A 61,352-nucleotide genomic window follows, 5' to 3' on the forward strand; every position below is an offset into this window, starting at 1 on the left:
TTTTAGAGAGAAAGAGAGATTCTACCTTTGAAGTGAGGATTTGCTTGGGTATTTATAGAAACACAACCAAGCAGGTGCCACCTATACAGATAGGTGGCACACCGACCTTGTAAATAGCAGGTGCCTACGCGGCACCAAGCAACTCTCCACGTGTCAGAGGGACATGCCACGTTCCGAGAAGCAACTCTCCACGTGGCAGAGACTGATGCCGGCAAGGACATGAACTATTAAATGATTAACGAGGGCTTTACACTGCACGACTCTCTTTTACCGGCATATTATAGATGCTACCGGTATATCCCGTACAACTGATTTGCACGCATTCCAGACCAGATGTAACACTCTGGTTCTGGAATGCGTCTGCCTGCATGTTCATTGCTCGAGGAACCAACTTAATTTCGAAATATTCAAGACCAGATGTAACACCCTTGAGTTTTGCCAAATATGTCGTCATGCTCGGCTCTCGAGTTTCGTAAGTGCCATTAAACTGATTTGCTACTAGTTGCGAGTCAGTTGTCATCTCAATACGCTTTGCTTCCGCAGATATGCATAGATGTATCCCTGCCAACGCTGGTTAAGGGTGTACAGAGTTCAGCCTCACTGGCTTTACCCGTATTTGCACGCATTCCAGAACCAGACATTCACAAATAATGAAATAAACGCAAAATCTACTTAACCACAATCCAATGAGAAATCGAAAAGAAAGTTAGGGTTTTTTTACCTCTTTTGAACTCAACTCTTGAAAGCGTAACTCAAGAATTAAGTGTCCTCCGTTTACAAACACCGGTCACAACACAACTGAACAAACCTCTGACAAATCGACTCCTGAATCGCAGAAATATGTGCGTACTACGAACGAAATGAAGTAGAAATTTTTCGAAATTTTTTCGCAAAGGAAATGAAGGGTCAAAAGTACGACATTCACTATTTTATACTGTCCAAATGAAGCGGTTGATGTGACATTTACTGCATGCAATCCAACGGCTGTAATAAAACGCCTTTTCAAAAACACCCTACTTTGATGACTGACACGTGCCCCATTATTTTATTAAGTTTCCCGCTAAATCCTGCGGAAAAAATTCAAATAAAGTGAAACCATATTCACTGCTATTTTCGATTTTAGTTTAAATTGAGCAAAGTCCTATCGGCAATTTGCTTACTTGGGGGGCAATTCGTAGATCTTTTCGTCTTACATTGAGCAAAGTCCTATAGGCAATTTGCTCACTTGGGGGGCAAATCGTAGAATTTTTCGTCTTAAATTGAGCAAAGTCCTATCGGCAATTTGCTCACTTGGGGGGCAAATCGTAGATTTTTTCGTCTTAAATTGAGCAAAGTACTGTCGTCAATTTGCTCACTTAGGGGCCAAAATAGTAGATCTTTTCGTTTTCTCGTCATTCTCGTACAGTATATTGTGTACCAACACAGTGTTCGATCGCAAGTGAGCACGTCAGTCTTACTAACGTCCTCACTTGGGGGGCTAGTTGTACGGGATATACCGGTAGCATCTATAATATGCCGGTAAAAGAGAGTCGTGCAGTGTAAAGCCCTCGTTAATCATTTAATAGTTCATGTCCTTGCCGGCATCAGTCTCTGCCACGTGGAGAGTTGCTTCTCGGAACGTGGCATGTCCCTCTGACACGTGGAGAGTTGCTTGGTGCCGCGTAGGCACCTGCTATTTACAAGGTCGGTATGCCACCTATCTGTATAGGTGGCACCTGCTTGGTTGTGTTTCTATAAATACCCAAGCAAATCCTCACTTCAAAGGTAGAATCTCTCTTTCTCTCTAAAACAATTTCTCTCTCGTCTTTCACTTTCTTCTCACAAAGGTACTGACTTTAGCATCGGAGTGGTTATTCCCGGAGAACCCCCGGGTTAGCTAATCTGTATTGGCTGTGTAGGTGAGCAATTGGACGGTAAACCATTACCAGCCCTCGGACATCAACGGAAGCAGAAATCAGCAGGAACAGTAACTCCTTATTTATTTCCTTTTTTTTATAATTATTATGTCGTATTATTGCTATGGAGTATTATCTTCTAGTACCGAGTATAAAAATCTTATATGTTTGATAAGTCTCTTAAGAATCAAATGATAAATCCATGGTATCTTGTATTATAAGGTAATACTTTTTTTAGATATATTAAAATTCTTCTAAGTATGATAAGTCTCTCAACAATCAAGTAGATTCCCATATCTTGCATTTTGTGGTCCTAATTTATATATTTACTCTGTATTTTTTATGGCATATTTATTTTTGTTAAAGGAAGAATTTTTTATTAAAGAAAGAATGACAATCTTAACATTTGACATCACGATGCGACTGAGTTCCTTTTAGTATTGAGAATTTGAGATAGTACAAAATATATATGCACATATATATTGTTTGCTTTAAATTTATAAAAATATGTTCACTAACCATTTTAAAAGCAGAAGTATATATAATTTATATAGATAGATATTTTGTATGGACACTAATACCTTGTTTATATAAGATTATATCAAATATTTTCAAAAGAATATAATTACATGTTCTATGTATTTATAATTTTGCACTTATAATAATCAAAATTGATTTTTGTTGATTCAGTTCTATTTAGGTTGAATGTAATTACTTAATCTCATTATTCTAATTGGAGTTATATATACATCCACAAATCAACTAATTCTTAGATTTACCTTTTATTCTACTAGAATTCTTGTAGTATTAGACCATCAAAAGATGATACGAAGAACGCTCCTGCCATTGCTCTGAAAGCTTATGGAGATAAGAATGCATTTTATTCTTGTGGGTTTGTGGGATATCAAGATACACTATGGGATGATAATGGTCGCCATTATTTCAATTCTTGATACATTGAAGGAGCCATTGATTTTACATGGGGTTATGGTCAATCTGTATATGAGGTAAATCATAGATATACGCAATACTTACATATGTAATAGCATATTTGACATCGTAATATATATATATATATATATATATATATATATATATATATATATATATATATATATATATATATATATATATATATATATTTTAAAGTAGACTGTATATATTATACGATGTCAAATATGCTATTTCTTATACTTCCTTCGTTTTCTTTTACTTGCAACACTTCCTTATATAGGAAATATCACAATACTTTCAACACATTATAAAAGTAAAGTTACTTTAGGGAAAAACTATAATATATCTCTTATTTAAAGCACATGGCCCACTAAATTACACTCCTAACAACCACTCATCCTATTTTAAAGTTTATTATATCATGTAAACCCCACCTTTCTTAATTACCGCGCTAAAGGGTGTGTTGCATCTAAAAGAAACCGGAGGAAGTATGTAATTTAGCCATACATACATGGTGCAGATAGTGGGGAAATCATCTTATGATGACTTGAAGTCACAAGTTCAAGCCTTACTTTTACATTTGCTTGGGAGTAACTCTTAATATTTGTTGCAGCAATGTACCATAAATGTCACGGGAGGAGGATTTATTACTGCACAAGGTCGACGATCAGCCAATGACACCGGTGGTTATGTATTTAGAAATTGTGATGTTTTGGGAACAGGGCATGCAGACTTAGGACGAGCATGTGATGCTTTTGCAAGGGTTATTTTCATTGAATCAAAATTTAGTGAGGTTGTTAATCCCGAGGGTTGGTTTATTTGGAAACAAAGTAAGCATGAGTAAGTTTTTCTAATCAATTTCTTTCAATAAATATTTTATTTTAATTAAATGCAATAATTCATATGCTTAAAAAAAATAGGCTATGCCATGCCACATGCAAGCACAAGTTTAAGACCTAAATAGTAAAAAATGATAGATATTCAAGTAGAGCAACTCGAACCTAGGTTTAATAACGTCAACTCTTAATTACATAAACAGTTTTATGTTAATATTTGGTCTTTTTGAGTTAATGCAATTATAGAGTACTTATATTGGGTTTATGATGACCTAAACACTGATATAGTGTTGTGTTAAATGCAGAAACGATGTGACATTTGCAGAAGTTAATTGCACGGGTCCCGGCGCTAATACGTCAAAACGTGTTTCATGGGAAAAGAAGTTTTATTATTCTACAATTAAGGAATATGATACGCAGAGTTTTATCAACCAAGATGGGTGGATTGCTAAACAACTTTTATGAACATTGATCAACATAATTATAAATGTTACAATAAAAGATAAGCATAGTTGCATATATTTAAAGATTATGATTCATTAAGTATGAATCCTCATTTCGATTTGTAATGCAATGTTCAAACAATTGAATATTAAAGATAATCCAATATTAGTTTTTTATTTTTATTTTTAAATATGTTTTGGCCTCTGTCATTGTACAAGGGCTTCGATGTATTCTCCTAACCAATTGACTCTTCCATCAGCGACTGTTATCCATCAATCGCTATGTCGGTACATTTTTATTCGTCATACAAAGTAGATAAACAATGAATAATATATATTAAAAAGTTAACTAAGCATGCATAAATTGGGAGAGCTACACATATTATAGTACTAGATTAGTCCCGTGCGATGCACGGAAATATAGAGTATATATATTTTATGTATTATTACGTATCAGAAAAATTATTGAGATATAACCATTAGTTGTAAATGCCAATTTTATAAAATTAATTTTGAAGAAGAACAAACCAAATATGAAAATTTAAGCACGTACATAAAAGTTAGATTTTTAATATACGAATTTAATTAAACAAATAAATAATGATTTTAAACTTGTAATATATATAGGAAAATAGAAAAAATGTATACATCAAAGTATTTGTTCGATGAAGCATAAGGGAAAGATGTATTAGATACCAATAGTTGGTGATAGAAGAAAAATAAATAAATTAAAGAGTATAGATAAATTGAGAGGAGGAGAAAAAATTTGAAATTTGAAACCAAAGAAAATATAATGACGTCAAATTTTTATTTAGGCGGGAAAATTTTTCTTATAAAGCTGCCACGTGGACAATATGATGTCAGCGGTTGTTTCTTAAGTTTATTTATAGATAGATAGATTGTTATATCCATAAATACTTAAATAATGTATGTGGGCTAAACATGGCACAACCTATCACAAGCCCATTACAGGTCCGTCAAAATGTTAAACCATTTAATGCTAACAAAAATAATAGTAATAGGAAATCAAAGAGTTACAAGAGCTAATATAACGTGGTATGAGATTTTAACATTTTAAAATTTGTAAGATAGTATATAACTCCAATAGAGTGATCTTCATTTATTAATATTTATTAGGTTACAATAAGAGTAACTAATATAATACTTAAAGATATCTAAGATATTGTAAAAAAAATATTCTTTTAACAAATATATTCTAAATATAGAAAGCTAACAGAATATTCAACATATATTCATTATTATATCAAAATTTACGAGTAAAAATAGAAATTGGGATCATGTGACCCCTAATCACCCAATGACCAGATACTTCCTCTCATACCTCAACATTTTCTCATGTAAATACACAATTATTATATATATATATATATATACACTTATACATACATATATATACATACATATATATATTCGAACATCTTCTCAACATCGTCCTCATATACCTCATATACAAGAGATGATACTAGCCCTATTCTAGCATGCATGTATGTTCTCATATAAATACAGTTTAATACTTGTAAACTAGAACATATAATAATCAAAACCACAACTAAAATGATTTAAGCACAAATGCATTTTATTAAATTTTATTCATTAGCTTTGTATCAATGCATTTTTTACTTTTGTTTTTTTTCAATTAGTTTTGTTTAAATGTATTTCATTATATTATAAATAAAAGAGAGAGAAGAGAGGGCTATGCAAGGTGGTGATCGGTAGGGGTGGCAACAACGGTCAGCAAATGTTGGTGGGCCGGCAAAAAGTGGGTCCATGGAACCTAATGTGCCTATTTTATTTTTACCCTTGCCCCAAGGTCATATTTGTGTTAAGTTTTGCTCTTCGGAGCTATTTTATTACTAATATGTGTTTTCTAGTATTATCGTAGAATTGACTTCATTTTGTTGGAATTTGCGGTTTTGCGGAAATTTCTAAGCGTTTTGGACCATTACGAAGCAATAGAGTTGGTATCCATTGTATGATTGAGATATTCAAAGTCCAAGGTTGGGCATGAAGATTCAAGCTTGGTGATTTAGGGATCGATTTAGTGGATGAGGCCTGAGGGGCTTAACATCAAAGCCCAAGTGAAAGAGCCACAGATAAAGACAAAGACAAAATTAAATTTGAATTGATGGGCTCTAGAATGCAAAGAGTTGAATGAAGAAGATCCTAAATCTTCAAAGAAGGCGCTAACCTAATCAACTAGCATTTGCCCGATCAAGCGACCATAACTCTGTGAAGACCGAAAAATGCACTTAGGCCCGATCAGGCGCGATGGTTTTTTTAGCTTAACTTGTAGATTAGAGTTAGCTGACATTGTTTGTTTTCGGGATAGTAAAAATACCTAATTAGGTTATTTTCTAAGCACGTTTTTAGCTTATCTCAAATTACATTTTTAAGTTTTTGGAGCACTTTCATACTCTTGTTTACATTCAAGCTTTCGTTGAGTTCACAAGTCCATATTTCGTTAGTTTCAGTTAATTCTTTACTTTCAATTGTTTTAGTTTCTTGTTATTGATTTCATGATGTTTAACCTAATTGCTTTAATTTGATTAATTAGTCTAGTTTCAGATCAATTATGTGTAGTTTGATTCTAGGGTTCATGGGGATCCATGCATGAATAATATGAAGGGATGTTTTATGAATTGTTAATTGTTGACTATGCATGTTAATTCCCTATTATTGATTGATTTAATTCTATTAAGTTAGAATTGGAGAAGTTTCATTGAATTATTATTGCAATATTAGATAATTTCACTATATAAACTTAATATTACTAATGCTAATTTCACTATATAAATATAATAGAGCCTATAAGTTTGGTTAATAGCATCGTTGATTGTTAATTATTGTGTTTTATCCCGTAATATTGGTGAACATGCATATAACCTAGGCCTTGTAATATTGATTTTCGCCATAGTTTAATTATTGTTATATTATAATCATATAATATTACTTGATTAATTATTAGAAAGAAAAAATATATTGTTTCCCATGAATTTGACCTTGCTTCCATGCTTTTATTGAATTCGTTTAATTACTTTAGATTAAATTTAATCTAACTAGCTTTTTTTGAATCCATTTCACTAAATAAAATATGATTCAATTTGGTTTACTTGAAAGCTTTTCAATTTAGTTTAATTCAATTAGGAAATTTTAGATTTTAACACCACAAAAAAACACAAAAATAGTTTTTTACACTACAAAATAAAAAACTTTTATTTTAACACCACAAAAAAAAAAATCACAAAATTGGATATTACCACCATTTAACAGATCTTTTGGATGAAATCCGCTAAGTGGGCCCCATAAAGTACACGTGTCACAACTTTGTTGACTGAAAAAAAAGTTTTTTTTTTTTAAAAACACCCCTAAGACTAATACAGCCACCCAACCACCACCACCAATACCTGACCACCACCGATACCCTCAACCACCGGGAATCTCTTCTCACGCCACCTGCGCAGCCCCCGCCCCAACCTTATTACTTACGCGCATCGGGAACCACCTCCCGCAGCTAGATCAACACCCAATGTAACCCTAAAATGGTCGCCCTACCTAAAAACGGTCATGAAATAGGCCACCAACGGTCGAAAACGACCGGTTTTGGGGCTGAGTGGTCGATTTCGACCCTAAAACGGCCGATTTCAACCATTCGTGGCCGCTTTTAGGGAAAAGGTGGTCGTTTTGGGTGGGTTGTAGGTGTGTCGGTCAGGCTAGGGTTGTGGAATAGGGTCAGGGGGAGGTTTTCGGTGTCGGCTTGGGGAAGGGTTTCGCCGGAGATAGGACCGGGGGCTGGGGCTATGCTGGTCAGGTGGGGGAAACGGTGTCTGTGGTGGTGTTTGGGTGGCTAGGGTTTTAATAATTATTTTTTCTGTTTTTTTTTTCTTTTATTTTTTTAGCCAACTGTATGAAGGCACGTGGCATTGTAGCCCCACTTAACAGATTTCATCCTTAAACTAGTTTGGGGCCCGGGCGATGCCCCGGGTTATGTTTAAGTACAAAATGAAAATATTACCTTGAGTTTAAATAATATTTTGGAACCAATACCTTAAATTTAAATAATAAAATAAAAAATGTTAGAGAATTGCAGTAGTATTTGTTTTATAATTAAGTAGGGAATTATATATAATGCTTAATAAAAAGTTACAACTCATGTATGAATGTTAATTAAGTAATAAAGTGACATTAATTGCGGAATAGTGGTAATAAAAAATTGGGAATTTCAAGGGTTGTAATAGTTCAAATTTAATCCAAATACTAATGTGTTATCATGTCATCATCTATGTGGCTCTATGTCATAAATGTTATGATGACAAAGCATGACACATGTCATCAACATGTTAATCCCTTGAGTTTTAATAATATTATAGATTAGAGATGTGGTGGTAAAAGCAAAATTTTGAGGTTTTTTGTAGTGTTAAAATATTTTTTATTTATTTATTAATTTTTTTTTGTAGTGTTAAAAATCATTTTTGTGGTATTAAAATTTAAAATAGAGATTCAATTATTTTTGTTCAAATTGGTTTCACTTTTCATTTGATTCATTTAGCATTGTTCGAATGTGTTTCATTTTCATTTGATTTTGGTGATGACAAAGAGGTTAGTTTCTCTGTTAACTTCACAACACAATTCCTTCAAACTCTAACATTTTCTCTATTATTTCCTTTTCCTCCATTGTTAAAGTTCTGAAGATAAACCATCCTCCATTGTTGATTTTCAGAAGCTATTTTGTTATTGACATTTATCAATATTCCCACAAAAAATGCCTACCTTATTAGGGATAACTAGTGGTGTCAAATTTCAAACCGAAACCGTTTAACTGCCCGAAACCGACCGACCTAAATGAGAACCGAACCGATTAAAAACCGATTTTTTTGAAACCGAAAACCGACCCGAACCGTATTTTAGTAAACCCGAAACCGAATCAACCCAAATAATGTTAAACCGTATAAGAACCGAACCCGTTAACAAACCGAACCGAAAAAGAACCGAACTGAAAGAAAATCGAACCGAAAAAGAACCGAACCGTATCTAACCCGAAACCGGTTCCAACCCGAAACCGTTTATACTGGCAAAAAAACCGCTTACACCGAACCGTTAGCAAACTGCTATCCGTTTTCACCGAACCATTTAAAAACCGAACTGATTATAAACCGAACTGGTTATAAACCAAACCGTTTATGAACCAAACCGCTTCTAAATCGAACCGTTTACAAACTTTTTTATATAATTAAATGGATTTTTTTTTTGACGGGGATATAATTAAATGGATTAAATATTAGCAATCTTAGAATATTTTATTTAAAATAGCAAGGCAAATCATTCATTAAGGTCTTAAGGATAATCAGTGTTCACAAACAAGAGCAAAACAAGCAGGCTCAGGCCCTGCCTCAAACTATTAGCAACATTACTGCCTCTAGTCATGTATACATTTGAGGTGATGAAACCAAATGAAAAAAAAAGCTTGTAATATTAAGTACCAAGGCTTGGCTGAAGGCGTAATAAATAAAATTAATTCACAGAGACTATTAAGCATATGATTACATTAATTCTGTGAGTAATAATGAAATAAAGATGGGAGTGTGCTAGTGACATGAATATACTATTAGGCTATGTTTTAATTCAGATTCAACTATAATTTAGTAAACTTGAAATGGAACCGATATGAATAACGTTAAAGTGGTTAAACAATCGAAGAACCGAACCAGTTATAAACTGAACTGAAAAAGAACCGAACCAGTTAAAAACTGAACCGAAAAAGAACCGAACCAGTTATAAATTGAACCAAAAAAGAACCGAACTGTTTCTTACCCAAAACCGTTTCCAACCCGAAACTGTTTGAACCGGGATAAAAACCGTTTACACCGCACCGTTAACAAACCGCAACCCGTCTGCACCAAACCGTTTACTACCCGAACTGTTTACAACCCAAACCGAATTAAAACCGCTTAAGAATAAACCGACACCGAATCGAACCGATAACTATTTAAACCGAACCAAAACCGACCCGTGAGACAATTAAACCGATTCCAAACCGACCCGATTAAATACCGAACCGATTTCAAACCGAACCGAAACCGAACTGTCAAACCGTTTTGACAGTGCTAGGGATAACCATCCATTAATTTTTCTATGTTTCTTAAGGTTTTCTATGGATCCGATAACAAAGCAAGAGGAGAAGGTGAAGAAATGGTACCCAAATTTATAAAGAAAATTGAGAGTGAGCATGGATCAACCAAATTAAAATAGGAGCAAATACAACTTTTTTTTGTAGAAATTCGAAGAAATTTTGGTAGAAAGAGTCAATAATTCTTGCAGCGGAGGTGATGGTGGTGTAGTAGGAGGTGGCAACAATATGGATTTCATCTTATCCAATGGGTTTCTAATGGTCGAACATATATTTAAAATTGAATTTGTATAGGAGGAAACAACTAAAAAAACGAAGGAAGTATTAAAATTGAATTTGTAAGCATTGAATTCATTGTTATGTGAGAATAATTGATTCCGGAACGGACCATTTTGGATGAAAATTTGGAAGAAGATAGTTAAGTCCCCTTTAACAACGTCTATTTCCTTCACTCACAGGGTATATTTTTATCCATTTAATCTAACTGTCTAAAAAGACAAGAAATAGTACCAAGACATATTCACAAGAATGTTATTAGAATTTTAATTAATTGCCCTTTATTAAGTGTGGTCAACACTTATTTAGGACTTGTTCTCTTCATCTGGAACAAGTAGATTCAGTCTGATTTTCATAAGGTCTGATCTGAATTTTTATTATCTGATCTGGTCTGCTTTAATAATTTGACTAAATTTTGACCGCATTTAAATATTAATCTATAAAGAAAAACATCTCAAAATGGATCTTGTTAGATTCGTCTTATTGTGAACTTTTCAAATATGTAATTTTCATAATTTTTTGCAATACGTAATTAACGATATTTAGCAATAAGTAAATGATAATTAAAAGTTCTGATCTGGTCTAATTTGAATGTTTCAGGTCTAATCTGATCTGAATTTATTAAGAAATAAGTAATGAATACCTAAAATAACTTAAAGAGAACATGTCCTTAATCTGGGTGTTGGGTGTTTCAAAAATTTCATACACTCTTTTACTGTTTTACATACATCAAGTACGTGACAAATTTGACAAACGCAAACACAAACACAAACACAAACACAAACGCAAACATAAATACAACCATGAACAAAAATCCCAAAAAAAAAAACACCCAAAAGGCCAAAAATCTTATCCTCGAATCGAACACGTGTTAAGTCTTTTAGCCTGTTAGCCCTTCTTGATTTGTAGCAAAACAAACAAGACAAATTCACACACCATCCAAATCCCATACGACGTCGTATTACTCTTATCAATAACGCCACTCTCACCTCACTCTCACACTCACTACTTGCAGTTGCAGCATAACCAGAGGAGAGAAAAAAATGGTGAAAATCGGCGGGAAAAAAGTAGGGGAAATGGTCGGAAAAATCGGCGGAAATGGCGTCGGCCAAATCCTGATTGCCGTCGCCGCCGCTCTCTTCGTTCGTTTGTTTTCCGGCCCTGATCCTGCGTTGTTGCCGGAGAATGAATTTGACGGCGACGAGAATGAATTTGATGATTCTAATGAGTCTTCGTTTGATGGAAAAGTTTTTCCGGTTACTATTCGTTGGAATAATATCACTTGTTCACTCTCTGATAACAAGTCTAAATCGGTTAGTTTCACTGAATTTTGCCATCTTTTATGAGTTTTTGTTTAAGATTTGGTTTGAATGATTGTTTTTGTGATTTGTTGATTGTTTGTTTTTATTGAATTTTGCTGATGCTGTAGTATGATACAGTACATTACTACCCTTGAAAGTTTTGTAATCCTTTTGTTTTAGTTTATTTCTTTACACTAATTTTGTCAAACCCCGTCTATGGATGACTATACGGAATAATCATTTTTGGTTCATGTAGCCGACCCCACTTATGGGATTAAGGCTTTGATTGATTGATTATGTAAGCTTTTGGCATAAACTTTTCCCTATACCATTTTGGCAAAAGCGGCAAAAATTAAAATAGTGAAGCAAGGATTTGAACTTGGAAAGGTAAAAGCAAATAATAGTTGCAGTAATAAACAATGATAATGGTATTGATGAAGTTACAGTATTAAGACTATTAACAATGATAATGGTATTGATGAAGTTAAGTGTTAGAGCCCGCAGCAGAAACTTAGCTCCTCATTTCTGCTGCAAGCTCTAACATTGAGAACTTGAAACACTTGCATAACTTATGAGTTGGAATACTCCCTCCATTTGTTTTTATTGATGCAACGTGTAGAAGATGCACATTTTGTAAGGAGCTCATGTGTAGAGAAGAGAGTTAGAGAGCTAAAAAGAGGGGCACATGTGACAAGCAGAGAGATATAGAGAACTGTTGAGCCCATGAACAACTCTCATGTGAGCACTCTCTTGTCCCACGCTAAAAAGACAATAGGGGGAGTGTAGCGATAATGGAATCCCACATTGAAAGAATTCAAGAGTTACCATCACTATATAAGGCTAAGGGACTACTCCCCTCATTACCATATGGTTTTGAGGTGGAACCTCCTTAGTCATGTAAAGTGGTGGACTTGCACTCTCTCCCGTGACGGGTGCGGCTCTAACCCGTATTTAACAAGAACTCATAGCATATATTGTGATTAGACTAGTCAGCAGACTCTTGAATATGAAGCCTAAGCCTCAGTTAGCTGTATTCTCATAGTAGTTTTACTGTTATACAGGGTAAGGGAAGTAAATGTGAATAATTGTTGTGCCATCTAGTCTAGATGACTAAAAATGGACTAAATTTAGTAAAAGGCTTATGTTGTGTTAGAGCTAAGGGATTACTTCAACTTGGTTTTTCTTCTTTAAATGATTGAATATGCAATTGCTGGTGGTGGGTGCCTTTTCTCTTGTTGAACTTCCTAGGGAAGAAGTGCTTTGTTACACCCTGATTATTGGGGAAGGTTTTTTTTAAAAAAAAATTATTTTTATATCATGATATATTATGAAGAACTCAATGTATTCTTTCGTGGGTGCTGAATATTTTGGCAATTTTTGTTAAATTTGCTTCTTTTGCATGAAGTTTTTGTTTTCTTGGATATCAAAAGGCCATGGGCATCACGGGGCAATTAGATCTTATGGACTCATAATAAAATTTTCTAGCTTGATAGCCTGATTTATTGTGTAGGTAAGATTCCTGCTGAAAGATGTTAGTGGGGAAGCTAAACCTGGAAGGTTGCTAGCAATAATGGGGCCATCAGGTTCAGGGAAGACAACATTACTTAATGTTTTAGCTGGTCAACTTGCAGCTTCACCAAGATTAAGTTTATCAGGTTTATTGGAGGTCAATGGACAGCAAAAGTCAAAGAAATCTTACAAGTATGACCGCCTTTTATGGGGCTAGTCCTTTTAAAATTTGATCATGGGGTTTTTGTTTCCTGCTTAACTTCATTTAATGGTGTTTTTGCTGTTCTAGGTTTGCTTATGTTAGGCAGGAGGACCTCTTTTTCTCGCAAATGACTGTCCGTGAAATACTCTCTCTTGCTGCAGAATTACAGCTTCCACAGATGTCTTCAGCAGAAGCAAGGGATGCTTATGTGAATGATCTCTTGTCTAAATTGGGCTTGGTAAGACTGATGCTATTGATAATTTGTTGAATCCTCCAACTGAAATTTGTATAAGAATTTTGGAAGAAAATTATGTGTTCACCTTTTATTTCTTGTTACTTGATATGAAGAGCCCTTGCTGAAAATTTGTTTTCTGTATTGAACTATTCCCAAAGGTCAGTTGTGCAGATTCAATTGTTGGTGATGCAAAGGTGCGTGGAATTAGTGGTGGTGAAAAGAAACGTTTGTCTTTGGCATGTGAACTAATTGCAAGTCCTTCAGTCATATTTGCAGATGAACCAACGACTGGTATGCATGCTTCTCCTTTATGCAATCTTGAAGGTCTTCCCTTTTCAGTATGATATAGTCTTTGCATTATATTTCATTGACCTGAATCTTAATACAGGTCTGTCAGTGTAATATACATTTCATTTTACCTGATATGCTGTTTCTAATCAATTATGCATATATTTTGTTCCATGGACACTGCTACATAGTATCACTCTAAACATTTTCAAAAGCCAGTGGTAAAGATTATCAGATTATGTTAACATAAGCCTTGGGGTTTATTTAATCTTCAGATCATTAAAACAAAGCTGGTTTATTCCAATTCCCATAAAATTCCAACTTCCAAATCCCCATGTAATTTATATAATCATGCCGTTCTGTATGAAATTTGTACTGCACAGTTGCGTGATTAAAAACCATGCGACAAATTTGTATTGCAAAACCTAGTTTAATTTGGTAACTGGATTATCTGAATATTATTGTGGTGATTTACTGTACCAAGCTCTGTGTAGTACCGTATGATCAAAGTAGGTCTGTCAATGATTATTTTTTAGATAGTGAGAAGATAAACAGAGATATTGTTTCATAACATGGCGTCCTGAACTCATAGCTATTTTGAACTCTTGTCAGTGTCAAGTCTCTGGGTTCATATTTTTGGATTGATGGCCAAATTCCTAGATGGTCTATATTATTTTTGCCCTGTCCAGAATTAAAATTTTCTTTTTCATAAGGGGTTTTGATCCAAAGGTCCATCTGTGTTTATTAAATTACCCTATTTCACTGAAGGCACTCTCTTCCCTGTTCAGTGTTGGAATATTTATGTATTATATGTTCTTATGAGGATTTCACAAAGATTTACATCATTTGAAGTTGTGTAGTTTAATGATGTAGATTTAAGTTAGAGCTTAGAGAATCAAATAAGGATAAAGAATTATGCATTGAAGATTGTATTGCGTCCGTGTTCGCTTGTGCTTAAAAGTGTAAAACTGTAGAAGTGCTTGAAATTTGGTGGAAAAGAATAAAACTCTAGAAGTTCTTGAAATTTGGTGGGAGATTTTTTTTGAAAAGATAATTTTTTTCTACAAACTAGCCAAAAAAAAAAAACCTATTGTATTAGCTAGGTGTGACCTAGCGTAGATCTTTTGAACTGATGTTATCATGACAACTTACGGAAAAACATGTTTTTTCAAGTATGTTTTTGTTCTCTAATATAGAGCACTTCATTTGTGAAAGAACATAAAAATATGCTAATTAAAGTTTCATTTAACATAGTAGGGATTACATATACACAAACCATTGTTAGAGCAACCTTGTAAGAAAGACCAAGTTTAGTTGATCTTCATTGTATCTCAGAAGTGTTACCGTGAGTGGGGTCAATAAATAACTATTAGGAAAGCTGCATTTGGTTGCTTGTCTAAAATTACCTACCCTCCCATTACTAATAATGTTTTTGTAAGATACAAGGGCTTACACCTACCCTCCCAGACCTTTTCATCAGTCTCTTCAATAGTCCCTATGCATTTGAGATTGTAGCAGAGGTTTAGTTAACATGCTCACATAGTCACATATGTATAATTGTATATCTCTATTATAATCCTTTTAACTCCAAATTAAATTTGCTTTAGATTTGTTAGATCTGTTTGATTGCCTCGTTAATCTAGCTGGCTTTTGTTACTTTTTCAGGGCTTGATGCCTTCCAGGCAGAAAAGGTAATGGAAACGCTCAGTCAACTTGCACAAGATGGTCATACTGTGATCTGCTCAATACACCAGCCCAGAGGATCGATTTATTACAAATTCGACGACATTATCTTGCTGACAGATGGTTCTCTTATTTATGCTGGTCTTGCTAGGGATGAACCATTGTCATACTTTGCAAATCTTGGGTTGGTTGCTAAACCTCACACTATCTGTTGTTCTAACGCCACTTAATATTTGGTTTTTAATGGTGTAAGCTTTGGTATGTTGCCTAATCTGTGGGTGCACCGAACAGGTACCCTTGCCCAGATCATGTCAATCCTGCTGAATTTTTGGCTGATCTCATATCTATTGATTATAGTTCATCTGAAAGTATTAACAGCTCTCAAAAAAGGATCGATGGTCTTGTTGAGGCATTTTTACAACAAACTTCCTCTGTTATTTATGCAACTCCACTTACCAGTGAAGAGAAATTCATAAAAAGAATGAGGTTTGGTATAAATGCTTCTGCTAAGAAAGGGAATTGGTGGAGGGAATTCTTCTTGCTTTTTAGACGTGCATGGATGCAGGTATCTGATCGCATAATTTCCATCTTTGTATGAATATTTTTTATGAAGTGCTCAGAAATGAGTTAATTCTTCTATATTTTAGTATTACAGCAATGTGAATACATGATCTGTGGCTCGAATGTTTTGATTGAAGAGGTGATGTATTGTTCTTTACTGAATGGGTCCAGGGAATGGTACATTATGTCTTTAAGTTGAAGTTCTAATCTTTTGTTGTCCCACTTATCTCTTGTAAACAAAGTCACAGAATTATTTCTGCTAGAAACTAATCTTCTTGTTTAATTCGTGTCTCTGGTTTCTGGATGCTGCTATTATATATCTTTAATTGCTGCTATTGACGTGGCTTGTGTGATACACATTTGTCTCCTGAGAGATTCCATCAGTTTAATTTGCTGTTGTAAGTTTTGTATCTTGATCTGTGTTTTTTGTCAGTTCTCCTGATCTTTTAAGTTTTGCTTGATCAGGCATCTCGAGATGGGCCAACAAATAAGGTACGGGCCAGAATGTCAATTGCATCAGCAATAATATTTGGTTCAGTCTTTTGGAGGATGGGAAGATCTCAGACATCTATTCAGGACAGAATGGGGCTGCTGCAGGTAAAATTTGTACTTCACGAGTTATTTGGCTTGGATTAGCATGTAGTGGCTGGGAAGGAGTTTCCATGGACCTAGGGAAAAAGGAGGGGATTGTTGGTAGAATAATGTAAGATTGTAAGGTATGTTAATGAGGCCATGAGGGATGTTGAAACAATAGTGAAGTGTCACAGTCTGTATTTTTGGGGGTTTGGCATGCACAGTGCACTCTTGCCTTTTGGCGGTAAGAATTGAGATGATTGTATAATCCTGAATCCTCATTGAGTCAAGTGCTAACTAATCTGGTATGAAGGCTTTTAGTTATGTTGACACCCCATTGTTGTACACATGTGAGCTGTCCCTTAAAAAAAGAGAGAAAAAAGACCACCTTATAAGCTAAGAGGAGTTACTGGCTTACTCTTACTATCACCAATTGTTAAGAGGATACCAAACTTAATAGTTTGTGATTTAGAGTGCACCTGATTAAGGTTGTGCTATTCTCTGCACCCAACCTATAGTTGCTGCTATTGAGGCCAATTTTACCTTGAAATAATGCATTAACAAGTGTAAAATGAGAATTGTAAAAAAAATAAAAATAAACTATAAAAATTACAGAGGGATTATTAAATGTACTTTGGAGTTTCGAACACATTTGTTATTTATTTTGTGAGTTTAAGATCTGTCCTATACATATTTAGTGATTATTGTGTGAGTCTAAAGTGAGTTTTGGACTTTGGTAGTTGCCATACAAGAAATGCTTATTATAATGGCTGATGCATTTATACACTGACCTTAAATTATGTTGTGATGTGAATTTAAACGCGTGTTATGAAACTAAGTCAGAAATCTTTTCATAACAAAACGTCCTACATTTGCTTCAACAGTATTGATTAGCCAGATACTAGCAAACCTGCCACACAAGCTCAGTAGTATTATGCTATTAATTATCTGTCGATTTCCAAACCAGCTTCTGTTGTGCCTACCTTTTCTTGTTGTAAGTTTGGTGATTAATTTTTGGTTCCTTGTGCTAGTAAGAAAAAGTCTAGAACATGTAGAAAATGTAATCATGTGACAAATTTTCAATTTTATGTTTTCTTTTGTTTTTGCAAAAGCTGAGATAATTGATTGTGGATTTAAAGAGTGTGGGCAAATTATTTATTGCTCTCTTACATCAATCATAAGTTATATTGTCACTTGATTTTTGAAGCAGGCTTAATGTACATTTTTTTTTTTTTTTTTTTTTTTTTTTTTTTTGGAATGAACATTATGTGTTCTGTGAATGTTTGTGGATATAGCTTGGTATTTTCCATTTGAACTCAAATGTATGAAATTTCGGGAGAAGGCTTTTGTACCACAGGGTTTCTTTTTGTGGCTGTATCCTGGGCCCCTCTGCTAGGTACTAACATGTGTATCCTTTTAGGAAATTTTTCCATCGTTGTTGAGAAAGTTATTAATGTTTTAAATGGGTGAATTTTCAATTTTAAATTACCGATCAAATGCCTCACTTGTGGCTATTTTGTGTGTGCTAGTAGCTGCCTTTTGGATCTAGGGTCTAATAATACCCTCTTTACAATGTGGGGGTAAAGCTGTAGGAGCCTCTTTGCAATTGTACATGCAAGGCTTCTTATGCTTGACCTTGCTTATCTTGCCTAGGCATGAGCCTCATTAGAGGCTTTGGGGTAATGTTGTAGCTGTGTATGCATATTTAATCTCCAAAATGTACCTGTGAAAGCATGGATGTTTATCTGTCAGTTTGTGTAAATGGGTTGTATTTGTCTGTTTTTTCCCTGATCTTGTATATATTTTGCTGCTGCTAGGTTGCTGCTATAAATACTGCAATGGCTGCTTTGACGAAGACTGTGGGTGTTTTCCCGAAGGAGCGTGCCATTGTAGATAGGGAACGAGCAAAAGGATCTTATTCATTGGGTCCATACTTACTGTCTAAGCTGCTGGCTGAAATACCTGTTGGAGCCACATTCCCGTTGTTGTTTGGTTCCATTCTATATCCTATGGCACGCCTGCATCCCACTTTGTCCAGGTAAAGTTTTTTGAAGATCATGTAAACAAATTTGGGGGTGAGAAAGAATTCACTAGCTCTACTCCGTGATGAGCAATATTTAAAGGGGAAATGGGTTAAGGGGTTTCTTACTACCACTGGTTTTCAAAATTTTGTACTAGGCAATCTAGAATTGTTTTGATGCTAAGGACTCAGGGAACCAGGCACCCTCTGTCTTTTATGTTTGCTTTGGCAGTGGACATCCTGAGTGCTTGTGTGTGTGTGTGTGTGTGTGTTTTTATTTATTTATTTTTTTTATGTATATTAGTGAATTACTTGGATCATTCTTTTCCTTTCTGTACCCATGTTATACTCTTATTATATGATGCCTACCCGTGTGCAACATGGGTTTGGTGCTTCAAAAATAGCAGAAACCTTAGAAACCTTGGAAAGGTAGATGTATATTTGGAATAAACCATATTCATGTTCAGCATTTTTGGCAAGCTTGAATAACATAAATGCTCAGGACTGGGTGATTGACTGAACAAGAGGCTTTAGAGTAGTGGGAGAGGAGGTGTTTATTGCTCTTCTGCTATTTGTGGCTTCCTATATCCTTTTTCTTTCTCCCCTTATCAACCCGAGAGGTTACTTTCTGTGATTTTCCAAATTGTCTTTGGCAACTCAAGTGTCGTAGACTCGTAAGATTAATTTTCAGGTGCTTGTCTCACTTTGGATGTCTGTGTATGCACTTTATTTGGTTTTTCTAATGGTATAGAGATTTATGATTTAGAACTTTCACTTTGTATTGGGCATTATTTTACAATTTCAATTACATTACACTCCATGTAAGTGTACTTTATTGTTGTCTCACACAGAGTACTGTTTTTAGTCCCCTCAGTATTATTTCAGAAAAATGTTGAGTGATATTTGCTTTAGTACACTTCTTACCCTACATGCTTACTCTGTATTTGTGACCTGCAGGTTTGGTAAGTTCTGTGGAATTGTAACCGTAGAGTCTTTCGCTGCATCTGCTATGGGTCTAACTGTGGGAGCCATGGTTCCTTCCACTGAAGCTGCTATGGCTGTTGGGCCATCTCTTATGACTGTCTTCATAGTCTTCGGGGGATACTATGTTAATGCAGATAACACGCCTATTATATTCCGCTGGATTCCTCGCGTGTCTCTGATACGATGGTAATTGCACCACCCCTCCTGTCTCTAATAAATCTTTAGGTTTAGCCTTTAGGCAGGGAAATCTGAAACAGTTTCTTGAAAAATCATAATTTTTGCATTGCTTTTGTCCACTTCCGAATATGTTTTTTTATTTGTAGGGCTTTTCAAGGACTGTGTATCAATGAATTTAAAGGCCTGCAATTCGAGCATCAGCATCCATTTGATCTACAAACTGGAGAACAGGTATTGACTATACAGAGTACAGACCCCACCCCCACCCCTCTTTGAGATTTTCTGAAAATCAAGGCTATTTGTTGGTGGTGAAAAACAGAAAAAATGAAATTCCTTGCTAGTAAAGGAAGATCTGCTGTTAAACTTCATACTAATATGAGATGAAAAGTTATGGTTTTGCGGTTGACATTTCCTTGTTTCTACTAGTATCTCAAAGTTTGTGATTTCAAGTTTCTTGTCCTTCCACATCTCTGTTTGCATTAGCATCCCACAACATAAGAGTTAAGTGACATATCAACTTCAGACTTCTCATCGTCTGGATACATATACACATTGCAGCACACCTGTTCCTACATATATTATCATCAGTCAAAGCTGTGAACTCAATTCACATTTTGGTTGCAAATCATAAATTCTAATTCGTATGAGTAGAATTAACCTCCTCCAACTGATTCAATAGGGTCAGGAAAAGATTGCTGTATGGTCATTATGTTGTTTTCATCTATTTTTGTGACACTTAGTGAACAATCAACTAAATCAGTGAAATTAAACTGCAATCTGAGCAAAATGGTTCAGATGTTATGCTAGTTCATGGATGTCTTGGAGGTTTGGTGTTAATGAAACTTAAATGCTAGAGCTTCTTAACTCTTAAGTAAACTCTTCATGTTTTTCTTTCATCAAAAATAAATAAACAATTCATTTTTTTTGGAGGGGGAGTTGGGGGGGGGGGGGGGCGCGGGGTTCTACCCACTAATTACACTTTTGCAAACCAGGAAAGTAAGGAAAAGGTGGTGTAGCTGTAAAGAAATGGTGGATAAATTGTGGAGCAAGGGGATAAGATGGTATTTTTTTTGTAAAGAAATGGTGGTTAGAACAAAAACACCCTATTTTTTAAAATTTTTTTTTTTTATATATTTTTTAAATGTGGAAGTATGTAGGATGGAGAATGGTTAACTAGAATAGTACTTTCTACTTTGTCTCTCTGTTGTGGACTAGTTGGTGTTCATGCTTGTGCCGTGTCAAGAATAGTAAACGTCAGCTACCCTTGGGGTTTTAACCAAGGAAACCTCCTCCAATACCTAAGTCATTTTTCAAGTATGAGAGTTTGTATATATAGAGAGAGCATGTGTTTAGAGAGAAGTGAGTAAAGTACAATGTGTCAGGAATCTCTCCATGGGAGTAAGTAGGGGGTATTTATAGATGTACTCTGTTGCAGGTGCGCGATCATCTGATGCCCTACACGTGTATGGGTGAGATGATTCTTTCTAGCTGAGCTGCTTGACAGACTAGTGATCAGCTAGGTTGCCATGCTTAGAGAAAATTCATTATACGTGTCAGGTCTTTTGTTCAGGGTTGTATTCCATACAGTTGAGACTTGGGAGTATGTGTTCCAACTGGGGGGAGGGAGTATCAAGTAGTTGACTACGACACATGATCTAAAATGACGTTTTTAAGCACCATGGTTGTTGTGAGTGTGATTGTATGTTAAGTTAATGGCAAATTCTATCATGAGTGTTAACATTTAATAGGGGAACATTGCATAGAATTTTCACTGTTAACTTCAAGTATACAGAAGAATATAACATCATACCTTGTAAAAATGCAAAGCGGCTAAAACATAATAATGAAGCATGCAGTGCGTAATTTTTGATGTGTTTGCATGCTCCACACCAATAGGTTCAGGCTACAGCGACCTGAAATCCAAGTTGCAGATTATTTTGATAATGACTTAATGAGACAGTTGATTGTACTCCTTTGTTGTCTCTCAAGCAAATCACTGTCCAAAAATGTGAGGAAAATATTGCCAAAAAAGTAAAGCAAAGAAATAAACATAGCCATTATGTAATTGTACACTCTACACTGTACTACATTTCGGAAGAAAAACCTTCATATATGATTTTATGATCCTAACCATTTAATTGTATTAACCATTAGTTTATTCTCTAAACTATTCCAAGTAATTTAGCGGCTTGGATGTTTTGGTATTTAAGATGTTAGAATTGTACTATCTCTAAGAGATGTTTTGTCTGCAAAATAAGTGGAAGATTTGTCCTGCATCTTATGTTATCAGTTATATTTTGACATGGAAAATAATGAGAAAGATTAGTTTTGCAAGTTCTTGTTGGGACAGGAGCCATCCTTGGTCTGGCTCTCATGTTATCAGTTTATATGTGTGCAGAGGGGAAATTATTGCTGTCAGTTATTTAGATTATTAATATGTTATGGCTCTCTTGTCGTGATTTGTTGTCGAAAATTTGTTTGTACAAAATGATATATGTTCTGGTAGCTTTGGAGTTTTGGCTTCAGTTGTACCTTTCTTATTTTGAGATCAATCTGCAGGCACTGGAACGACTTTCATTTGCTGGCAGTCAAATTAGAGAGACTGTGGCAGCGCAAGGCAGGATATTGTTATTTTGGTATTGCACAACTTACCTTTTGCTGGAGAAGAATAAACCCAAGTACCAGCAGCTTGAGGTTCCTTCTCCAGATCAAGTGCATCAAGTGCTACCATCTGAGACTGCCGTAGATAAAGAAGATCAGCATTTTTCTGATCAAGTTGAGGGAAAAGAGCAGCTTGAACCTCAGGCAGATCAAATCCAACCATTTATCCTGGAAGGTTTGTAGAGTCTTGGGTAGTTGGGTACATTATAGTTGGCATACGATACGAAGGCATTTATTATTTTATCTCATACAGGTTCTAAGTAAAGAAGATATACTTTGGCACCAAAGGAGGCTGTCTTGCCTGCTCTAACAGAAGATAACTCAGTAAACAAGCTGTTGTGCTCGACTTCACAATGTAGCTAGAATAAGGACATGTAAGAAACTGATCAATTTGGTCCATATGGAATGTTTGATCAGCTTGAGTCTGATCATAGAGCTTGTTTTGTTGTACAGAATCACTACCAGATTTAGTCCGAATTCCCTATTTTCAGGTGTTTAATATATTTTCCTCAAATGGTGGTCAAATTAGAGTTTCCTGATGATATTTGATGTCACATGTTTTTCATTGACAGTCATATTCTGGAATAACCCGGTGTCTGTGATTTTGTGGCTAAGCGCTCGTGGAAAATCAAATCTGTTGAAAGTGTGTTGTAGCCTGTAGGGGAGATATATTATTCTATGGTATGGGTTGCAGTAAGAATCCCTGTGGTATGGTGTTCCATGCTAACAATAAAATCACTCAACCAAACACTAGAATGGATTTCAAACTGTATTCCAAGAAACACGTGTTGATTCGATGTGTTCTGCCTCCATCAATTGCACCGTGTAGCGCAACACTTTGTGAAGTGTTTATGCCATATTTGCTCCCTTATATGCACGTTTACTGACTATTGCAGGTCAATATATTATTCATTTTGGCACAAGTTCCGCTCCTGTTATGAATTAAGATACTTGATAGTCAAAGTTGAGAAAAAAAAATACATGTAATTTATTATGGAATGGAGAGTATCACTTTGCATTAATTTATATTAAAGTTAGATATTGAATATGGAGTTTTGTCAAAAAAAAGATATTGAATTTGGAGTTATCAAGCATCAATCAATTACAAATTTGAGACATTCCACGAAGACCACAAACAGCAAGCCAACAAAATAAAATGAAGTCTATAAAATGAAGTCATTGCTTCTTTATTGCAACATCAAAGGCTTCACCTTATATCTTAAGAACTTCCATCTAACTCTCTAAGAGCTTTGCTTTAAAACAGAGGGTCTCTCACCATTATATTTGTAAATTGTAATGCTCCCTCCATCTCCTTTTATTTTGCCTTCTTGAATTAAGCCATTTTTAAAATTTTGATTGAGAGAATGTTATGTGCATTAATCAAGTATTATTAATTATTATGAGCATTAATTAAGTATTATTAATTATTATGAGCATTAATTGTTTTTTTTTATTGAGAGAATAAAATAAGTGTATAAAATAGCCGACAATCAGTCAATCACTAAACAATAAAAACAATATTTGATTGAGAGGATATAACAAGTGTATAAAACAACCGACAACCAATAGCCAATCACTAGACAAGTCCATAATATGAATCATAAAAACAATTTCATAATTTGTTTCTTGGGAAAAGCCTATGTCTTTAAATAATAGCGAGTACTTTGTATAAGAAATAACACACATCTAATTCATTTGTTCCTTTTTGTTACCATATGGTTAATTGGTTATTAATTGTACTAGAAGGTTACAATGTGTGACTTTCCAAACGGTGTAACAAAGTCAATACAAAGGATTATTACGTAGAAAAACCCAAACAAGAAGAACGTAAAGCGATAAAGGTAATTTAATCAACGGTTTTATTTAATTAAATTTTTTAATGGTAAATTTTAAGTGGGCCATACCCCTATAGCCATCTTGGTCCATAATGTAGCCGCTTGAACTCCATCTTCAATTCCTTAAAGAATCTGACTTCAACTATGGAATATACACCATACTATAAGAAGATTAATAACTCTAAAACTCAACTAATTGGCCTTACTTCTGGGAATCTTTCGTCACTATTCTGGAAAATGCACAACAAATCTCGTCTTTTCTAAGCACTCATCAACAAAACGTGTAATCCCATGTAAATCTTTCTTTCTCTGTTCTACTACTCCTGTCATTTTCAACTATGTGAATTATTGTAATTTTAAATTAAAGATTAGTTAGTAGTTAATTGTCTCAATACATACCCTTTTCATAATTGCTTTCAATTATTTGATCAGATTCACTTTCTGGGTTTTTCTTTTGCATGACAAAATTGCTATTCATTGAATTATTTAATTTGTTTGATTTCATTTTTTTAATTAATTTTTTTTTTCTGGGTGGTTGAATTTGCATGATATACTTTGTCATAGTGTATTCTGAGTTGATATAATATATGCTTAGATTTGTTTTTTTTTATTTTTTTATTTTTTTATTTTTTTATTTTTTTTTATTGATGGTGCAGAAACATATTTTGATCTGAGAAATAATGGCACAAATTGGTAGATTGTTGTTTGAGAGTAATATGAATTCACAACGTGAAGATGTTTTGAGTGCAATTGTTCCATTGTTGAAGCTATTAAGCCTTACAATGATTGGATTAGTGCTTTCGCGCTTCGAAATGATTCCGAGAGCAACGTTTAAGCTGCTTAGCAAGCTTGTTTTTGCATTGTTCTTGCCTTGTTTGATTTTTACTCATCTTGGCGAATCGATTACTCTCGAAAATTTCATTCAATGGTGGTTTATACCAGTGAATGTGGTGGTTAGTACCCTTTTTGGGTGTTTGTTAGGATATGTGGTGGTTCTTATATGCCGGCCGCCACCGGAATTTAACAGATTTACAATAATTATGACTGGGTTTGGGAATACAGGGAACCTGCCTCTTGCAATTGTGAGTTCTGTTTGTCATAGCTCGGATAATCCGTTTGGGCCGGATTGTCATCGGAAAGGGGTAGCTTATGTGTCGTTTGCGCAATGGGTTGCTGTGATTTTTGTGTACACACTTGTTTACCATATGATGGAGCCTCCAATGGAGTATTATGAGATTGTCCAAGAAGGTGCTGAAATTCAGGAAGAGGGAACTGAGGATGTTAGTGCACCGCTTCTAGTGGAAGCAGAGTGGCCCGGAATTGAGGACAAAGAAACGGAACATTCTAAGACCCCTTTCATAGCAAGGGTGTTTAATAGCATCTCGAGTCTTTCAAGTTTGCCCGATATGGATTCCAGAGACGGAGCAATCTCAAGAGGCAATACACCCATGTCAGTTACATGTTTTGCTGGTCCAAATAAAGTAGCTAGAAAGATCAAAGTTGTTGCTGAGCAAACTCCCATTCAGCACATACTCCAACCGCCTACCATTGCTTCATTGTTAGCTATAGTTATCGGAATAGTACCTCATCTTAAAGAGCTTGTATATGGTGATGATGTCCCACTGGCATTTGTTACTGACAGTCTACAAATTGTGGCAGGTGCTACAATCCCAGCAGTGATGCTTATTCTTGGAGGCATGCTTGCTGAGGGGCCAAATGAATCTACCCTTGGACTTCGTACAACGATTGGTATCATAGTGGCACGACTCCTGGTTCTTCCTTTGGTTGGAATTGGTGTGGTAGTGCTGGCTAATAAACTGAACATAGTAGTTGCAGGTGATCAAATGTACATGTTTGTGCTATTTTTGCAATATACGACTCCAAGTGCCATCTTACTCGGGGCAATTGCTAGCTTGCGGGGTTATGGTGTTAGAGAGGCTTCAGCACTTCTGTTTTGGCAGCACGTTCTGGCTCTAGCATCCCTTTCTCTGTACATTGTAGTTTACTTTAAATTGATGTCATTCATTTAGAATTGTTTTTTTGCCTTTACTTACTTTTTTCTTCAACAGTATATTTCAAGAAATGTGTGCAAGTGTTGCCATCGGTTTCATGGCATAGCTATCTCATACAAGGTTTTTTTTTTTTTTTTTTTTTTTTTTTTTTTTTTTTTTTTTTTTTTTTTTTTTTTGGTTAATAGCTCATAACCCTGTAGAATTTATTATACCAATGTCATCTTTTCTTTTTCATCTGTATGTTTCGCTTTCTTGCTAGATTTAATCAGTCTTTAACTGTCCAAGTGTTGTTTTAGTTTGTGAATGGTTAGTCTTGCTAATCTAGCTAAACACGTACACTAGCTTCCTCCTTTTTTACATGGAGTCATGGAATGAATTTTTAGGTTACAAAAATAGTATACACACACAAAAACCTGTCTGCTGTCATGCTAAATGTACTAGTTGCAGTCAGCAATGTCATAAGAGCTAGTTGCAGTCAGCAATGACATATTGTTTACGTTTGATGAAGAGTCCAACTTAAGGTAGTGTAAAGCTGAATGCTGATAGGGCCTGAAAGAAGATAGGAATGGCAGGTGCGGGATGTATTATACGAAGGGGGAATGGAACTTGGTTCCTGGGTAAATCCTGGAAAATCAAAGCCAGGAACCCTGCCTAAGCTGAATTAATGGCAGTTATGGCTGTAAGGGGTGGGATCGCGCTTGCTCTTGACTCAGGATTGGAGGTCATACATCATAGTAGAAACTGATGCAAGCTTTGGTACGCATGAATCGGTCTAATTCTTGCTGATATAGGAGAGTTCCTGAAGAAAGATGGCAACTTTAGGTTCAGCTAATCATGCTTAAGCATGGAGGAGGAAGAAAAGATCCATACTGGGGCTACGCATTGTGCCATGGATGCATTTGAGGAAGGCCTTAGGGAGAGCATATCAGATACTGGTGGACTTGTTTTACAGTAGGAGGCGCTGTTGTTCTTGCTTTTGGACGAATAAGACTAATTCAAGTGCTTTGTCATGTTGAAATTTGTAGCTTTTGTTGTTGATCTTTTTTTTTTTTTTTTTTTTTTTTTTTTTTTTTTATGCTTGTGGATTTGGTTTTAATTAATTTATAAATCTTCGTTTTCCGATAAAAAAAAAGACTGCAGCTATGAGGCAAGATGTCAATTTTGAGGAATCTGTTCAAGCCTTCAAGGGATGTATCTCGTGACACGTGACATTTTTATATTTTATTAAAAAAAACATCTTCAGCAGGTAACTGGTTTTCAAGGTTGATAGAAGAAAACGAAGGTGAAAGTTGGGATTATTGCAAAATAATCGATAGTTGAGATTATTCAAAGTAAATTGGTCAAACTTAGGGTTAATAAAGTATATTTTTCCTAATTTAAAAGGATATTTTAAGGGATTTTTTTTTTTTTTATTTTTTTTTTTTTTGTGCAAATTTTTTACAATTGAGATTATTCAAAGTAAATTGGTCAATACTTTTGTTACTAAATGATGCATCATGTATCCCATAATAATTTGGTTTATCTTTTCAATCAAATCTTTTTAAATATCTATTAAAATATCTAACGTTTAGTTTAGGAAATACATCTTCTCTCATTGGTTAATGGTTATCATAACAAAAAAAATAAAAAAAAAAATATTATTTTTTAATTTTTGGCGACCATATAATGTCTTGAAGACCAAGTATTAGTGTATTACACATCCTTGGGAATCAAGGTTGTTTAAATTAACCTTGGAGACCAAGGATCTTGTAAGAAGTAAATATCCCTAATACAACCGCAATAACTATCCTAATCCTAATTGGAATTGTAAAAGGTATGATTGATCTTTGTTTATCTCCCTATATAAGCAATTAAGCACCAACAATTCGTAGTGTAGTTGTTAAATTAAAGCATACTGAGGATGGAGAAGAAAGCGAAGACCGATTGTTGCTACCTTCCGTTTGAACTAATCACTGAGATACTCTCATGGCTACCCGCTAAGTCTCTGCTGCGATCTGCATGTGTCTCTTCATCGTGGTATATGCTTACCAAAGATCCAAAGTTCATGAAGTTGCATCGCAGTCGATCCCTCAAAGCAAACCTGGAAACGCATTTCCTCTTCGAGTGCTGGAAATCCAAAGTCTACTCTTTTAGAGCTACATCGCAGCATCCCTATTACCATGCTTCGGAACTTGCTTATCCGAAAGACATCATAAAGCCTCGCACCATGGGAGGTGTTTTAGGCTCATGCAATGGCCTAGTTTGTTTTCATTCAATAACATTACAACCCTTTTACAAATCTGCTTACAACAATAATCTAGGCCTGTTTCTCTACAACCCTGCGACTCGAGCCACTAGATTGATACCACCACTCAATTCCCCGATGAATAATTTATTGAAACGTGAAGTTGCATTCGGTTATGACAGTGTATCCGATGATTATAAGGTTTTAGCCATTTGTATGGAGAGGAATGATCGAAATGTCGAAAAAGCTCTACTATACAGTTTGAAAACGGATGCCTGGGTGAACATACCGAGCCCGCCATGGCAGTTGAATCAATTTTGTATGAGCCCCCGACCTGCTATCTTGGCTGACAACTCCTTCCATTGGATGAATCCTTTGTTGTTTACAGGAATAAGGTGTTTCGATCTTTTCACTCAAAGGTATTACCAGATACCCCATCCGGTAAAGAGAGAGATAAACTATACCAACTGTGAAGATGACTCAGAATTGACCATTTTAGAAGGACAGTTGTGTATCGTAACATATACTTTGGAGATATGGGTATTAAACAAGAAGAAGATATCTTGGACTCGAATTTTTCATCATCTCTCGGGGCAATTGAAACATGTTGATTTTCATCATGCTAAAATATATAATTTGGGTTTCCGAGATGAACGACGCAGTATCATATTAGCAATAGCTGACCGTACAAGAGCTCTACAAAAGGTTTTCATCTGCTGTGATCTACAATCCAAACAAGCTAGGGAGATCGAAGCCACAAATTTACCAGATGGTACCGAAAGGATCATTTCCTTTCATCCTTGGGTCGATTCGCTTGTCCCGTTGTATTAGTACATAATTTTAACGATAAAGGAGATACACAAAGGAGATACACAGCTTACTGCCCCATCAATCTAGCTGCAATAAGGTGTTAGAATCCAAAGGCAATATATCACATACGAACTAGTATAATTAATGTAATTTTGAGTGTTTTTGTTTTATTTTTTCTTTTAACATGTACTATTCCCTCCGTTTTATAATGATGTTCCTGTTTCGCTTGATTACAGCTTTATTAGAAATCTGAAATTGCTGAAGTTTTTAGATGAATTCAACTTCGTTGATGAATTCTTCTACACCTTGCCCAGATGCTCTTGAAAGCCTTTTTACTGCTATTTCTTGACCATTTTCTAGTTTACCCTGTAAACAAACATCATATTATCTCCTGCTACGTTTTGTTGCATTTTAGACTACGTAAGATCATGTTTGAATTGAACTCATTCTTACCTTGGCCAAAACCACCCTTCCCGAGCAAGTTACTCTCACTAAAGCCGTCTGTTGCTATTATCAGATCTTCAAGTTTTGAGACTTTTAAGTCTTCAATCATTACTTGGGTTTTGTCTTTGAATAGATATGAATCTGTTGCTTTCCCAGCTTTTTTCTCTGGTATTGATTTAGATTTTCTATTTCTATCCGATGTGTGTTTACCCTTTTTCCGAGCTCTCCATTTGAACAGGAAGTATATGATAGTGGCAATCACTGCTGTTCCTAAAGTCATATCTCTTACTAGTACCTTCAAAACAGAAGAAATTATTTTACATATGCATACTAACATGATCTTTTTTACTAGGTGGGAAGATGAGAATTCAGAAGCCTATAATATCTCCTAAAGTGTCTAGCATTCAAAATTTCAAAGAGGTATGATTAACTTACTTAGCTCTGATTGTTCAAGCCGAATGAATAGGTCCACCCCTCCAGGTGAAAGGTCCTCTATGTCAATCAAGTTCTCGCTCCATCTCATACATCCAGTTCCAGTATCATGTGTATAAGCCAAACAAGAGCAGTTTGCCAGGCAGGTTGTTCTGCACTGATCAGGATTCAGACCCACAAACCATTCAGCAATATCAGCATTAACTGGCACTTTCATCATCTTTAACCTCAAAAACCCATCTTGTTTTCCCCCTTGAACCCCACATTGCAGCTTCTTTCTTCTCACACACCCACTTGTCCAGTTTCCTCTCCTCCATTCCTCCGCGATCTTTGGCACAAACCCTTTTAAGCAGCTGCACATAGGTTTAGTCTGCGGGTTGCAGTTTCCAAATTCTCCACACATACCATAGGTGTCACATATATTTTCCGGGGCATGCCACGCAATTCCCCTGTTCTTCTTGCTATCATCCCACCACTTTCAGCTAATATCCCTTGATCAATTATTACATAACGAGGCAACAAAGTCTCATTCGCACCTGTAAAAACCAGAGAAAGCATCCCTCTTACTTCCTCCTGTGCGAATGACCCGGTGTTAATGAGTATATTACCATAACCAGTATTATAATATCTTGTTCCCATGAAAATGTTTCCATTCCAAGGTCCACTTCGCCAATAAGGGCGATCCCCATCCCATATGATAATCTGAAAAAACCTAGAGTTAGTACCAACTGAGTACCTTCCAACTGATGGATCTGAAGGACTTTTCCAGGCCTGCACGACTTTCCTGAATTCAGGATTATTGTTAAGAATGAACTTCATACTTGGTAAGACTGAGTCTGCAGGATACTGAAAACTCTGCCATATGATCGTCCCATTGCCACGACTCGTGTTGTTCGGAAATCCTTGGATAAAAATGTTCCCGGAATCTTGAAGTTGAGCTGCTACGAAACCAGCTGTAGGATGAGTGACATTGGATGACCAAACAGTCTGATATTTTTGCATCAGAGACTTGCAGATTTTCGTCGAGTGATATCTTAAGTACAATAGAAGTATCAGTGAGGGGATTGTTCCTGTTAGCTACCCATACAAGATACAACTTCCATTTCAAAAGGGTGATTATATCAGATTCCAACATAACGATTGGAAGAGTTTTGAGGGCTGAAAAATCCTAGCTTGAAAATGCTATTTTTAGAAAGTATTGATTCTGAGTCTTTTAGGAATTGTGTTGGTGTAATACTGTCAATTGCAGAGCAAATTTTAGAACTGAAAAGAAGAATGTATGGAATTAATGCAAAAATAGGTATCATTCTTTGCTTAATTGATTATATCATGTAATATTTGGCAATTTAGAGATAATTTCAGGGCTCTGAAGGTAAGCTTTGTGTGTGTGTGTTTTTCTCTCTCTCTTTTTTTTTTTTTTTTTTTTTTTTTTTTTTTTTTTGCTCAGAATTTCAGAGGTCTTTGGTGTTAGGCCTGTTAGCTCTTTGAGTGAAACACGTGAACTTATGAGTGCTTTAAACGGTTAAGTCTTGGCTCATAGCGCCTATTGATTTCTAAGCATATAGGATGACAATTTTGCAATTAAAAAGTAGTATTCAGATAACTTATATTTCAGTGGTACATTATTCATGCATAATGGTACATTATATGTACCCTTAGAGAGTCAGCTTTTTCAAGAAATTGAAAGTTATAGGATGGTAAAAAGTACCACTACACTCGTAATAGTCCACAAAACGTACTATTCAGACAAATTTTACTTTAATGGTACATTATACATGCATAATGGTGCATTATAATGTACCACTAGAGAGTCAACTTATTCTAGAAGCAAAAATTGAATCAGCGGAAATTACTTCCTTACCCTCCTATTTACATAACTCGCCCATAAATGCTATGCGCCCAGACTCACTCGCTTTAAACTAGTGGATGTTCTGGACTTCTAGTGTATTGGTGCTGTATTGACGACTATGACGAGTAGATTAAAATATTTCGAGTTTGACTAGCCGTATTGTTATATGAGATGCGTTATATAAAAAAATCTTGATATATATAAACTTTAATAATTTTTACTAATCTGAAATCAAATATATAAATGATCAAAGTATTTGTATTGTTACATAGCAAGATAAATTAATATGCAAGATCATTCATGAGTTCATATGGAAGGACATTAGTTGGTACTTGGGACACAACTTTCTCAAATTTTCTCTACACCAAAAGAAAGAAAACAAGCTCACACATGCAATTGGCACATGTTGCTACTTTTCATAAGGGAACAAGGTGAAACATTTAAGGGTTGAGAATGTAAAATAATCAATGCCAAGGCCAAACAATTCAGTTCAGTTAAGTTAATTTCAATTTATAAATTAATTCAGTTTCAACTAACTTAAGTGGTAATTAATTTTTTTCCCATTGAATTTTCAGTTATGAACCATTCGGGGTTTGGTTAGTTTCAGTTCAAACAATACTCTTCAGTTTAGGTCAGGGTTGGTTAACAGTTGAACCATTGATACAATTATACAACAATACTGACTTGAATTACGTGCCCAACATAAGGCCCAGTTAGAAAATATATTGGGCCGTGATAAAATGTAGCAATTGGGCTAGGCCCAAAAAGTTATACTCAGTATCATCTTCCTTAGTTTTTCTGTCTCTAATTTCTGCTACTGAAGAAGCGAAGAAGGCAAGCATGGCTAATGAAGTCATGAGGTTTCAGGTATTCACCTATTCTCAGCTTCATTTTTTTTTATTTGTATATTTTGTTTATATGATGTATTAAACAAATTAATTCTATGATTTATCTAATTTCTAAATATTTTTTCAACTGTTATGATTTTTTTTGAAGGGATGTTTTGATGAGATTTTTGATAATTATAAACATGAATTGATGTGATAAACATCCATTATCTTTATTTACCTCGTTTTGTCATTAAATTATGCTTCTTGTTGTTGTTGTTAATTTGATGAATTATTATTATTATTATTATTATTATTATTATTATTATTATTATTTATTTTTTATTTATTTATTTTTATTTTTTTACGAGTATTTATTTTTTGAAGGATAATAGGGCTATTGTATTGAGCAAGGATGTAACTATTGTCAGGATAAAATGATGAGATACAAGCTTTTTTTTAAAAAAAATTGCTATCAAGTATTTAATAAATTAACAAGTCTAATTGCATATTTGCAATGAAAAAAGACTTCTTATAATCTTGTTAATTGTTGAATTTTTAGTAGTAATTTTAATTGTAATAATGAATCTAGAAGGGAATTTTAATTACAGGCCTTCAAAATGTCGAGTTTCTGGGTTTTGGTCATCACCTTGCAAGTGGCAGTTTTCATGTAACAGTTGCCGAGATGTTTTTGATTCAAGAAGGGAATTTTGTTCAATTCATACAGGGCTACATAGCTTTCTTAACGCTAATTCTTGCTGATATAGGAGAGTTCCTGAAGAAAGATGGCAACTTTAGGTTCAGCTAATCATGCTTAAGCATGGAGGAGGAAGAAAAGATCCATACTGGGGCTACGCATTGTGCCATGGATGCATTTGAGGAAGGCCTTAGGGAGAGCATATCAGATACTGGTGGACTTGTTTTACAGTAGGAGGCGCTGTTGTTCTTGCTTTTGGACGAATAAGACTAATTCAAGTGCTTTGTCATGTTGAAATTTGTAGCTTTTGTTGTTGATCTGCTTTTTTTTTTTTTTTTTTTTTTTTTTTTTTTATGCTTGTGGATTTGGTTTTAATTAATTTATAAATCTTCGTTTTCCGATAAAAAAAAAGACTGCAGCTATGAGGCAAGATGTCAATTTTGAGGAATCTGTTCAAGCCTTCAAGGGATGTATCTCGTGACACGTGACATTTTTATATTTTATTAAAAAAAACATCTTCAGCAGGTAACTGGTTTTCAAGGTTGATAGAAGAAAACGAAGGTGAAAGTTGGGATTATTGCAAAATAATCGATAGTTGAGATTATTCAAAGTAAATTGGTCAAACTTGGGATTAATAAAGTATATTTTTCCTAATTTAAAAGGATATTTTAAGGGATTTTTTTTTTTTTATTTTTTTTTTTTTTGTGCAAATTTTTTACAATTGAGATTATTCAAAGTAAATTGGTCAATACTTTTGTTACTAAATGATGCATCATGTATCCCATAATAATTTGGTTTATCTTTTCAATCAAATCTTTTTAAATATCTATTAAAATATCTAACGTTTAGTTTAGGAAATACATCTTCTCTCATTGGTTAATGGTTATCATAACAAAAAAAATAAAAAAAAAAATATTATTTTTTAATTTTTGGCGACCATATAATGTCTTGAAGACCAAGTATTAGTGTATTACACATCCTTGGGAATCAAGGTTGTTTAAATTAACCTTGGAGACCAAGGATCTTGTAAGAAGTAAATATCCCTAATACAACCGCAATAACTATCCTAATCCTAATTGGAATTGTAAAAGGTATGATTGATCTTTGTTTATCTCCCTATATAAGCAATTAAGCACCAACAATTCGTAGTGTAGTTGTTAAATTAAAGCATACTGAGGATGGAGAAGAAAGCGAAGACCGATTGTTGCTACCTTCCGTTTGAACTAATCACTGAGATACTCTCATGGCTACCCGCTAAGTCTCTGCTGCGATCTGCATGTGTCTCTTCATCGTGGTATATGCTTACCAAAGATCCAAAGTTCATGAAGTTGCATCGCAGTCGATCCCTCAAAGCAAACCTGGAAACGCATTTCCTCTTCGAGTGCTGGAAATCCAAAGTCTACTCTTTTAGAGCTACATCGCAGCATCCCTATTACCATGCTTCGGAACTTGCTTATCCGAAAGACATCATAAAGCCTCGCACCATGGGAGGTGTTTTAGGCTCATGCAATGGCCTAGTTTGTTTTCATTCAATAACATTACAACCCTTTTACAAATCTGCTTACAACAATAATCTAGGCCTGTTTCTCTACAACCCTGCGACTCGAGCCACTAGATTGATACCACCACTCAATTCCCCGATGAATAATTTATTGAAACGTGAAGTTGCATTCGGTTATGACAGTGTATCCGATGATTATAAGGTTTTAGCCATTTGTATGGAGAGGAATGATCGAAATGTCGAAAAAGCTCTACTATACAGTTTGAAAACGGATGCCTGGGTGAACATACCGAGCCCGCCATGGCAGTTGAATCAATTTTGTATGAGCCCCCGACCTGCTATCTTGGCTGACAACTCCTTCCATTGGATGAATCCTTTGTTGTTTACAGGAATAAGGTGTTTCGATCTTTTCACTCAAAGGTATTACCAGATACCCCATCCGGTAAAGAGAGAGATAAACTATACCAACTGTGAAGATGACTCAGAATTGACCATTTTAGAAGGACAGTTGTGTATCGTAACATATACTTTGGAGATATGGGTATTAAACAAGAAGAAGATATCTTGGACTCGAATTTTTCATCATCTCTCGGGGCAATTGAAACATGTTGATTTTCATCATGCTAAAATATATAATTTGGGTTTCCGAGATGAACGACGCAGTATCATATTAGCAATAGCTGACCGTACAAGAGCTCTACAAAAGGTTTTCATCTGCTGTGATCTACAATCCAAACAAGCTAGGGAGATCGAAGCCACAAATTTACCAGATGGTACCGAAAGGATCATTTCCTTTCATCCTTGGGTCGATTCGCTTGTCCCGTTGTATTAGTACATAATTTTAACGATAAAGGAGATACACAAAGGAGATACACAGCTTACTGCCCCATCAATCTAGCTGCAATAAGGTGTTAGAATCCAAAGGCAATATATCACATACGAACTAGTATAATTAATGTAATTTTGAGTGTTTTTGTTTTATTTTTTCTTTTAACATGTACTATTCCCTCCGTTTTATAATGATGTTCCTGTTTCGCTTGATTACAGCTTTATTAGAAATCTGAAATTGCTGAAGTTTTTAGATGAATTCAACTTCGTTGATGAATTCTTCTACACCTTGCCCAGATGCTCTTGAAAGCCTTTTTACTGCTATTTCTTGACCATTTTCTAGTTTACCCTGTAAACAAACATCATATTATCTCCTGCTACGTTTTGTTGCATTTTAGACTACGTAAGATCATGTTTGAATTGAACTCATTCTTACCTTGGCCAAAACCACCCTTCCCGAGCAAGTTACTCTCACTAAAGCCGTCTGTTGCTATTATCAGATCTTCAAGTTTTGAGACTTTTAAGTCTTCAATCATTACTTGGGTTTTGTCTTTGAATAGATATGAATCTGTTGCTTTCCCAGCTTTTTTCTCTGGTATTGATTTAGATTTTCTATTTCTATCCGATGTGTGTTTACCCTTTTTCCGAGCTCTCCATTTGAACAGGAAGTATATGATAGTGGCAATCACTGCTGTTCCTAAAGTCATATCTCTTACTAGTACCTTCAAAGCAGAAGAAATTATTTTACATATGCATACTAACATGATCTTTTTTACTAGGTGGGAAGATGAGAATTCAGAAGCCTATAATATCTCCTAAAGTGTCTAGCATTCAAAATTTCAAAGAGGTATGATTAACTTACTTAGCTCTGATTGTTCAAGCCGAATGAATAGGTCCACCCCTCCAGGTGAAAGGTCCTCTATGTCAATCAAGTTCTCGCTCCATCTCATACATCCAGTTCCAGTATCATGTGTATAAGCCAAACAAGAGCAGTTTGCCAGGCAGGTTGTTCTGCACTGATCAAGATTCAGACCCACAAACCATTCAGCAATATCAGCATTAACTGGCACTTTCATCATCTTTAACCTCAAAAACCCATCTTGTTTTCCCCCTTGAACCCCACATTGCAGCTTCTTTCTTCTCACACACCCACTTGTCCAGTTTCCTCTCCTCCATTCCTCCGCGTTCTTTGGCACAAACCCTTTTAAGCAGCTGCACATAGGTTTAGTCTGCGGGTTGCAGTTTCCAAATTCTCCACACATACCATAGGTGTCACATATATTTTCCGGGGCATGCCACGCAATTCCCCTGTTCTTCTTGCTATCATCCCACCACTTTCAGCTAATATCCCTTGATCAATTATTACATAACGAGGCAACAAAGTCTCATTCGCACCTGTAAAAACCAGAGAAAGCATCCCTCTTACTTCCTCCTGTGCGAATGACCCGGTGTTAATGAGTATATTACCATAACCAGTATTATGATATCTTGTTCCCATGAAAATGTTTCCATTCCAAGGTCCACTTCGCCAATAAGGGCGATCCCCATCCCATATGATAATCTGAAAAAACCTAGAGTTAGTACCAACTGAGTACCTTCCAACTGATGGATCTGAAGGACTTTTCCAGGCCTGCACGACTTTCCTGAATTCAGGATTATTGTTAAGAATGAACATCATATTTGGTAAGACTGAGTCTGCAGGATACTGAAAACTCTGCCATATGATCGTCCCATTGCCACGACTCGTGTTGTTCGGAAATCCTTGGATAAAAATGTTCCCGGAATCTTGAAGTTGAGCTGCTACGAAACCAGCTGTAGGATGAGTGACATTGGATGACCAAACAGTCTGATATTTTTGCATCAGAGACTTGCAGATTTTCGTCGAGTGATATCTTAAGTACAATAGAAGTATCAGTGAGGGGATTGTTCCTGTTAGCTACCCATACAAGATACAACTTCCATTTCAAAAGGGTGATTATATAAGATTCCAACATAACGATTGGAAGAGTTTTGAGGGCTGAAAAATCCTAGCTTGAAAATGCTATTTTTAGAAAGTATTGATTCTGAGTCTTTTAGGAATTGTGTTGGTGTAATACTGTCAATTGCAGAGCAAATTTTAGAACTGAAAAGAAGAATGTATGGAATTAATGCAAAAATAGGTATCATTCTTTGCTTAATTGATTATATCATGTAATATTTGGCAATTTAGAGATAATTTCAGGGCTCTGAAGGTAAGCTGTGTGTGTGTTTTTTTCTCTCTCTGTCTTTTTTTTTTTTTTTTTTTTTTTTTGCTCAGAATTTCAGAGGTCTTTGGTGTTAGGCCTGTTAGCTCTTTGAGTGAAACACGTGAACTTATGAGTGCGTTAAACGGTTAAGTCTTGGCTCATAGCGCCTATTGATTTCTAAGCATATAGGATGACAATTTTGCAATTAAAAAGTAGTATTCAGATAACTTATATTTTAGTGGTACATTATTCATGCATAATGGTACATTATATGTACCCTTAGAGAGTCAGCTTTTTCAAGAAATTGAAAGTTATAGGATGGTAAAAAGTACCACTACACTCGTAATAGTCCACAAAACGTACTATTCAGACAAATTTTACTTTAATGGTACATTATACATGCATAATGGTGCATTATAATGTACCACTAGAGAGTCAACTTATTCTAGAAGCAAAAATTGAATCAGCGGAAATTACTTCCTTACCCTCCTATTTACATAACTCGGCCATAAATGCTATGCGCCCAGACTCACTCGCTTTAAACTAGTGGATGTTCTGGACTTCTAGTGTATTGGTGCTGTATTGACGACTATGACGAGTAGATTAAAATATTTCGAGTTTGACTAGCCGTATTGTTATATGAGATGCGTTATATAAAAAAATCTTGATAGATATAAACTTTAATAATTTTTACTAATCTGAAATCAAATATATAAATGATCAAAGTATTTGTATTGTTACATAGCAAGATAAATTAATATGCAAGATCATTCATGAGTTCATATGGAACGACATTAGTTGGTACTTGGGACACAACTTTCTCAAATTTTCTCTACACCAAAAGAAAGAAAACAAGCTCACACATGCAATTGGCACATGTTGCTACTTTTCATAAGGGAACAAGGTGAAACATTTAAGGGTTGAGAATGTAAAATAATCAATGCCAAGGCCAAATAATTCAGTTCAGTTAAGTTAATTTCAATTTATAAATTAATTCAGTTTCAACTAACTTAAGTGGTAATTAATTTTTTTCCCATTGAATTTTCAGTTATGAACCATTCGGGGTTTGGTTAGTTTCAGTTCAAACAATACTCTTCAGTTTAGGTCAGGGTTGGTTAACAGTTGAACCATTGATACAATTATACAACAATACTGACTTGAATTACGTGCCCAACATAAGGCCCAGTTAGAAAATATATTGGGCCGTGATAAAATGTAGCAATTGGGCTAGGCCCAAAAAGTTATACTCAGTATCATCTTCCTTAGTTTTTCTGTCTCTAATTTCTGCTACTGAAGAAGCGAAGAAGGCAAGCATGGCTAATGAAGTCATGAGGTTTCAGGTATTCACCTATTCTCAGCTTCATTTTTTTTTATTTGTATATTTTGTTTATATGATGTATTAAACAAATTAATTCTATGATTTATCTAATTTCTAAATATTTTTTCAACTGTTATGATTTTTTTTGAAGGGATGTTTTGATGAGATTTTTGATAATTATAAACATGAATTGATGTGATAAACATCCATTATCTTTATTTACCTCGTTTTTGTCATTAAATTATGCTTCTTGTTGTTGTTGTTAATTTGATGAATTATTATTATTATTATTATTATTATTATTATTATTATTATTATTATTATTATTATTTATTTTTTATTTATTTATTTTTATTTTTTTACGAGTATTTATTTTTTGAAGGATAATAGGGTTATTGTATTGAGCAAGGATGTAACTATTGTCAGGATAAAATGATGAGATACAAGCTTTTTTTTTAAAAAAATTGCTATCAAGTATTTAATAAATTAACAAGTCTAATTGCATATTTGCAATGAAAAAAGACTTCTTATAATCTTGTTAATTGTTGAATTTTTAGTAGTAATTTTAATTGTAATAATGAATCTAGAAGGGAATTTTAATTACAGGCCTTCAAAATGTCGAGTTTCTGGGTTTTGGTCATCACCTTGCAAGTGGCAGTTTTCATGTAACAGTTGCCGAGATGTTTTTGATTCAAGAAGGGAATTTTGTTCAATTCATACAGGGCTACATAGCTTTCTTAACGCTAATTCTTGCTGATATAGGAGAGTTCCTGAAGAAAGATGGCAACTTTAGGTTCAGCTAATCATGCTTAAGCATGGAGGAGGAAGAAAAGATCCATACTGGGGCTACGCATTGTGCCATGGATGCATTTGAGGAAGGCCTTAGGGAGAGCATATCAGATACTGGTGGACTTGTTTTACAGTAGGAGGCGTTGTTGTTCTTGCTTTTGGACGAATAAGACTAATTCAAGTGCTTTGTCATGTTGAAATTTGTAGCTTTTGTTGTTGATCTGCTTTTTTTTTTTTTTTTATGCTTGTGGATTTGGTTTTAATTAATTTATAAATCTTCGTTTTCCGATAAAAAAATTGACTGCAGCTATGAGGCAAGATGTCAATTTTGAGGAATCTGTTCAAGCCTTCAAGGGATGTATCTCGTGACACGTGACATTTTTATATTTTATTAAAAAAACATCTTCAGCAGGTAACTGGTTTTCAAGGTTGATAGAAGAAAACGAAGGTGAAAGTTGGGATTATTGCAAAATAATCGATAGTTGAGATTATTCAAAGTAAATTGGTCAAACTTGGGATTAATAAAGTATATTTTTCCTAATTTAAAAGGATATTTTAAGGGATTTTTTTTTTATTTTTTTATTTTTTTTTTGTGCAAATTTTTTACAATTGAGATTATTCAAAGTAAATTGGTCAATACTTTTGTTACTAAATGATGCATCATGTATCCCATAATAATTTGGTTTATCTTTTCAATCAAATCTTTTTAAATATCTATTAAAATATCTAACGTTTAGTTTAGGAAATACATCTTCTCTCATTGGTTAATGGTTATCATAACAAAAAAATAAAAAAAAAAATATTATTTTTTAATTTTTGGCGACCATATAATGTCTTGAAGACCAAGTATTAGTGTATTACACATCCTTGGGAATCAAGGTTGTTTAAATTAACCTTGGAGACCAAGGATCTTGTAAGAAGTAAATATCCCTAATACAACCGCAATAACTATCCTAATCCTAATCCTAATCCTAATTGGAATTGTAAAAGGTATGATTGATCTTTGTTTATCTCCCTATATAAGCAATTAAGCACCAACAATTCGTAGTGTAGTTGTTAAATTAAAGCATACTGAGGATGGAGAATAAAGCGAAGACCGATTGTTGCTACCTTCCGTTTGAACTAATCACTGAGATACTCTCATGGCTACCCGCTAAGTCTCTGCTGCGATCTGCATGTGTCTCTTCATCGTGGTATATGCTTACCAAAGATCCAAAGTTCATGAAGTTGCATCGCAGTCGATCCCTCAAAGCAAACCTGGAAACGCATTTCCTCTTCGAGTGCTGGAAATCCAAAGTCTACTCTTTTAGAGCTACATCGCAGCATCCCTATTACCATGCTTCGGAACTTGCTTATCCGAAAGACATCATAAAGCCTCGCACCATGGGAGGTGTTTTAGGCTCATGCAATGGCCTAGTTTGTTTTCATTCAATAACATTACAACCCTTTTACAAATCTGCTTACAACAATAATCTAGGCCTGTTTCTCTACAACCCTGCGACTCGAGCCACTAGATTGATACCACCACTCAATTCCCCGATGAATAATTTATTGAAACGTGAAGTTGCATTCGGTTATGACAGTGTATCCGATGATTATAAGGTTTTAGCCATTTGTATGGAGAGGAATGATCGAAATGTCGAAAAAGCTCTACTATACAGTTTGAAAACGGATGCCTGGGTGAACATACCGAGCCCGCCATGGCAGTTGAATCAATTTTGTATGAGCCCCCGACCTGCTATCTTGGCTGACAACTCCTTCCATTGGATGAATCCTTTGTTGTTTACAGGAATAAGGTGTTTCGATCTTTTCACTCAAAGGTATTACCAGATACCCCATCCGGTAAAGAGAGAGATAAACTATACCAACTGTGAAGATGACTCAGAATTGACCATTTTAGAAGGACAGTTGTGTATCGTAACATATACTTTGGAGATATGGGTATTAAACAAGAAGAAGATATCTTGGACTCGAATTTTTCATCATCTCTCGGGGCAATTGAAACATGTTGATTTTCATCATGCTAAAATATATAATTTGGGTTTCCGAGATGAACGACGCAGTATCATATTAGCAATAGCTGACCGTACAAGAGCTCTACAAAAGGTTTTCATCTGCTGTGATCTACAATCCAAACAAGCTAGGGAGATCGAAGCCACAAATTTACCAGATGGTACCGAAAGGATCATTTCCTTTCATCCTTGGGTCGATTCGCTTGTCCCGTTGTATTAGTACATAATTTTAACGATAAAGGAGATACACAAAGGAGATACACAGCTTACTGCCCCATCAATCTAGCTGCAATAAGGTGTTAGAATCCAAAGGCAATATATCACATACGAACTAGTATAATTAATGTAATTTTGAGTGTTTTTGTTTTATTTTTTCTTTTAACATGTACTATTCCCTCCGTTTTATAATGATGTTCCTGTTTCGCTTGATTACAGCTTTATTAGAAATCTGAAATTGCTGAAGTTTTTAGATGAATTCAACTTCGTTGATGAATTCTTCTACACCTTGCCCAGATGCTCTTGAAAGCCTTTTTACTGCTATTTCTTGACCATTTTCTAGTTTACCCTGTAAACAAACATCATATTATCTCCTGCTACGTTTTGTTGCATTTTAGACTACGTAAGATCATGTTTGAATTGAACTCATTCTTACCTTGGCCAAAACCACCCTTCCCGAGCAAGTTACTCTCACTAAAGCCGTCTGTTGCTATTATCAGATCTTCAAGTTTTGAGACTTTTAAGTCTTCAATCATTACTTGGGTTTTGTCTTTGAATAGATATGAATCTGTTGCTTTCCCAGCTTTTTTCTCTGGTATTGATTTAGATTTTCTATTTCTATCCGATGTGTGTTTACCCTTTTTCCGAGCTCTCCATTTGAACAGGAAGTATATGATAGTGGCAATCACTGCTGTTCCTAAAGTCATATCTCTTACTAGTACCTTCAAAGCAGAAGAAATTATTTTACATATGCATACTAACATGATCTTTTTTACTAGGTGGGAAGATGAGAATTCAGAAGCCTATAATATCTCCTAAAGTGTCTAGCATTCAAAATTTCAAAGAGGTATGATTAACTTACTTAGCTCTGATTGTTCAAGCCGAATGAATAGGTCCACCCCTCCAGGTGAAAGGTCCTCTATGTCAATCAAGTTCTCGCTCCATCTCATACATCCAGTTCCAGTATCATGTGTATAAGCCAAACAAGAGCAGTTTGCCAGGCAGGTTGTTCTGCACTGATCAAGATTCAGACCCACAAACCATTCAGCAATATCAGCATTAACTGGCACTTTCATCATCTTTAACCTCAAAAACCCATCTTGTTTTCCCCCTTGAACCCCACATTGCAGCTTCTTTCTTCTCACACACCCACTTGTCCAGTTTCCTCTCCTCCATTCCTCCGCGTTCTTTGGCACAAACCCTTTTAAGCAGCTGCACATAGGTTTAGTCTGCGGGTTGCAGTTTCCAAATTCTCCACACATACCATAGGTGTCACATATATTTTCCGGGGCATGCCACGCAATTCCCCTGTTCTTCTTGCTATCATCCCACCACTTTCAGCTAATATCCCTTGATCAATTATTACATAACGAGGCAACAAAGTCTCATTCGCACCTGTAAAAACCAGAGAAAGCATCCCTCTTACTTCCTCCTGTGCGAATGACCCGGTGTTAATGAGTATATTACCATAACCAGTATTATAATATCTTGTTCCCATGAAAATGTTTCCATTCCAAGGTCCACTTCGCCAATAAGGGCGATCCCCATCCCATATGATAATCTGAAAAAACCTAGAGTTAGTACCAACTGAGTACCTTCCAACTGATGGATCTGAAGGACTTTTCCAGGCCTGCACGACTTTCCTGAATTCAGGATTATTGTTAAGAATGAACTTCATATTTGGTAAGACTGAGTCTGCAGGATACTGAAAACTCTGCCATATGATCGTCCCATTGCCACGACTCGTGTTGTTCGGAAATCCTTGGATAAAAATGTTCCCGGAATCTTGAAGTTGAGCTGCTACGAAACCAGCTGTAGGATGAGTGACATTGGATGACCAAACAGTCTGATATTTTTGCATCAGAGACTTGCAGATTTTCGTCGAGTGATATCTTAAGTACAATAGAAGTATCAGTGAGGGGATTGTTCCTGTTAGCTACCCATACAAGATACAACTTCCATTTCAAAAGGGTGATTATATAAGATTCCAACATAACGATTGGAAGAGTTTTGAGGGCTGAAAAATCCTAGCTTGAAAATGCTATTTTTAGAAAGTATTGATTCTGAGTCTTTTAGGAATTGTGTTGGTGTAATACTGTCAATTGCAGAGCAAATTTTAGAACTGAAAAGAAGAATGTATGGAATTAATGCAAAAATAGGTATCATTCTTTGCTTAATTGATTATATCATGTAATATTTGGCAATTTAGAGATAATTTCAGGGCTCTGAAGGTAAGCTGTGTGTGTGTTTTTTTCTCTCTCTGTCTTTTTTTTTTTTTTTTTTTTTTTTGCTCAGAATTTCAGAGGTCTTTGGTGTTAGGCCTGTTAGCTCTTTGAGTGAAACACGTGAACTTATGAGTGCGTTAAACGGTTAAGTCTTGGCTCATAGCGCCTATTGATTTCTAAGCATATAGGATGACAATTTTGCAATTAAAAAGTAGTATTCAGATAACTTATATTTTAGTGGTACATTATTCATGCATAATGGTACATTATATGTACCCTTAGAGAGTCAGCTTTTTCAAGAAATTGAAAGTTATAGGATGGTAAAAAGTACCACTACACTCGTAATAGTCCACAAAACGTACTATTCAGACAAATTTTACTTTAATGGTACATTATACATGCATAATGGTGCATTATAATGTACCACTAGAGAGTCAACTTATTCTAGAAGCAAAAATTGAATCAGCGGAAATTACTTCCTTACCCTCCTATTTACATAACTCGGCCATAAATGCTATGCGCCCAGACTCACTCGCTTTAAACTAGTGGATGTTCTGGACTTCTAGTGTATTGGTGCTGTATTGACGACTATGACGAGTAGATTAAAATATTTCGAGTTTGACTAGCCGTATTGTTATATGAGATGCGTTATATAAAAAAATCTTGATAGATATAAACTTTAATAATTTTTACTAATCTGAAATCAAATATATAAATGATCAAAGTATTTGTATTGTTACATAGCAAGATAAATTAATATGCAAGATCATTCATGAGTTCATATGGAACGACATTAGTTGGTACTTGGGACACAACTTTCTCAAATTTTCTCTACACCAAAAGAAAGAAAACAAGCTCACACATGCAATTGGCACATGTTGCTACTTTTCATAAGGGAACAAGGTGAAACATTTAAGGGTTGAGAATGTAAAATAATCAATGCCAAGGCCAAACAATTCAGTTCAGTTAAGTTAATTTCAATTTATAAATTAATTCAGTTTCAACTAACTTAAGTGGTAATTAATTTTTTTCCCATTGAATTTTCAGTTATGAACCATTCGGGGTTTGGTTAGTTTCAGTTCAAACAATACTCTTCAGTTTAGGTCAGGGTTGGTTAACAGTTGAACCATTGATACAATTATACAACAATACTGACTTGAATTACGTGCCCAACATAAGGCCCAGTTAGAAAATATATTGGGCCGTGATAAAATGTAGCAATTGGGCTAGGCCCAAAAAGTTATACTCAGTATCATCTTCCTTAGTTTTTCTGTCTCTAATTTCTGCTACTGAAGAAGCGAAGAAGGCAAGCATGGCTAATGAAGTCATGAGGTTTCAGGTATTCACCTATTCTCAGCTTCATTTTTTTTTATTTGTATATTTTGTTTATATGATGTATTAAACAAATTAATTCTATGATTTATCTAATTTCTAAATATTTTTTCAACTGTTATGATTTTTTTTGAAGGGATGTTTTGATGAGATTTTTGATAATTATAAACATGAATTGATGTGATAAACATCCATTATCTTTATTTACCTCGTTTTTGTCATTAAATTATGCTTCTTGTTGTTGTTGTTAATTTGATGAATTATTATTATTATTATTATTATTATTATTATTATTATTATTATTATTATTATTATTTATTTTTTTTTTATTTATTTATTTTTATTTTTTTACGAGTATTTATTTTTTGAAGGATAATAGGGTTATTGTATTGAGCAAGGATGTAACTATTGTCAGGATAAAATGATGAGATACAAGCTTTTTTTTAAAAAAATTGCTATCAAGTATTTAATAAATTAACAAGTCTAATTGCATATTTGCAATGAAAAAAGACTTCTTATAATCTTGTTAATTGTTGAATTTTTAGTAGTAATTTTAATTGTAATAATGAATCTAGAAGGGAATTTTAATTACAGGCCTTCAAAATGTCGAGTTTCTGGGTTTTGGTCATCACCTTGCAAGTGGCAGTTTTCATGTAACAGTTGCCGAGATGTTTTTGATTCAAGAAGGGAATTTTGTTCAATTCATACAGGGCTACATAGCTTTCTTAACGCTAATTCTTGCTGATATAGGAGAGTTCCTGAAGAAAGATGGCAACTTTAGGTTCAGCTAATCATGCTTAAGCATGGAGGAGGAAGAAAAGATCCATACTGGGGCTACGCATTGTGCCATGGATGCATTTGAGGAAGGCCTTAGGGAGAGCATATCAGATACTGGTGGACTTGTTTTACAGTAGGAGGCGTTGTTGTTCTTGCTTTTGGACGAATAAGACTAATTCAAGTGCTTTGTCATGTTGAAATTTGTAGCTTTTGTTGTTGATCTGCTTTTTTTTTTTTTTTTTTATGCTTGTGGATTTGGTTTTAATTAATTTATAAATCTTCGTTTTCCGATAAAAAAAAAGACTGCAGCTATGAGGCAAGATGTCAATTTTGAGGAATCTGTTCAAGCCTTCAAGGGATGTATCTCGTGACACGTGACATTTTTATATTTTATTAAAAAAACATCTTCAGCAGGTAACTGGTTTTCAAGGTTGATAGAAGAAAACGAAGGTGAAAGTTGGGATTATTGCAAAATAATCGATAGTTGAGATTATTCAAAGTAAATTGGTCAAACTTGGGATTAATAAAGTATATTTTTCCTAATTTAAAAGGATATTTTAAGGGATTTTTTTTTTATTTTTTTATTTTTTTTTTGTGCAAATTTTTTACAATTGAGATTATTCAAAGTAAATTGGTCAATACTTTTGTTACTAAATGATGCATCATGTATCCCATAATAATTTGGTTTATCTTTTCAATCAAATCTTTTTAAATATCTATTAAAATATCTAACGTTTAGTTTAGGAAATACATCTTCTCTCATTGGTTAATGGTTATCATAACAAAAAAATAAAAAAAAAAATATTATTTTTTAATTTTTGGCGACCATATAATGTCTTGAAGACCAAGTATTAGTGTATTACACATCCTTGGGAATCAAGGTTGTTTAAATTAACCTTGGAGACCAAGGATCTTGTAAGAAGTAAATATCCCTAATACAACCGCAATAACTATCCTAATCCTAATCCTAATCCTAATTGGAATTGTAAAAGGTATGATTGATCTTTGTTTATCTCCCTATATAAGCAATTAAGCACCAACAATTCGTAGTGTAGTTGTTAAATTAAAGCATACTGAGGATGGAGAATAAAGCGAAGACCGATTGTTGCTACCTTCCGTTTGAACTAATCACTGAGATACTCTCATGGCTACCCGCTAAGTCTCTGCTGCGATCTGCATGTGTCTCTTCATCGTGGTATATGCTTACCAAAGATCCAAAGTTCATGAAGTTGCATCGCAGTCGATCCCTCAAAGCAAACCTGGAAACGCATTTCCTCTTCGAGTGCTGGAAATCCAAAGTCTACTCTTTTAGAGCTACATCGCAGCATCCCTATTACCATGCTTCGGAACTTGCTTATCCGAAAGACATCATAAAGCCTCGCACCATGGGAGGTGTTTTAGGCTCATGCAATGGCCTAGTTTGTTTTCATTCAATAACATTACAACCCTTTTACAAATCTGCTTACAACAATAATCTAGGCCTGTTTCTCTACAACCCTGCGACTCGAGCCACTAGATTGATACCACCACTCAATTCCCCGATGAATAATTTATTGAAACGTGAAGTTGCATTCGGTTATGACAGTGTATCCGATGATTATAAGGTTTTAGCCATTTGTATGGAGAGGAATGATCGAAATGTCGAAAAAGCTCTACTATACAGTTTGAAAACGGATGCCTGGGTGAACATACCGAGCCCGCCATGGCAGTTGAATCAATTTTGTATGAGCCCCCGACCTGCTATCTTGGCTGACAACTCCTTCCATTGGATGAATCCTTTGTTGTTTACAGGAATAAGGTGTTTCGATCTTTTCACTCAAAGGTATTACCAGATACCCATCCGGTAAAGAGAGAGATAAACTATACCAACTGTGAAGATGACTCAGAATTGACCATTTTAGAAGGACAGTTGTGTATCGTAACATATACTTTGGAGATATGGGTATTAAACAAGAAGAAGATATCTTGGACTCGAATTTTTCATCATCTCTCGGGGCAATTGAAACATGTTGATTTTCATCATGCTAAAATATATAATTTGGGTTTCCGAGATGAACGACGCAGTATCATATTAGCAATAGCTGACCGTACAAGAGCTCTACAAAAGGTTTTCATCTGCTGTGATCTACAATCCAAACAAGCTAGGGAGATCGAAGCCACAAATTTACCAGATGGTACCGAAAGGATCATTTCCTTTCATCCTTGGGTCGATTCGCTTGTCCCGTTGTATTAGTACATAATTTTAACGATAAAGGAGATACACAAAGGAGATACACAGCTTACTGCCCCATCAATCTAGCTGCAATAAGGTGTTAGAATCCAAAGGCAATATATCACATACGAACTAGTATAATTAATGTAATTTTGAGTGTTTTTGTTTTATTTTTTCTTTTAACATGTACTATTCCCTCCGTTTTATAATGATGTTCCTGTTTCGCTTGATTACAGCTTTATTAGAAATCTGAAATTGCTGAAGTTTTTAGATGAATTCAACTTCGTTGATGAATTCTTCTACACCTTGCCCAGATGCTCTTGAAAGCCTTTTTACTGCTATTTCTTGACCATTTTCTAGTTTACCCTGTAAACAAACATCATATTATCTCCTGCTACGTTTTGTTGCATTTTAGACTACGTAAGATCATGTTTGAATTGAACTCATTCTTACCTTGGCCAAAACCACCCTTCCCGAGCAAGTTACTCTCACTAAAGCCGTCTGTTGCTATTATCAGATCTTCAAGTTTTGAGACTTTTAAGTCTTCAATCATTACTTGGGTTTTGTCTTTGAATAGATATGAATCTGTTGCTTTCCCAGCTTTTTTCTCTGGTATTGATTTAGATTTTCTATTTCTATCCGATGTGTGTTTACCCTTTTTCCGAGCTCTCCATTTGAACAGGAAGTATATGATAGTGGCAATCACTGCTGTTCCTAAAGTCATATCTCTTACTAGTACCTTCAAAGCAGAAGAAATTATTTTACATATGCATACTAACATGATCTTTTTTACTAGGTGGGAAGATGAGAATTCAGAAGCCTATAATATCTCCTAAAGTGTCTAGCATTCAAAATTTCAAAGAGGTATGATTAACTTACTTAGCTCTGATTGTTCAAGCCGAATGAATAGGTCCACCCTCCAGGTGAAAGGTCCTCTATGTCAATCAAGTTCTCGCTCCATCTCATACATCCAGTTCCAGTATCATGTGTATAAGCCAAACAAGAGCAGTTTGCCAGGCAGGTTGTTCTGCACTGATCAGGATTCAGACCCACAAACCATTCAACAATATCAGCATTAACTGGCACTTTCATCATCTTTAACCTCAAAAACCCATCTTGTTTTCCCCCTTGAACCCCACATTGCAGCTTCTTTCTTCTCACACACCCACTTGTCCAGTTTCCTCTCCTCCATTCCTCCGCGTTCTTTGGCACAAACCCTTTTAAGCAGCTGCACATAGGTTTAGTCTGCGGGTTGCAGTTTCCAAATTCTCCACACATACCATAGGTGTCACATATATTTTCCGGGGCATGCCACGCAATTCCCCTGTTCTTCTTGCTATCATCCCACCACTTTCAGCTAATATCCCTTGATCAATTATTACATAACGAGGCAACAAAGTCTCATTCGCACCTGTAAAAACCAGAGAAAGCATCCCTCTTACTTCCTCCTGTGCGAATGACCCGGTGTTAATGAGTATATTACCATAACCAGTATTATAATATCTTGTTCCCATGAAAATGTTTCCATTCCAAGGTCCACTTCGCCAATAAGGGCGATCCCCATCCCATATGATAATCTGAAAAAACCTAGAGTTAGTACCAACTGAGTACCTTCCAACTGATGGATCTGAAGGACTTTTCCAGGCCTGCACGACTTTCCTGAATTCAGGATTATTGTTAAGAATGAACTTCATATTTGGTAAGACTGAGTCTGCAGGATACTGAAAACTCTGCCATATGATCGTCCCATTGCCACGACTCGTGTTGTTCGGAAATCCTTGGATAAAAATGTTCCCGGAATCTTGAAGTTGAGCTGCTACGAAACCAGCTGTAGGATGAGTGACATTGGATGACCAAACAGTCTGATATTTTTGCATCAGAGACTTGCAGATTTTCGTCGAGTGATATCTTAAGTACAATAGAAGTATCAGTGAGGGGATTGTTCCTGTTAGCTACCCATACAAGATACAACTTCCATTTCAAAAGGGTGATTATATAAGATTCCAACATAACGATTGGAAGAGTTTTGAGGGCTGAAAAATCCTAGCTTGAAAATGCTATTTTTAGAAAGTATTGATTCTGAGTCTTTTAGGAATTGTGTTGGTGTAATACTGTCAATTGCAGAGCAAATTTTAGAACTGAAAAGAAGAATGTATGGAATTAATGCAAAAATAGGTATCATTCTTTGCTTAATTGATTATATCATGTAATATTTGGCAATTTAGAGATAATTTCAGGGCTCTGAAGGTAAGCTGTGTGTGTGTGTGTTTTTCTCTCTCTGTCTTTTTTTTTTTTTTTTTTTTTTTTTGCTCAGAATTTCAGAGGTCTTTGGTGTTAGGCCTGTTAGCTCTTTGAGTGAAACACGTGAACTTATGAGTGCGTTAAACGGTTAAGTCTTGGCTCATAGCGCCTATTGATTTCTAAGCATATAGGATGACAATTTTGCAATTAAAAAGTAGTATTCAGATAACTTATATTTTAGTGGTACATTATTCATGCATAATGGTACATTATATGTACCCTTAGAGAGTCAGCTTTTTCAAGAAATTGAAAGTTATAGGATGGTAAAAAGTACCACTACACTCGTAATAGTCCACAAAACGTACTATTCAGACAAATTTTACTTTAATGGTACATTATACATGCATAATGGTGCATTATAATGTACCACTAGAGAGTCAACTTATTCTAGAAGCAAAAATTGAATCAGCGGAAATTACTTCCTTACCCTCCTATTTACATAACTCGGCCATAAATGCTATGCGCCCAGACTCACTCGCTTTAAAACTAGTGGATGTTCTGGACTTCTAGTGTATTGGTGCTGTATTGACGACTATGACGAGTAGATTAAAATATTTCGAGTTTGACTAGCCGTATTGTTATATGAGATGCGTTATATAAAAAAATCTTGATAGATATAAACTTTAATAATTTTTACTAATCTGAAATCAAATATATAAATGATCAAAGTATTTGTATTGTTACATAGCAAGATAAATTAATATGCAAGATCATTCATGAGTTCATATGGAACGACATTAGTTGGTACTTGGGACACAACTTTCTCAAATTTTCTCTACACCAAAAGAAAGAAAACAAGCTCACACATGCAATTGGCACATGTTGCTACTTTTCATAAGGGAACAAGGTGAAACATTTAAGGGTTGAGAATGTAAAATAATCAATGCCAAGGCCAAACAATTCAGTTCAGTTAAGTTAATTTCAATTTATAAATTAATTCAGTTTCAACTAACTTAAGTGGTAATTAATTTTTTTCCCATTGAATTTTCAGTTATGAACCATTCGGGGTTTGGTTAGTTTCAGTTCAAACAATACTCTTCAGTTTAGGTCAGGGTTGGTTAACAGTTGAACCATTGATACAATTATACAACAATACTGACTTGAATTACGTGCCCAACATAAGGCCCAGTTAGAAAATATATTGGGCCGTGATAAAATGTAGCAATTGGGCTAGGCCCAAAAAAGTTATACTCAGTATCATCTTCCTTAGTTTTTCTGTCTCTAATTTCTGCTACTGAAGAAGCGAAGAAGGCAAGCATGGCTAATGAAGTCATGAGGTTTCAGGTATTCACCTATTCTCAGCTTCATTTTTTTTTATTTGTATATTTTGTTTATATGATGTATTAAACAAATTAATTCTATGATTTATCTAATTTCTAAATATTTTTTCAACTGTTATGATTTTTTTTGAAGGGATGTTTTGATGAGATTTTTGATAATTATAAACATGAATTGATGTGATAAACATCCATTATCTTTATTTACCTCGTTTTTGTCATTAAATTATGCTTCTTGTTGTTGTTGTTAATTTGATGAATTATTATTATTATTATTATTATTATTATTATTATTATTATTATTATTATTATTATTATTATTATTATTATTATTTATTTTTTATTTTATTTATTTTTATTTTTTTACGAGTATTTATTTTTTGAAGGATAATAGGGTTATTGTATTGAGCAAGGATGTAACTATTGTCAGGATAAAATGATGAGATACAAGCTTTTTTTTAAAAAAAAATTGCTATCAAGTATTTAATAAAATTAACAAGTCTAATTGCATATTTGCAATGAAAAAAAGACTTCTTATAATCTTGTTAATTGTTGAATTTTTAGTAGTAGTTTTAATTGTAATAATGAATCTAGAAGGGAATTTTAATTACAGGCCTTCAAAATGTCGAGTTTCTGGGTTTTGGTCATCACCTTGCAAGTGGCAGTTTTCATGTAACAGTTGCCGAGATGTTTTTGATTCAAGAAGGGAATTTTGTTCAATTCATACAGGGCTACATAGCTTTCTTAACGCTAATTCTTGCTGATATAGGAGAGTTCCTGAAGAAAGATGGCAACTTTAGGTTCAGCTAATCATGCTTAAGCATGGAGGAGGAAGAAAAGATCCATACTGGGGCTACGCATTGTGCCATGGATGCATTTGAGGAAGGCCTTAGGGAGAGCATATCAGATACTGGTGGACTTGTTTTACAGTAGGAGGCGTTGTTGTTCTTGCTTTTGGACGAATAAGACTAATTCAAGTGCTTTGTCATGTTGAAATTTGTAGCTTTTGTTGTTGATCTGCTTTTTTTTTTTTTTTTTTATGCTTGTGGATTTGGTTTTAATTAATTTATAAATCTTCGTTTTCCGATAAAAAAAATTGACTGCAGCTATGAGGCAAGATGTCAATTTTGAGGAATCTGTTCAAGCCTTCAAGGGATGTATCTCGTGACACGTGACATTTTTATATTTTATTAAAAAAAACATCTTCAGCAGGTAACTGGTTTTCAAGGTTGATAGAAGAAAACGAAGGTGAAAGTTGGGATTATTGCAAAATAATCGATAGTTGAGATTATTCAAAGTAAATTGGTCAAACTTGGGATTAATAAAGTATATTTTTCCTAATTTAAAAGGATATTTTAAGGGATTTTTTTTTTATTTTTTTATTTTTTTTTTTTGCAAATTTTTTACAATTGAGATTATTCAAAGTAAATTGGTCAATACTTTTGTTACTAAATGATGCATCATGTATCCCATAATAATTTGGTTTATCTTTTCAATCAAATCTTTTTAAATATCTATTAAAATATCTAACGTTTAGTTTAGGAAATACATCTTCTCTCATTGGTTAATGGTTATCATAACAAAAAAATAAAAAAAAAAATATTATTTTTTAATTTTTGGCGACCATATAATGTCTTGAAGACCAAGTATTAGTGTATTACACATCCTTGGGAATCAAGGTTGTTTAAATTAACCTTGGAGACCAAGGATCTTGTAAGAAGTAAATATCCCTAATACAACCGCAATAACTATCCTAATCCTAATCCTAATCCTAATTGGAATTGTAAAAGGTATGATTGATCTTTGTTTATCTCCCTATATAAGCAATTAAGCACCAACAATTCGTAGTGTAGTTGTTAAATTAAAGCATACTGAGGATGGAGAAGAAAGCGAAGACCGATTGTTGCTACCTTCCGTTTGAACTAATCACTGAGATACTCTCATGGCTACCCGCTAAGTCTCTGCTGCGATCTGCATGTGTCTCTTCATCGTGGTATATGCTTACCAAAGATCCAAAGTTCATGAAGTTGCATCGCAGTCGATCCCTCAAAGCAAACCTGGAAACGCATTTCCTCTTCGAGTGCTGGAAATCCAAAGTCTACTCTTTTAGAGCTACATCGCAGCATCCCTATTACCATGCTTCGGAACTTGCTTATCCGAAAGACATCATAAAGCCTCGCACCATGGGAGGTGTTTTAGGCTCATGCAATGGCCTAGTTTGTTTTCATTCAATAACATTACAACCCTTTTACAAATCTGCTTACAACAATAATCTAGGCCTGTTTCTCTACAACCCTGCGACTCGAGCCACTAGATTGATACCACCACTCAATTCCCCGATGAATAATTTATTGAAACGTGAAGTTGCATTCGGTTATGACAGTGTATCCGATGATTATAAGGTTTTAGCCATTTGTATGGAGAGGAATGATCGAAATGTCGAAAAAGCTCTACTATACAGTTTGAAAACGGATGCCTGGGTGAACATACCGAGCCCGCCATGGCAGTTGAATCAATTTTGTATGAGCCCCCGACCTGCTATCTTGGCTGACAACTCCTTCCATTGGATGAATCCTTTGTTGTTTACAGGAATAAGGTGTTTCGATCTTTTCACTCAAAGGTATTACCAGATACCCCATCCGGTAAAGAGAGAGATAAAACTATACCAACTGTGAAGATGACTCAGAATTGACCATTTTAGAAGGACAGTTGTGTATCGTAACATATACTTTGGAGATATGGGTATTAACAAGAAGAAGATATCTTGGACTCGAATTTTTCATCATCTCTCGGGGCAATTGAAACATGTTGATTTTCATCATGCTAAAATATATAATTTGGGTTTCCGAGATGAACGACGCAGTATCATATTAGCAATAGCTGACCGTACAAGAGCTCTACAAAAGGTTTTCATCTGCTGTGATCTACAATCCAAACAAGCTAGGGAGATCGAAGCCACAAATTTACCAGATGGTACCGAAAGGATCATTTCCTTTCATCCTTGGGTCGATTCGCTTGTCCGTTGTATTAGTACATAATTTTAACGATAAAGGAGATACACAAAGGAGATACACAGCTTACTGCCCCATCAATCTAGCTGCAATAAGGTGTTAGAATCCAAAGGCAATATATCACATACGAACTAGTATAATTAATGTAATTTTGAGTGTTTTTTGTTTTATTTTTTCTTTTAACATGTACTATTCCCTCCGTTTTATAATGATGTTCCTGTTTCGCTTGATTACAGCTTTATTAGAAATCTGAAATTGCTGAAGTTTTTAGATGAATTCAACTTCGTTGATGAATTCTTCTACACCTTGCCCAGATGCTCTTGAAAGCCTTTTTACTGCTATTTCTTGACCATTTTCTAGTTTACCCTGTAAACAAACATCATATTATCTCCTGCTACGTTTTGTTGCATTTTAGACTACGTAAGATCATGTTTGAATTGAACTCATTCTTACCTTGGCCAAAACCACCCTTCCCGAGCAAGTTACTCTCACTAAAGCCGTCTGTTGCTATTATCAGATCTTTCAAGTTTTGAGACTTTTAAGTCTTCAATCATTACTTGGGTTTTGTCTTTGAATAGATATGAATCTGTTGCTTTCCCAGCTTTTTTCTCTGGTATTGATTTAGATTTTCTATTTCTATCCGATGTGTGTTTACCCTTTTTCCGAGCTCTCCATTTGAAACAGAAGTATATGATAGTGGCAATCACTGCTGTTCCTAAAGTCATATCTCTTACTAGTACCTTCAAAGCAGAAGAAATTATTTTACATATGCATACTAACATGATCTTTTTTACTAGGTGGGAAGATGAGAATTCAGAAGCCTATAATATCTCCTAAAGTGTCTAGCATTCAAAATTTCAAAGAGGTATGATTAACTTACTTAGCTCTGATTGTTCAAGCCGAATGAATAGGTCCACCCCTCCAGGTGAAAGGTCCTCTATGTCAATCAAGTTCTCGCTCCATCTCATACATCCAGTTCCAGTATCATGTGTATAAGCCAAACAAGAGCAGTTTGCCAGGCAGGTTGTTCTGCACTGATCAGGATTCAGACCCACAAACCATTCAACAATATCAGCATTAACTGGCACTTTCATCATCTTTAACCTCAAAAAACCCATCTTGTTTTCCCCCTTGAACCCCACATTGCAGCTTCTTTCTTCTCACACACCCACTTGTCCAGTTTTCCTCTCCTCCATTCCTCCGCGTTCTTTGGCACAAACCCTTTTAAGCAGCTGCACATAGGTTTAGTCTGCGGGTTGCAGTTTCCAAATTCTCCACACATACATAGGTGTCACATATATTTTTCCGGGGCATGCCACGCAATTCCCCTGTTCTTCTTGCTATCATCCCACCACTTTCAGCTAATATCCCTTGATCAATTATTACATAACGAGGCAACAAAGTCTCATTCGCACCTGTTAAAAACCAGAGAAAGCATCCCTCTTACTTCCTCCTGTGCGAATGACCCCGGTGTTAATGAGTATATTACCATAACCAGTATTATGAATATCTTGTTCCCATGAAAATGTTTCCATTCCAAGGTCCACTTCGCCAATAAGGCGATCCCCATCCCATATGATAATCTGAAAAAAACCTAGAGTTAGTACCAACTGAGTACCTTCCAACTGATGGATCTGAAGGACTTTTCCAGGCCTGCACGACTTTCCTGAATTCAGGATTATTGTTAAGAATGAACTTCATATTTGGTAAGACTGAGTCTGCAGGATACTGAAAACTCTGCCATATTGATCGTCCCATTGCCACGACTCGTGTTGTTCGGAAATCCTTGGATAAAAATGTTCCCGGAATCTTGAAGTTGAGCTGCTACGAAACCAAGCTGTAGGATGAGTGACATTGGATGACCAAACAGTCTGATATTTTTGCATCAGAGACTTGCAGATTTTCGGTCGAGTGATATCTTAAGTACAATAGAAGTATCAGTGAGGGGGATTGTTCCTGTTAGCTACCCATACAAGATACAACTTCCATTTCAAAAGGGTGATTATATAAGATTCCAACATAACGATTGAAGAGTTTTGAGGGCTGAAAAATCCTAGCTTGAAAAATGCTATTTTTAGAAAGTATTGATTCTGAGTCTTTTAGGAATTGTGTTGGTGTAATACTGTCAATTGCAGAGCAAATTTTAGAACTGAAAAGAAGAATGTATGGAATTAATGCAAAAATAGGTATCATTCTTTGCTTAATTGATTATATCATGTAATATTGGCAATTTAGAGATAATTTCAGGGCTCTGAAGGTAAGCTTGTGTGTGTGTGTGTTTTTCTCTCTCTGTCTTTTTTTTTTTTTTTTTTTTTTTGCTCAGAGATTTTCAGAGGTCTTTGGTGTTAGGCCTGTTAGCTCTTTGAGTGGAAACACGTGAACTTCTGAGTGCGTTAAACCGGTTAAGTCCTTGGCTCATTAGCGCCTATTGATTTCTAAGCATATAGGATGACAATTTTGCAATTAAAAAGTAGTATTCAGATAACTTATATTTTAGTGGTACATTATTCATGCATAATGGTACATTATATGTACCCTTAGAGAGTCAGCTTTTTCAAGAAATTGAAAGTTTATAGGATGGTAAAAAAATTACCACTACACTCGTAATAGTCCACAAAACGTACTATTCAGACACAAATTTTACTTTAATGGTACATTATAACATGCATAATGGTGCATTATAATGTACCACTAGAGAGTCAACTTATTCCTAGAAGCAAAAATTGAATCAGCGGAAATTACTTCCTTACCCTCCTATTTACATAACTCGGCCATAAATGTTATGCGCCCAGACTCACTCGCTTTAAACTAGTGGATGTTCTGGACTTCTAGTGTATTGGTGCTGTATTGACGACTATTGACGAGTAGATTAAAATATTTCGAGTTTGACTAGCCGTATTGTTATATGAGATGCGTTTATATAAAAAAATCTTGATAGATATAAACTTTAATAATTTTTACTAATCTGAAATCAAATATATAAAATGATCAAAGTATTTGTATTGTTACAATAGCAAGATAAATTAATATGCAAGATCATTCATGAGTTCATATGGAACGACATTAGTTGGTACTTTGGGACACAACTTTCTCAAATTTTCTCTACACCAAAAGAAAGAAAACAAGCTCACACATGCAATTGGCACATGTTGCCTACTTTTCATAAGGGAACAAGGTGAAACATTTAAGGGTTGAGAATGTAAAATAATCAATGCCAAGGCCAAACAATTCAGTTCAGTTAAGTTAATCTTCAATTTATAAATTAATTCAGTTTCAACTAACTTAAGTGGTAATTAATTTTTTCTCCCATTGAATTTTCAGTTATGAACCATTCGGGGTTTGGTTAGTTTCAGTTCAAACAATACTCTTCAGTTTAGGTCAGGGTTTGGTTAACAGTTGAACCATTTGATACAATTATACAACAATACTGACTTGAATTACGTTGCCCAACATAAGGCCCAGTTAGAAAATATATTGGGCGTGATAAAAATGTAGCAATTGGGCTAGGGCCCAAAAAGTTATACTCAGTATCATCTTCCTTTAGTTTTTCTGTCTCTAATTTCTGCTTACTGAAGAAGCGAAGAAGGCAAGCATGGCTAATGAAGTCATGAGGTTTCAGGTATTCACCTATTCTTCAGCTTCATTTTTTTTTTATTTGTATATTTGTTTATATGATGTATTAAACAAATTAATTCTATGATTTATCTAATTTCTAAATATTTTTTTCAACTGTTATGATTTTTTTTGAAGGGATGTTTTGATGAGATTTTTGATAATTATAAACATGAATTGATGTGATAAACATCCATTATCTTTATTTACCTCGTTTTTGTCATTAAATTATGCTTCTTGTTGTTGTTGTTAATTGATGATTATTATTATTATTATTATTATTTATTATTATTATTATTATTATTATTTATTTTTTTTTATTTATTTATTTTATTTTTTTACGAGTATTTATTTTTTGAAGGATAATAGGGTTATTGTATTGAGCAAGGATGTAACTATTGTCAGGATAAAATGATGAGATACAAGCTTTTTTTAAAAAAAAATTGCTATCAAGTATTTAATAAATTAACAAGTCTAATTGCATATTTGCAATGAAAAAAGACTTCTTATAATCTTGTTAATTGTTGAATTTTTAGTAGTAATTTTAATTGTAATAATGAATCTAGAAGGGAATTTTAATTACAGGCCTTCAAAATGTCGAGTTTCTGGGTTTTGGTCATCACCTTGCAAGTGGCAGTTTTCATGTAACAGTTGCCGAGATGTTTTTGATTCAAGAAGGGAATTTTGTTCAATTCATACAGGGCTACATAGCTTTCTTAACGCTAATTCTTGCTGATATAGGAGAGTTCCTGAAGAAAGATGGCAACTTTAGGTTCAGCTAATCATGCTTAAGCATGGAGGAGGAAGAAAAGATCCATACTGGGGCTACGCATTGTGCCATGGATGCATTTGAGGAAGGCCTTAGGGAGAGCATATCAGATACTGGTGGACTTGTTTTACAGTAGGAGGCGCTGTTGTTCTTGCTTTTGGACGAATAAGACTAATTCAAGTGCTTTGTCATGTTGAAATTTGTAGCTTTTGTTGTTGATCTGCTTTTTTTTTTTTTTTATGCTTGTGGATTTTGGTTTTAATTAATTTATAAATCTTCGTTTTCCGATAAAAAAAAGACTGCAGCTATGAGGCAAGATGTCAATTTTGAGGAATCTGTTCAAGCCTTCAAGGGATGTATCTCGTGACACGTGACATTTTTATATTTTATTAAAAAAACATCTTCAGCAGGTAACTGGTTTTCAAGGTTGATAGAAGAAAACGAAGGTGAAAGTTGGGATTATTGCAAAATAATCGATAGTTGAGATTATTCAAAGTAAATTGGTCAAACTTGGGATTAATAAAGTATATTTTTCCTAATTTAAAAGGATATTTTAAGGGATTTTTTTTTATTTTTTTTTTTTTTTGCAAATTTTTACAATTGAGATTATTCAAAGTAAATTGGTCAATACTTTTGTTACTAAATGATGCATCATGTATCCCATAATAATTTGGTTTATCTTTTCAATCAAATCTTTTTAAATATCTATTAAAATATCTAACGTTTAGTTTAGAAAATACATCTTCTCTCATTGGTTAATGGTTATCATAACAAAAAAATAAAAAAAAAAATATTTTTTTAATTTTTGGCGACCATATAATGTCTTGAAGACCAAGTATTAGTGTATTACACATCCTTGGGAATCAAGGTTGTTTAAATTAACCTTGGAGACCAAGGATCTTGTAAGAAGTAAATATCCCTAATACAACCGCAATAACTATCCTAATCCTAATCCTAATCCTAATTGGAATTGTAAAAGGTATGATTGATCTTTGTTTATCTCCCTATATAAGCAATTAAGCACCAACAATTCGTAGTGTAGTTGTTAAATTAAAGCATACTGAGGATGGAGAA

General features: G+C 34.8%; 8 protein-coding genes across 8 annotated transcripts; 5 read left to right on the plus strand and 3 right to left on the minus strand.

Annotated features, from left to right (window-relative positions):
- The first annotated feature begins 11,357 nt into the window (after positions 1-11,357).
- Positions 11,358-23,297, plus strand: LOC110699957 (ABC transporter G family member 7-like). The gene is made up of 12 exons (XM_021877449.1): positions 11,358-11,862; positions 13,361-13,551; positions 13,649-13,799; positions 13,955-14,087; positions 15,750-15,951; positions 16,059-16,332; positions 16,794-16,925; positions 18,719-18,939; positions 19,879-20,091; positions 20,229-20,313; positions 22,642-22,918; positions 22,997-23,297. The coding sequence occupies exons 1-12, from the start codon at positions 11,593-11,595 to the stop codon at positions 23,005-23,007; spliced, it is 2,160 nt and encodes a 719-aa protein (XP_021733141.1). The 5' UTR covers positions 11,358-11,592; the 3' UTR covers positions 23,008-23,297.
- Positions 23,298-24,691: 1,394 nt separating this feature from the next.
- On the plus strand, positions 24,692-26,871 carry LOC110699958 (protein PIN-LIKES 2-like). The gene is made up of 2 exons (XM_021877450.1): positions 24,692-24,871; positions 25,235-26,871. Exon 2 carries the CDS (start codon positions 25,259-25,261, stop codon positions 26,606-26,608), a length of 1,350 nt encoding a protein of 449 aa, XP_021733142.1. The 5' UTR covers positions 24,692-24,871; positions 25,235-25,258; the 3' UTR covers positions 26,609-26,871.
- A 1,567-nt stretch (positions 26,872-28,438) lies between these two features.
- LOC110699959 (F-box protein CPR30-like) lies at positions 28,439-29,670 on the plus strand. The gene has a single exon (XM_021877451.1). The coding sequence runs from the start codon at positions 28,491-28,493 to the stop codon at positions 29,643-29,645; it is 1,155 nt and encodes a 384-aa protein (XP_021733143.1). The 5' UTR covers positions 28,439-28,490; the 3' UTR covers positions 29,646-29,670.
- LOC110699960 (G-type lectin S-receptor-like serine/threonine-protein kinase At1g11330) lies at positions 29,656-32,588 on the minus strand. Its single transcript, XM_021877452.1, has 2 exons — positions 30,504-32,588; positions 29,656-30,363 (listed from the first exon to the last, which is right to left on the minus strand). The coding sequence occupies exons 1-2, from the start codon at positions 30,901-30,903 to the stop codon at positions 30,275-30,277; spliced, it is 489 nt and encodes a 162-aa protein (XP_021733144.1). The 5' UTR covers positions 30,904-32,588; the 3' UTR covers positions 29,656-30,274.
- A 2,433-nt stretch (positions 32,589-35,021) lies between these two features.
- LOC110699961 (G-type lectin S-receptor-like serine/threonine-protein kinase At1g11330) lies at positions 35,022-37,826 on the minus strand. Its single transcript, XM_021877453.1, has 2 exons — positions 37,065-37,826; positions 35,022-36,924 (listed from the first exon to the last, which is right to left on the minus strand). Exons 1-2 carry the CDS (start codon positions 37,462-37,464, stop codon positions 36,836-36,838), a joined length of 489 nt encoding a protein of 162 aa, XP_021733145.1. The 5' UTR covers positions 37,465-37,826; the 3' UTR covers positions 35,022-36,835.
- Positions 37,827-41,611: 3,785 nt separating this feature from the next.
- Positions 41,612-42,766, plus strand: LOC110699999 (F-box protein CPR30-like). Its single transcript, XM_021877486.1, has one exon. It carries the CDS (start codon positions 41,612-41,614, stop codon positions 42,764-42,766), a length of 1,155 nt encoding a protein of 384 aa, XP_021733178.1.
- An 11,997-nt stretch (positions 42,767-54,763) lies between these two features.
- On the plus strand, positions 54,764-55,924 carry LOC110700000 (F-box/kelch-repeat protein At3g23880-like). The gene is made up of 2 exons (XM_021877487.1): positions 54,764-55,506; positions 55,588-55,924. Exons 1-2 carry the CDS (start codon positions 54,764-54,766, stop codon positions 55,922-55,924), a joined length of 1,080 nt encoding a protein of 359 aa, XP_021733179.1.
- A 1,197-nt stretch (positions 55,925-57,121) lies between these two features.
- Positions 57,122-57,655, minus strand: LOC110700002 (S-locus-specific glycoprotein BS29-2-like). The gene is made up of 2 exons (XM_021877488.1): positions 57,505-57,655; positions 57,122-57,312 (listed from the first exon to the last, which is right to left on the minus strand). Exons 1-2 carry the CDS (start codon positions 57,653-57,655, stop codon positions 57,122-57,124), a joined length of 342 nt encoding a protein of 113 aa, XP_021733180.1.
- Between the last annotated feature and the right edge of the window lie 3,697 nt (positions 57,656-61,352).

This window comes from Chenopodium quinoa, unplaced genomic scaffold (genome assembly GCF_001683475.1).
Source record: "Chenopodium quinoa cultivar QQ74 unplaced genomic scaffold, ASM168347v1, whole genome shotgun sequence".
In the NCBI taxonomy this organism is placed as follows: domain Eukaryota; kingdom Viridiplantae; phylum Streptophyta; class Magnoliopsida; order Caryophyllales; family Amaranthaceae; genus Chenopodium; species Chenopodium quinoa.

Coding starts and splice junctions, on each gene's coding strand:
- LOC110699957 (XM_021877449.1), top strand. CDS start 11,593: ATGGTGAAAATCGGCGGGAAAAAAGTAGGGGAAATGGTCGGAAAAATC. Junction 20,092..20,228: donor CGCGTGTCTCTGATACGATG/GTAATTGCACCA, acceptor TTTTATTTGTAG/GGCTTTTCAAGGACTGTGTA. Junction 20,314..22,641: donor ATCTACAAACTGGAGAACAG/GTATTGACTATA, acceptor ATCAATCTGCAG/GCACTGGAACGACTTTCATT.
- LOC110699958 (XM_021877450.1), top strand. CDS start 25,259: ATGGCACAAATTGGTAGATTGTTGTTTGAGAGTAATATGAATTCACAA.
- LOC110699959 (XM_021877451.1), top strand. CDS start 28,491: ATGGAGAAGAAAGCGAAGACCGATTGTTGCTACCTTCCGTTTGAACTA.
- LOC110699960 (XM_021877452.1), bottom strand. CDS start 30,903: ATGTGTGGAGAATTTGGAAACTGCAACCCGCAGACTAAACCTATGTGC. Junction 30,364..30,503: donor GCTTGAACAATCAGAGCTAA/GTAAGTTAATCA, acceptor TCTGTTTTGAAG/GTACTAGTAAGAGATATGAC.
- LOC110699961 (XM_021877453.1), bottom strand. CDS start 37,464: ATGTGTGGAGAATTTGGAAACTGCAACCCGCAGACTAAACCTATGTGC. Junction 36,925..37,064: donor GCTTGAACAATCAGAGCTAA/GTAAGTTAATCA, acceptor TCTGCTTTGAAG/GTACTAGTAAGAGATATGAC.
- LOC110699999 (XM_021877486.1), top strand. CDS start 41,612: ATGGAGAATAAAGCGAAGACCGATTGTTGCTACCTTCCGTTTGAACTA.
- LOC110700000 (XM_021877487.1), top strand. CDS start 54,764: ATGGAGAAGAAAGCGAAGACCGATTGTTGCTACCTTCCGTTTGAACTA. Junction 55,507..55,587: donor TTCGATCTTTTCACTCAAAG/GTATTACCAGAT, acceptor TGACCATTTTAG/AAGGACAGTTGTGTATCGTA.
- LOC110700002 (XM_021877488.1), bottom strand. CDS start 57,655: ATGGGACGATCAATATGGCAGAGTTTTCAGTATCCTGCAGACTCAGTC. Junction 57,313..57,504: donor AGTTGGAAGGTACTCAGTTG/GTACTAACTCTA, acceptor GGTTTTTAACAG/GTGCGAATGAGACTTTGTTG.